At 41.2% G+C, this 52,017-nt stretch overlaps 5 protein-coding genes across 6 annotated transcripts in view; 4 read left to right on the top strand and 1 right to left on the bottom strand.

Moving 5' to 3' along the window:
• The window catches only part of LOC135933612 (methyltransferase-like protein 27), a 12,222-nt gene extending 10,406 nt beyond the window's left edge, over window positions 1-1,816 (top strand). Inside the window, exons 6-7 of the mRNA XM_065471726.1 lie at window positions 1-11; window positions 1,578-1,816. The exon at window positions 1-11 is cut by the window's left edge and continues 82 nt beyond it. Of these exons, the coding sequence (XP_065327798.1) occupies window positions 1-11; window positions 1,578-1,816 (250 nt within the window). The remainder of the gene's footprint in view (window positions 12-1,577) is intronic.
• A 5,227-nt stretch (window positions 1,817-7,043) lies between these two features.
• On the bottom strand, window positions 7,044-12,686 carry LOC134635586 (methyltransferase-like protein 27). Its single transcript, XM_063484961.1, has 5 exons — window positions 12,570-12,686; window positions 12,102-12,230; window positions 11,889-12,024; window positions 11,700-11,792; window positions 7,044-7,300 (listed from the first exon to the last, which is right to left on the bottom strand). Exons 1-5 carry the CDS (start codon window positions 12,684-12,686, stop codon window positions 7,044-7,046), a joined length of 732 nt encoding a protein of 243 aa, XP_063341031.1.
• An 11,792-nt stretch (window positions 12,687-24,478) lies between these two features.
• LOC134635585 (uncharacterized) lies at window positions 24,479-30,911 on the top strand. Its single transcript, XM_063484960.1, has 7 exons — window positions 24,479-24,549; window positions 25,890-26,264; window positions 26,346-26,606; window positions 27,199-27,289; window positions 28,806-28,860; window positions 29,133-29,251; window positions 30,021-30,911. Exons 1-7 carry the CDS (start codon window positions 24,498-24,500, stop codon window positions 30,076-30,078), a joined length of 1,011 nt encoding a protein of 336 aa, XP_063341030.1. The 5' UTR covers window positions 24,479-24,497; the 3' UTR covers window positions 30,079-30,911.
• Window positions 30,912-37,039: 6,128 nt separating this feature from the next.
• On the top strand, window positions 37,040-45,456 carry LOC134636830 (B-cell receptor CD22-like). Of its 2 annotated transcripts, none has more exons than XM_063487051.1 (8): window positions 37,040-37,134; window positions 37,998-38,244; window positions 40,877-41,251; window positions 41,338-41,601; window positions 41,969-42,059; window positions 42,701-42,755; window positions 42,936-43,069; window positions 43,507-45,456. In XM_063487051.1, the coding sequence occupies exons 2-8, from the start codon at window positions 38,193-38,195 to the stop codon at window positions 43,562-43,564; spliced, it is 1,029 nt and encodes a 342-aa protein (XP_063343121.1). In that variant the 5' UTR covers window positions 37,040-37,134; window positions 37,998-38,192; the 3' UTR covers window positions 43,565-45,456. The 2 variants fall into 2 exon arrangements, with proteins under 2 accessions (XP_063343121.1, XP_063343120.1); XM_063487050.1 differs by having other exon boundaries at window positions 41,966-42,059.
• Window positions 45,457-46,944: 1,488 nt separating this feature from the next.
• Window positions 46,945-51,592, top strand: LOC134635584 (uncharacterized). The gene is made up of 5 exons (XM_063484959.1): window positions 46,945-46,996; window positions 49,028-49,402; window positions 49,484-49,741; window positions 50,334-50,418; window positions 51,502-51,592. Exons 1-5 carry the CDS (start codon window positions 46,945-46,947, stop codon window positions 51,590-51,592), a joined length of 861 nt encoding a protein of 286 aa, XP_063341029.1.
• The last annotated feature ends 425 nt before the right edge of the window (window positions 51,593-52,017 follow it).

The following is a 52,017-nucleotide window of genomic DNA, read 5'->3' as shown; positions in this document are numbered from 1 at the left end:
TACTAAACCAGGTAACCAACCAACTTTCAAACAAACAAACTGATGTTAATCTGAGTGTGATCTTTTTTTCCCCCCATTTAATCTAAAACTGTTTATCTGATGTGATGAACTCAGACTGTTCTTTAGCTTTTAATAATAACATAATCAATGCTCGGATGTGATTTTTAGAAGACAGACCACCACACACCTGCTAAGGATATAATAAAAATATTATATTATTGTCAAGTGTTTTCTGTCTGTGAGGTGCCCACACTTGAAAAAGACCAGACTTTGAATTTCACTCAAATTTATTTCTGACCAGTTTCAGGATCATGCAGTCAATAAGGTAGTTAGATAGCTAGGTAGATAGTTAAATAGGGAGTTAGGTGAAAAACCTTTAAACACAAAAATAAAGAACATTTCGTTAATCATTCAGATAAATTAAATGCATTATATAGAGTACAAATGAAATAAACTTATACACTTCAATAAAACCATTTAACATAGACAAAGGTACTTAGCCTTAGCTAAACTATCATTTAACCCAGTTTAAGTTGTTTTACATTCATTGGGTTTTAATCACAGAGCTGAGTAATTTCAAACAACGAAGATGAAATAAACTGTGGTTTTCAAATACACAAAATGTGTCTACCTTACATTTATACATCTCATAAACAATTACATTTTCAAAGTATACATTTTAAAGTTTGCAAATATTTTAATAATGACTTTAACCAAGGATTTTCTTTTACAAAGAATTATTTACCTTAAATTAAACCAAACACATTTACACTAGTTTTAAGATTTAACCAAGGATTTGGGATAGCTATTTTTAGTATTAATTAACATAAATGTGGGAAACACCATCTACATAAACAATTTATTCAAACTTAAACATTCATTTTAATATCAATATAATTTGTTAAACTTAAATGTAGTAACTATTTCCCGATGCATAAATACACACAATTGAGCTTCCATAGGTCCCAAACATATAAGCAGCAAATATGAGTCCAAGAGCTTACCGATAGCCCGTCTAGTTCAAAGTCTTCCTCACAGTGCAAAGTGAATTATGCCTTGTTTGCTGTCCTCTCAGTATGTCGCACACGGGTCGAATGACTGCGGCATGCATTTTAAGGCTTACTAGGCACGCCCGCCCTTGATTGCTCTAATTCAGCTCACCTGGCGGAGCGGTGCACACCAGGCCGTGCTTAGTTGTAGATTGCACACAAGGTCCAATCAGCAGCAGCACAGAGCAGGTAGTGGCAGGAGGAGGAAGAGAAGAGTAACAGCCACACCTACTAGGTCAACGCGACAATTATATTATATTATATTATATTATATTATATTATATTATATTATATTATATTATATTATATAAAAAATTATCTGGTTGTTGTTGGGTCTTCAAATTACAGTAAATGCGACCTCAGATGAATAAAAACACACAATATGTGACAGCATGTGGCAGAGGACTCATGCTCTCCTGACGTTGGAGCACATCCTACAGTGTCGAGCAAACCTGAGCAAACTTTTTGTTTCTCAAAGAAAGAAATATTCATAAATTGTTGTGGTTTTGTTGTTTTTTCCTCTTTCAGGGGGCTACGTCTGCATGTCCAGAGTGGACCCAAAGTCCGAGTCTGGAAACAAATACAAAACATCTATGGAGCGTGAACTGCAGCTGATGGTGGAGGAGGGCCTGTGGAGCCCTGTGGATACCAAAGAGATGCACAGATACATGATAGATGTTTATAATGATAAAAGCAAGGATGAGAAAAAGGAGGATTTTCTCCATGGAACCATGTACCTGTACAGGAAGTCTCTTAATAAGCTGTAAAATTAGGACTGGAGCCAAAAATGTGAACTTAAAGGTTACATATTCGTCGAGCTTGTGCTGGCGTTGGCGTTACAGTACAGGGTGCCTTGAATGGTTATTGTTGTTTGTTGGTGATGTATGTAAATTAAACTGAATTGAATCAGAAGTCCAAGTCAAGTCCTTCTAAAATCAAACCTCACCACTGGGCAGCCATCATGACAGCGTTATCTACAGAGGCTTGCAAAAGTATTCGGCCCCCTTGAACTTTCCCACATTTTGTCACATTACAGCCACAAACATGAATCAATTTTATTGGAATTCCACGTGAAAGACCAACACAAAGTGGTGTACACGTGAGAAGTGGAACGAAAATCATACATGATTCCAAACATTTTTTACAAATAAATAACTGCAAAGTGGGGTGTGCGTAATTATTCAGTATACAACACCTTGACACAACTGTTATTGTGATTTGGTGCTGTATAAAGAAAACTTAGTTGAATTAATCTCCTGCTTCTTCTGGTTTCTACTGGTTTAGCTACTTGATGCTGCACTCTTGAAGCAGATATGTTTAAGGGCCCTGTTAAAGGTAAAAATAGTGACAGTGTGCTAATGCTGAGTGTTGACCAGAGACAATGTAAGAGAGAGACATTAAGAACTCGTGAGCTGAAATCTACTGAAGAATTCTGAAACATAAGCAAAACTTCCAGTGGAAGAAATAAAAACTCAGTAAACTTTGAGCTTTCAGTTGTTTATGTCCTGACCACTGGAATAAAGGTTTACATACAGTGGCTTGCAAAAGTATTCAGCCCCTTGAACTTTTCCACATTTTGTCACATTACAGCCACAAACATGAATCAGTTTTATTGGAATTCCACGTGAAAGACCAACACAAAGTGGTGTACACGTGAGAAGTGGAACGAAAATCATACATGATTCCAAACATTTTTTACAAATAAATAACTGAAAAGTAGGGTGTGCGTAATTATTCAGCCCCCTGAGTCAATACTTTGTAGAACCACCTTTTGCTGCAATTACAGCTGCCAGTCTTTTAGGGTATGTCTCTACCAGCTTTGCACATCTACAGACTGAAATCTTTGCCCATTCTTCTTTGCAAAACAGCTCCAGCTCAGTCAGATTAGATGGACAGCGTTTGTGAACAGCAGTTTTCAGATCTTGCCACAGATTCTGGATTGGATTTAGATCTGGACTTTGACTGGGCCATTCTAACACATGGATATGTTTTGTTTTAAACCATTCCATTGTTGCCATGGCTTTATGTTTAGGGTCGTTGTCCTGCTGGAAGGTGAACCTCCGCCCCAGTCTCCAGTCTTTTGCAGACTCCAAGAGGTTTTCTTCCAAGATTGCCCTGTATTTGGCTCCATCCATCTTCCCATCAACTCTGACCAGCTTCCCTGTCCCTGCTGAAGAGAAGCACCCCCAGAGCATGATGCTGCCACCACCATATTTGACAGTGGGGATGGTGTGTTCAGAGTGATGTGCAGTGTTAGTTTTCCGCCACACATAGCGTTTTGCATTTTGGTCTCATCTGACCAGAGCACCTTCTTCCACATGTTTGCTGTGTCCCCCACATGGCTTGTGGCAAACTGCAAACGGGACTTCTTATGGTTTTCTGTTAACAATGGCTTTCTTCTTGCCACTCTTCCATAAAGGCCAACTTTGTGCAGTGCACGACTAATAGTTGTCCTATGGACAGATTCCCCCACCTGAGCTGTAGATCTCTGCAGCTCGTCCAGAGTCACCATGGGCCTCTTGGCTGCATTTCTGATCAGCGCTCTCCTTGTTCGGCCTGTGAGTTTAGGTGGACGACCTTGTCTTGGTAGGTTTACAGTTGTGCCATACTCCTTCCATTTCTGAATGATGGCTTGAACAGTGCTCCGTGGGATGTTCAAGGCTTGGGAAATCTTTTTGTAGCCTAAGCCTGCTTTACATTTCTCAGTAACTTTATCCCTGACCTGTCTGCTGTCTAAATCCAATCCAGAATCTGTGGCAAGTATTGACTCAGGGGGCTGAATAATTACGCACACCCTACTTTTCAGTTATTTATTTGTAAAAAATGTTTGGAATCATGTATGATTGTCGTTCCACTTCTGACGTGTACACCACTTTGTATTGGTCTTTCACGTGGAATTCCGATAACATTGATTCATGCTTGTGGCTGTAATGTGACAAAATGTGGGAAAGTTCAAGGGGCTGAATACTTTTGCAAGCCACTGTATGTAAACCTTTATTCCAGTGGTCAGGACATAAACAACTGAAAGCTCAAAGTTTACTGAGTTTTTATTTCTTCCACTGGAAGTTTTGCTTATGTTTCAGAATTCTTCAGTAGATTTCAGCTCACGAGTTCTTAATGTCTCTCTCTTACATTGTCTCTGGTCAACACTCAGCATTGGCACACTGTCACTATTTTTACCTTTAACAGGGCCCTTAAACATATCTGCTTCAAGAGTGCAGCATCAAGTAGCTAAACCAGTAGAAACCAGAAGAAGCAGGAGATTAATTCAACTAAGTTTTCTTTATACAGCACCAAATCACAATAACAGTTGTGTCAAGGTGTTGTATACTGTAAGGTAAATATTCCACAGAGGAAATGGAGAAATCTCAACAATCATATGACCCCCTATGAGCAAGCACTTTGCCGACAGTGGGAAGGAAAAACTCCCTTTTAACAGGAAGAAACCTCCGGCAGAACCAGGCTCAGGGAGGGGCGGGCCCATCTGCTGTGATTGGTTGGGGTGAGAGAAGGAAGACAGGATACAGACATACTGCGGAAGAGAGACAGAGATTAATAATAATTAACGATTACATGCATAGAGGTGTACAAACACACTGTGTGTCCCAAAACGTCGGCTCCATCCTTCTGAGGACGCATTTGTACACCGATTACGTCACAGCGACACAACGAAGGCTGTCCCAATTAGTAGACTCCTCCGAATCCGGCCGACAAATGCGTCCTTTTTTTCCCCAGATTTGAAGGATGGGTCGGGTGTGTCCTTCATGGTCCGCCATATCCCAGAATTCATAGCGCGACCCAGCCAATTCCAGTTTACAAAAATGGTGGCTGCTACTAAGTTTTTAATATTACTCTTATTACTCTTTCTGGGTCACAAAATAAACTTTTAACATATTTTCAGGTGAGAAAGTAGCTGTGTAAACTTCAAATATCTGCTCGGTTTATCAAGACATCGCATATTTGCAAAAGTGCTCTGACGTTTTCGGAGACGTCTGTTACCCACCCAGTCGATAGCTAGCCAGGGGGTTCAATGGTCACTCGAGCCGGCGAGAGCAGCGGACGCCTGGCTTCATCGTTTTCAGACCCACGCTGTCTTTCGCTACTCAGGTTAAACATGATATATAACTTACTCGGTGTTTTATTTGTTCTGGAGTAAATCGGTTTTGCTGAGATCAAAGTTATTAGATTAGATTAAATAAAACTTTATTAATCCATCGGGTGGGTTCCACCGGGGTTTCACACAGCTGAATAAACGTCAAACAGAAAACTGATTAAACAGAAGTGTGAGACGGTCAAGAATTTACGCCAGCATCCTGTTATATTTTAGATAGCAAGGAGCAGCTGGCAGAGTTTATTAAACTCCACCAAGACAGCGGTGACGCTAATCTCAAGGCTAGACTGTCCCATTTCACAGCCTCACACTTCCAGCCTTCTCGGTCTTCAAAGGACCCGGCCCACGTAGACCTCAAAGGACGGGTCCTCCGAAGGATGCGGCCTACGTTTTGGGACACAGCTACAGTGAGTGAAAAAGAAACACCCAGTGCATCATGGGAGGATTCAGGGTCACCTGGTCCAGCCCTAAGTATATGCTTTAGCAAAAAGGAAAGTTTGAAGCCTAATCTTAAAAGTAGAGATAGTGTCTGTCTCCTGAATCCAAACTGGAAGCTGGTTCCACAGAAGAGGGGCCTGAAAACTGAAGGCTCTGCCTCCCATTCTACTTTTAAATACTCTAGGAACAACAAGTAAGCCTGCAGTGTGAGAGCGAAGTGCTCTAATAGGGTGATATGGTACTACAAGGTCATTAAGATAAAATTTAAAAAGTAGCTTTACTACTCACTGCATACTGTAGACATTTCAGTTTGGTGCATATTAGAAAACATTAGATATCATATGATGTTCTGTCATGTTCACTATAGATCTTTAGCTTCATAGGCACGTGCAGTGGTAACAAATGAGTGCATATTTATAGCAGCTGTCTCTCGAGCTTTACACAGATGCTGGCTCACTACCGTCACTGTGCTGGAAGAGCATTAGCTTGTAGGCTCTATGCTTACATGCTGTAGATATGTACCTGTGTCCACTGTAGAGGTGTGGAACTAACAGCACTAAGGTAGCACAGTGGAACAGTGGTTAGCACTGTTACGTTACAGCAAGAAGATCCTGGGTTCAGCCTGGGATGTTTCTGTGTGGAGACTGCATGATCTCCCCGAGAACTCTGGCTTCCTCCCAGAGACAAAGACGTGTGTGCTGACTCTAAATTGAGAGTTTTTCACATTTTGCAGACTGAATAACTTTTTCCCATCTTTCTTTCTGAGATGCTTTGCCTATGTAAAATGCTCTTTTATTCCCAGTCTTGTTGCTGACCCATTGCTAATCAGCATAATTATTTTCATAATGTTCCTCCATCTGTTTCTTTTTAGTAATACTATCCTTTCAGCCCACTGTTGTCCTGCCCTTGTTGCTGCAATCTAATTCAGAACAAGCAAATATTTTTCTTAAAATGGCACATGTTATCAGTTTAAATATTTGAAGTGTTTTATATGTTCTATTGTGTATGAAATATGAGTTCAGGAGCTAATAATTGTTTTCTGTCCCTATTTACATGTTACACAGCCTTCCACCTTTTTGTGGAGCTGGGGTTGTAATTAAATTCCCAATATTCAATTCAAAACATTTTATAAACAAAAGTTTAATAAATTATTTATAAGAGTCCTTATTGTTCATTGCTCCATCATGTACTGGTTTATACTTTCACCTAACAAGTGAACAATCCCAATCTCCTGGTTTGATCCCAGGAGGAGAGGAGGGGGGGGGCAACCAATGTAATGGAAAAAAATCAGCAAAATCACACATGCAGAGGTATCATTTTATTAATAATATTATCATCTGAACATTGTTACCACAGTAAGAGTATTTAATTTTTATCGTAACACACTTCCTGTGTGCTATTGCCAGATCATTTTCATCTGCTGTCCCTCGCCTGCTCGTCCATCCCTAGTTTCGATCAGCTTGATTGGCAGATTTCTTGTAGAGATATACGCTCGACCTGATGTACGACTCCTCCTGAGTGTGACTCTCATCTGTCTCAGCGTTCTGATGTAGGTTCACCAAATATCTGTCGCTCTGTTTGACCGCGATCAGACTCCACAGCCCCTCTTCCTCCATCAGCTGCAGCTCTCTTTCCAAGTCCTTTCTATATTCCTCTGCTGCCGTTCCTCTGTAGTGGCCTCTCACCATGCAGATAAAACCTCCTGCACACAGCAGAGAATAACAAGACATAACAACAACACAACAGCACAGACTAGAGCATAAAGATGCGAGACCTCAAGCTGAAAAGTGTTTTCTCACTGGTTTTATGGCTTCTTGCTCTTGTTTAGGAGGGTTACAGTTGGACAAGTGTTGGAAAAAAGGCGGGATAATAGTTTTTTAGACTCAAATATCACTTGATCTGTCTAAGGGAAAGGACATCCTGTGTAATTATACACACTCAGTTAATCATGAGAGTGAGACAGGAGCAGAAAACGAAGGCAATCTCGGTGTGGACGTAAAACTTAATGCAACATTTAAGGAACGACTAACTTTCAAAGTAGAGCAGGACAAAACCTAAAATGTATCTACTAAACACAGAACAACATAGTCACACTGATCATAATTAAAAGGAAATGTTGGAACGATGAGATGACTTTATTTGTCAGTTGCAGTTGCCCACAACCAAGATGACAGACCTTGCCGACCGTACATACAATACACAAACATCACATTGGGGAGACAGGTCAGGCTAGGTAGCAAGGGAAAAAACAGTGAAATGTGTAACACAAAAGGATAATCTGGAATGCACAGATATCAACACACCATAACACAATAAAACACAGACAAGCAACATGGGAGAGTATTCCAGTGTGGATCCAGCTGGATCTGGGACCGCTGTTGTACCAGTGCCAAAGACTTCACGCCCCAAGGACCTCAACAGCTACAGGCCGGTGGCTCTGACATCCCACCTGATGAAGACCCTGGAGCGGCTGGTCCTGGCTCAGCTTCGGCGCCTTGTGAGCTCATCACTGGACCCACTTCAGTTTGCCTACCAGCCTGGCATTGGAGCGGATGATGCCGTCATTCACCTCCTACATCGCTCCCTCGCTCACCTGGAGACCGCTGGAAGCACTGTGAGAATCATGTTCTTTGATTTCTCCAGTGCCTTCAACACTATTCTTCCCTCGGTTCTGAAGGACAAGCTGGAGAACTCTGGAGTGGACCATCACCTCACTACCTGGATTTTGGACTACCTCACCGACCGACCACAGTATGTGAGGACTCAGGGCTGTGTGTCGGACAGGGTCGTCTGCAGTACGGGGGCCCCACAGGGAACGGTTCTGGCTCCGTTCCTCTTCACCATCTACACTGCAGACTTCTCCCACAACTCCACCCAGTGCTTCCTGCAGAAGTTCTCTGATGACTCTGCTATAGTCGGCCTCATCACTGATGGGGACGACAAGGAGTACAGAGGACTGACTCAGGACTTTGTGGACTGGTGCCAGCTGAACTACCTCCAGATCAATGCCAGTAAAACCAAGGAGCTGGTGGTAGACTTCCGCAGGCACAAACATCCTCCACTGCAACCACTGAACATCCAAGGTATGGACATTGAGGCTGTGGACCTTGGTGTTCATCTGAACAACAGACTGGACTGGACTCATAACTCAGACGCCCTCTACAGGAAAGGGCAGAGCAGACTGTACCTGCTGCAGAGACTCAGGTCGTTTGGAGTGGAGGGCCCACTCCTGAAGACCTTCTATGACTCTGTGGTGGCCTCAGCCATCTTTTATGGTGTGGTCTGCTGGGGCGGCAGCATCTCTGCTGGGGACAGGAAGAGACTGAACAGGCTGATCCGCAGGGCCAGCTCTGTTCTAGGATGCCCTCTGGACCCAGTGGGTCCAGAGGGCAGAGATTTTGCAGGAGAGAGACGGAGAGATTTCGCAGGTCTTTCCTCCCCACTGCTGTCAGACTCCACAACAAAGACTTTAACTGATCAAACACACACATCCACACATGTGCAATAACACTAAGTGCAATAATCTTTTCTGGCATTGTTTTTATTTTTACTCAGTTGTATATAGCATTTGTATTCTATTTTTATCTTATTGTATATTTTATTCTATTTTATTCTACTGTGTATAGTATTTTATTTTATTCTATTCTGTACAGCTGTGTACGGTATTTATTTTTATTGTGTTCTAATTTTTGCTTCATAACTTTTGCACTGTCCACTTCCTGCTGTGACAAAACAAATTTCCCACGTGTGGGACTAATAAAGGTTATCTTATCTTATCTTAATCTTCGCTCGCACCTCCAGCTGATCTGCTGTCCACATCGGATGGGAGGTAAGCATGGGAGGAGGCGTTGGATTCGGGGGCGGGAGGGTTGAATAATACGCCAAAGCAGAAGCTGTGCTGTCTCTCACAGCAAAGTGCGAGGGTACAAATTTGTAATTGCTAGACAGCTTTGTAGTTACTGCTTTGAATCCGGCTTGTTGACAGTGAAGGCATCTTCACACATGCTGTCGAACTGTGCCCTTTTCATGCTTGTGCCTTGGTCACTTGGTCTAGGCTTGTTGATTATTTTTGGATAGTTTTGTTTATATTTCATAGTTTTTCATTGTTTTCTGTTTTCTTAAAGTGCCATTTTAACTCAGCTAGCTTGTTAACTCTGAATGCTCAGCTTTTGTTATGCTGAATCTACTCTAATTTCTTTATAATTAATATGCCTTTATTGCTTTTGTGGTTTTTCATTTTCACGCTGCTGCCGATTCTTCAGTTGAGAAATCGAGGACCGTTACAGTTATAGCTGTAACTCTGAAATGCACTGCAAGGACAGCACAGATGGAAGCACAAAAACTAAAACTTAATAAAATAAACAGAAATGAGAAACTCAGTACAGCGGCCCCTCGTTTATCGCGGGAATACGTTCTAAAAATAACCCTTGAAATCCGTGAAGTAGCCCGCTTTATTTTTTACAATTATTATCGGTGTTTTAAGGCTGTAAAACCCCTCACTACACACTTTATACATTTTTCTCAGACAGGCATGAACATTTTTACACTTTTTTTCTCTTTTTTAAACAATCTCAAAGTTCAGACTTTTGTAGAAAAATCAGTCCAGCATTACAGAATGAAACCAAAGACCAAACCCTGTTTTGGGAAAGAATTCAACATTAATGAATCAATGGTACGGAAGCAGAGGAAGCAAGAAGAATGAGTTGAGTAAAGTTTGACTTATCTGACTGTTTTGTTTTGCTTAATGCGCCTTATAATCCAAAAAATACGGTAACTTCTCCCCTCCTTTAGCATGTCCAGAAGTCCAACTTTTTTGCGATGGTTAGCATCTTCCTCTGCCTTTTGGGTGCTACCGCAGGTGTCTTTGATGGTGCAAAACATTTTGTCGACATTGTTGTTGGGTCTGATGACCCAGGGCCCATGAGCAGTTTTGGACTTGTCTATATCTTGCTGGTGTGTACTGTGACTATGTGTTGTGCTTGTGTCCTTGGGTTGCCTTTGTACTGTGTGCGGGTGTGTGGTGTCCTGGTTTTCCTGGGACACCGGGCCTGATGGGCATGTCCCGTTGGGAGACTGGCAACACCGGAGGAGGAGGATCACACACACCTGCAGCTGATCGGGATTGTTGTGGGAGCTACATAGCAGTGTGGCTGAGCGTTCCTCGATGCTGGATCGTTGCGTGACTACCTGTCAGTGTTTTCAGTTTATCAGTGAGTGTTAGTCTGTCGCGATTTAGGTGAGCGCTAACGGCTTACCCTGTGGCTTTTCCAGCAGGAGTGCGGGAACGAGAGGGCAGCGAGCACGAGTATCACAGGAGCAGAGACACGGAGCACGAGCACTGGGTGGAAGACACGGAACGGGAATCGAGGCACACGGGGATTCTTTGTTGTGTAATTATTTACTACACTGTAAATAAACACACTGACTGCATCCAAGAGTCCAGCTTTTGGCGCCTTTTCCCCACAACAATACCAAGTGACAATACCTGTAGGTTATTTGCAGTTTCAACTATACAAAGTTATTGTAGCTTAGTATTTTCCCTTACTTCATTTTTTTGTTCTCAGTTTATATTAATTTCAAGATCCCAGACGAGCCCCCATTTGTCACAACCCGGCTCTAAGGACGCAACAAGAAAGTGGGAGACCACACAAAGGCTTTAAAGGCTGTAAGATATTTTAGTAGTAGCCAGAACTCAGTGCACCAATCAGAACCTAACAAAGAGAGCATAATGAGCCACAGACGGAGGTTCAGTCAAAGTGGCTTTATGATGCAAGGGGACTGGCCTTCTCAAGTGTGCTGCATCTATAATTGGATCAGCGCCACCTACCACATACCTGAAAGAGACAGGCAACAAGAAAACAAGGCCAGCCCACTGGCTGTCACACTTTGTTTTATTTATATTTGAATATTAGGGTTATATATTTGAGATTTATTTCTCTAAACCAGCAAGTAACTATCGATAATGAAAAGTCTATGATTGCAAGCTCCTATGACTTTCATAAAGCATTTGAATTATGTAGCAGCTGTGACCCGTTCTTCCCCTTTTTTGTGTGTATTAATACTTTTAGTCATGCTCTAGTTTGTTCAGTGTTAAAGGGTACCTGGTTTGGCAGCATGGCAGAGCTCCCTGACAACACTGACTGGAACAAAACCAACATCCAAAGCACCAACAATGACCACCAAATCAAACACACCTAGAAACAGCAAAGAAACAGAAGAGTCAGTGTTTCTGTTTTATCTTCCAGCTCAATAATGAGCCCAGTGTGAGATGCAGGATAAAGCTGGTTTACCAGCCTGTGCAGGCAGTGGTTGTTGTCCCAGTAAGGCCAGTCTGAGATCCTGATAGAGGCCAGTCTTAGCAGCACATTCCAGCATACCTTTACTGCCATCGACTCCCACAAAGTGCCTGAAGCCCAGATCAAACATCTGGAATTGGATTGTGAGTTTGATTTACAGTTCAGCGTCCACAGGGATGAGGTTTTCATTGAGGACAGCAGACTCACCAGTTTAGCCACCATTCCAGATCCACAGGCAACATCCAGGATCTGAACTTCCTCACGATTCCCAGAGAAGTTGGCATTCAGGAAACCTACTCCCAGATGTGGCCCACTGTATTTCAACATCTCCAAATCCTGTTAATTTAAATTCCCCAAATTTAAAGTTGAACAACAAACACTCCCACGATCATTCAGTAAAGCACTAAAACACCAACTATCAGTGTAAATTTATGGAGAAGAAGAAGAAAAAGACAATTAGCAGACTATTTACTATTATAACTTTCTAACCCAGTTGATTCTCAGCCTCTCGTGTTATAGCGTTCCTTCATAAACTATATGGAACTGTAACTTATCTCAGAGCATTTTGACAGGACCTTCCACAACAATTACAAATTATTTTTATTAATTTAAAATTTCTAATGTTTTAATTATTATTTTTAACCTCAGAAATGTGAGAGTGCGTCAGTATGTGACCTGCTCGTATGTCTCGGCCCAGCTGTTGTAGAACTTCACTGTCTGCTGTGAGTCGCCACCAGCGCAGGACTCGAGGAGGATCTTCACATCGTCCACAGTTCTTCTGGAGTTTGACATGATGGAAAAAACCTCCAATCTACAGACAGAACAGGAAACATCCTCTCCTGGTATGCTGACATTTTAACTTTAGCACAGTTCTTGTCTTGGAAAAATCACTTCTAACCCTAAGCTTCACTTTCCTCTTCCCCTGTTCCTTTTCTTGTAAGTTTGTCATTCAGCCATCAGGGAAACTTGTCAAAATGACGGAGGGTGCGGCTTCTGCAGTGGGTTTCCCTGGTAAAGAAAGGTCTTGCTGTGATTGTTTCATTTCCTCTGTAGATTTTTCCGCAGGACTTTGTTTATTTGGACTTTCTCTCTTAACTGCTGCTCGATAAGGTCTTGTACAGCTTTTTGACCCCTTTGAGGTCAGTTTATTCAGTCTTTTGGACGATCTGTAAATCCACGCAGACCTGGTAAACTTGGTCCTCCAAAGGGTGCGGCCTCCGATTTGGAGGCAGGATGTTCTCGCAGCTGAAGTGTCCGGCGGTACCGTTGCAGTGCAGGAAAGGTTTTGCACAGAAAAATTAAAAATAGCGACGGCTGTGATGTGGTGCTTGGGGTGGCCAATGGGGTGGCCAGCATTCAGCATTAGGCTTCCACAGCTACCCCCCCATCTACCCTCATACCTGGCTTTAGCATTCACCTCAACTATGTAATCATTATCTAAGCATTATGACTCAGTACAGGTTTCTTGAACATTGTTTTCAAACTACAGCGACAGCTCTACTATTGCATGTGTGTTGTCAACAAAAATGATTGTTATCAATCTGTAGTAATCTGTTTGTACTCACCTGTGAGTGCTTCCAGGTGTAGAGGTGCTGTTGCAGCAGGTTTGTGAGTAGACGGTGAGACAGTTGATGCTGACTAACTGGAAGAACCTGGTTACAGAAGAGGGGGTGTGAACATTCACTAGTTGACTTTACTGAGTAATTCCTCTCTGAAGTCTCAAAAACACCTGGATGGCCTGTGTTATCATATGATGTCATAATGTACATCTTGAATTCTCGATATTTATGTTTAGTTATATTGACCATTAACTACAAGCACACTTAATGCTATTAAATATATAAACTCTGTTTATATATTTTTCTTTTCACTGATGTACTGATGAAGAGTTTACTGTATTTATAAACATGTTGGGTTTGTTCGTTTCTATGGCGCCACAGCAGAGATGGTTTTTTCCACCAGGTGAAAATTTAAACACTGTTTAAATTCATGTCATGTCATTTTCCACCATCCCCACTCTCAGTTCACTTTTCTACAGCATCTCTGTCACTGTCTAATCTTTCCCATTCATTATCTATGGTGGTCATTTTTGACCGGGAACACCACAGATGTATTGTATCATATCTGTCTACTAGACTCAAATTTGTACATGTAAATGGAGAGTCCTCTTCACACACTGAGGTCAATTATGGAGTTCCACAGGGTTCAGTGCTAGGACCAATTCTGTTTACATTATACATGCTTCCCTTAGGCAGCATCATTAGAAGACATAGCATACATTTTCACTGCTATGTTGATGACACCCAGCTCTCTGTCCATGAAGCCAGGTAACACACACCAATGAGTTAAATTGCAGGAATGTCTTAAAGACATAAAGACCTGGATGGCCGCTAACTTTCTGCTTCTTAAATCAGCTCAAACTGAGGTTATTGTACTCGGCCCTGAAAATCTTAGAAATATGGTATCTAAGCAGATTCTTACTCTGGATGGCATTACCTTGGCCTCCAGTAACACTGTGAGGAACCTTGGAGTCATTTTTGACCAGGACATGTCCTTCAACGCACATATTAAACAAATATGTAAGACTGCTTTCTTCCATTTGTGCAACATCTCTAAAGTTAGAAATATCCTGTCTCAGAGTGATGCTGAAAAACTAGTTCATGCATTTATTACTTCCAGGCTGGACGACTGTAATTCTTTATTATCAGGAAGTCCTAAAAACTCGCTGAAAAGCCTTCAGCTAATCCAAAATGCTGCAGCAAGAGTCCTGACAGGGACTAGAAAGAGAGAGCAGATTTCTCCTGTATTGGCTTACCTTCATTGGCTTCCTGTTAAATCCAGAATTCAAAATCTTATTTTGACATTGTTATGCGTTCCCAGACCAAAGTTATATCTTATTATGCCAGTAGATGGTGCTGTTGCACTGCTGTGGAACTACCAGAGAGACTCTAGCTATAGGATCCGCGCATGTGCAGCTCACAAATAAATGAGCTCCGGCCTGAGGAAGACGTTAACTTCGGTGTCCTCTCTAATCCACAGGTACTGACAAACAAACTTTTATGTTACTGAACTGGTTCTGAATGTCATGTAAGCTGAGTAACAACTGTTCGGCCATATTTTGAGATTATTGTGATGATGTTGTTTTGTGGTATTTTGTTGTAATGAGCGTTAGTGTATCATCGGCATAATGCTAATATGTACGATAAGTATATGCAGTGGCGGTCCTAGCCTGTTTGGCGGCCTGGGCGAACACTCCCTCTGCACCCCCCCCCCCCCCCCCCCCCCCACACACACACACACACACACACATAAAACATATTAAGGATTGTACATTAACATAAAAATGTTGTCGAAATTCACCAGAGAAACACACACACACACACACACACACGAAGAGAGAGAGAGTTTGCATTGTATGCATACGGCTACCAAACACCCATCATAATTCGTCATACAATGAGAACAGGACAAATCAACAACTGACACTGACTAATTAATATTAAAATCTGTAACATAATGTATTGTTTGGAGTTTAGTCTGTTACTGTTACTATTTTTACCATTTCTTCTTGGAGTAACTGTGACCCACATCATTTCCTCAGGGATTAATAAAGTATTCTGATTCTGATTGTTTCAGGATGACCTGCCATTATCCAATGACACATCTGCTTACCTGTATCTTTTGCTCGTTACTCTTCCTCTTCTTTTCTCTTTTTTCTAAACTGAGCACCTGATGGCTTTGAACTTTTCTCGTCCATCTTCCATTGGTTTTAATTTTGCACTCCAGTATGAACACAAATCCCCCAACCCGAGGATCACCACAACATAACCTAACAGACCTACACCTTAGTTCACAGATTTGCTTTGTCTAAGGTTTATTTCTGGGCTTTCGCACAACCCAGGATTCAAATCATGAATACATAATGGGCTTTGATTTACATCATTATGAAAGAAATCTGCTCTATTTGGAAGCAGCCAGGCCCCTCCCCTTTCGACGGGTTGTGTGTGAGACTTTAAATCATCAAACTATAAAATATAAATTTTAAATTGTTATTGATCCCTTTACCCCTGGTCCTAAAGTGTATATTTATTTACTTATTCTTCTTATAGTTATTGTTTGTTTACTTGCACTGCTGTAACTGGAGCTTCGTCGTCTCGTCTCTCTATATACTGGACTGTATGTAGCGGAGATGACAATAAAGTTTACTTTGACTTCAGTAGCGAGCAGGCGCACCGAGGGCTCTCCCGCTCACTTTTCGTGTATAGAATTTAGAAAAAACATCGGTGCAAATTATAAGTCTGTATCATGATGTCTCCTGTTTTCGTGTTTGTTGGTTTGTTTTTATTTTCTTTTATTTTGCGAGTTGGTTATTAGATGCTGCTCCAGCCAGCCGGAGAATCCCCCGCCGCCCCGCCCTCTCCTCCCTGTGCAGCAAGCAGCAGACGCACCTCGCAAACGGAGGGCGCCCTTACTCCCAGCAAATGGGCGATAGAAAACCGATCGGTGCCTCTGACATTCCCAATATGCGCTGGCATGATGTCAGGGCAGCATGAGTACGAGCATTTTTTTTTTTTTTTTTTTGCCGATACCCGTGATGCCGCCCCCCACCACGATGCCGCCCCGGGCAACCGCCCGTGTCACCCGTATCAAAAACCGCTACTGAGTATGACAGTGGCAACCTGTGACTTCAGAAAATGCGTTGTAGTGATTGTTTTAGTGTTAGCCAAGCAGTACTGAGTACATGTGTTAAGGGGAAAGCTGTAAATTGGTGAAACAACATTTGCAGTCGTCTGCCGCCATGTTGTGTCGCGTTCGGGGGACGCCATGTTCAAAAGTAATAGCGCTTATGGCGCGAACGTAGGGAAAGGTTGTGTGAATGTGAGATGGGTTATTTTGGTATGTTGTTATGCTTTAGACGTGCGTATGTAAAGTTATTTTGAATTAGTTTGTATTTATTTTGCTTTTGAGAGAATGATTTTTGTAACTTTATTTTTGTTTATGAAATCTGTTATTTTATGAGAAAAATGCATAGTCTAATGTGATTTGTATTGCGTATATGTGGCAGAAATAAATGAGCTCCGGCCTGAGCAAGATGCTAACTTCGGTGTCCTCTCTATTAATCCACAGTTTATTCATACTTGGCTATGCAGTGCTCTCTAGCCTGTGTGCCGCTTGCTGCCGGTCCAGATCCAGAGTATTTAAAAGTAGAATGGGAGGCAGAGCCTTCAGTTTTCAGGCCCCTCTTCTGTGGAACCAGCTTCCAGTTTGGATTCAGGAGACAGACACTATCTCTACTTTTAAGATTAGGCTTCAAACTTTCCTTTTTGCTAAAGCATATAGTTAGTGCTGGACCAGGTGACCCTGAATCCTCCCTTAGTTATGCTGCAATAGACGTAGGCTGCTGGGGGATTCCCATGATGCATTGAGTTTTTTCCTTCCCAGTCACCTTTCTCACTCACTATGTGTTAATAGACCTCTCTGCATCGAATCATATCTGTAATTAATCTCTGTCTCTCTTCCACAGCATGTCTTTATCCTGTCTTCCTTCTCTCAGCAGATGGCCCCGCCCCTCCCTGAGCCTGGTTCTGCTGGAGGTTTCTTCCTGTTAAAAGGGAGTTTTTCCTTCCCACTGTCGCCAAAGTGCTGTTCATAGGGGGTCATATGATTGTTGGGTTTTTCTCTGTATCTACTGTACAATATAAAGTGCCTTGAGGCGACTGTTGTTGTGATTTGGCGCTGTATAAATAAAACTGAACTGAATAGATGTAACAAAAATGATTAAAACACTCAAAATTCAACGAAAGAGGTGCTTTTCACTTTTATATGTTCAAGCGCATAGTGTGGAGGACGTCATAAGGCTTTGAGGCAATCTTGAGATATATTTGTGACCATAAAAGGACAACAAAACCAACAACAGCCAAACAAACAAAAACCTGCTGGGTTACAGGTGGACTAATAAACACTCATAAATCACTCCATCCTATCAGATTGCATTTCAAAAAATGACTTGTAATCAGGTCAATTCTCAGATGAGATTGAAGATTTCTTAATCTCACTGGTAAAACAGTTTGCTTTCCAGGTGCAGATGTGACAGGTAACGAATTGAAGCAGCAGGAAGGAGACAAGGACAGAAGGAAAGACTGCACCACATGCTCAAGGAAAAACAAAACAACTGAGACTATAAACAGAGGAAATCCTGTTAAATCGCTGTGGATAAAATATTCATTTCACTTTAGTTAAAATTCAGTTTGATTTAAAAGTAAGTAAAATTATCAAGACTTTAAGATTGTGACAGACCCAAAGACTGAAGTCATTACCTTCAGATTCTGTCTGTAGTGTCATTCTGTATGTTTTGTAAGGCCGTCAGCATCAAAGGTTTCTAAAACCATCTGCAAACATAAGAGCAGGACATTATAAAATCAGCAGTGTCTTTAAAAACTCACTGTAGGAGCTGAAGCTGATTGCATAGCTTTACAATTGTATCCTTTGGTTTGGGTCATCTGGCCCCATCTAGTGGCTGGAATGATTGATTGTGGATTGGATATAAAGCCAGGTGACGCTACCTGTCTCTTTTTTTATCCACTTTCCTTGAACTCATAATGCCCGGTGGGCCGATGGTGATTTTTCGTTTTTATGGGCCGATGATTTTTTTTTTTTTTTTTGTACCGGCATGAACAATGAGAGGCGGTGGATTGGCCAGATGCTGGCCGATGTGTAAAAATAACTCGCCAGCAGGTGGATGAGGGAAGGGCGGGCAGGAGGAGGAGAGACCCGAGGCGGCCGCCGGTCCGAGTGTCAGGTGAACTGAACTTCAGGTAAGAAGTTATGACCTGCAGTCTATCTGGGTCAGATATAAACCAAGTTTAGGTGGAGTTTATTTTCGTTATTCTGACTTTTTCGTACTGCGTACTAGCTAGCATGACGGAGTTTCTATACAGCTGGGTGGGTGCTATGTTACTGATGTTGAACTTTATTTTGTTCATAAGGTTAATTATTAGAGTTTCCAACCGTCCCCTAAAAAACGGAATCGTCTCGTATTCAGAGAAAATATTACGCGTTTCGTATTGAGGTGAAAAGAAACACAGTTTGTCCCGAACTTCAGCTACAATGGAAAAGACACAAAGCTGCAGTTATTCTGTCTTTACGCTGCAGCTGCCTCTTCTCCTCTCATTCTCTCCCCCTCCCTCTCCTGTTGCTACTTCAATCATGAAACTGATCAATGATCAGCTGATCAGCTTTTCTCTCTTGTTTATTTATCGCCCACTTTGCGCCAGAAAGAGGAAACCAGCGGAGGTCGCGCTAAACAACAGCAGCACGTTTAAGCTTGATCAGCTGTTGTTAGAATTTATTTAATATTAATTTCTAGTATCAGCTGATGTTTGCTGGAGCCACAGCTGTAAAGCTGCTGGTCGTGATGTCGGTTTGGATATGTGGTGAGAGGGAAACATGAAGATGAAACCAGGAGATGTCCTTACTGAATCATCAGAGCTGAACAGGTGGTGGAGAAACAGGTTTACCTTTTAGGTGACATGAATGAGTTGAAGTTATGAACTGTTTCTGAGAGACAAATAACACCAGCATCCTTTTTTTTATGTAGCTGACAGCTGGTAACTGTGCAGGGGCGGGTCTAGCAAAGCTTTGCCAGGGGGGCCAGGTGGGGCATTAACAGGGAAAGGGGGGCACAAAGAAATACTTTTCTTTCTTATTCTCATTTAAAATGCTTTTAGTAAATAATTATCTGAATCTTACAACCAAAATTTTTATCTGATGTAAAATGTATAGAAATCATACATATACCAATAAGACTGTACATCACTGTCACCACAGTGTTTGTTTTCATTCAAAGGCTTTATGGCTTTTCCTATAATACCTGGTGGGCCGGTCTCTAGTCAAAATGCCCGGGCCGATTTTTCGTCCCAGTCCAGCTCTGCCTGAACTAGATGGAAAATGTCAGGAGTTGTCAGAAAAAGTGTGAAGGACAACGATAAAGAAAATAGAAGCACAGTGTGCAGAAGATCCAGCATCACTGAACTCCTTAACAAAGTCGCACTGATTGTCTGTCCAGCTGAAACTACAACGCCCAGAAGATGGACTACAAAATGTGCATCTTATCCCGAGATGTTCTGATATTTTACAGAAACAATTGATGGAAAATATCACGTATGTACACAGACGGGAGTTTTTAAGATGAAGGAACCCTGAAAAGTTTGGAGCAATGCAGAATCCTGCTCCTCTGAAACAGAGTCATTGTTTTCACACATATCCTCTCTTGCTCTTGCTCTTGGCGAAGGCGGTCGCACTTTTTTTTCCTCCTCTCCTCCCCTCCCTTAGCTTCCCTGCTTAGCCTCTTGTGTCCTTGTCTAGTCTCGTGTTTTTTGTATTACTTTCCCTGGAACACTCTCTCACAGTCTGTTCTCTAAACCTAAAAGAGGAATTATGGATTTGATCAACTGGTCTCTGAATGCAATTGACACCCCTTCAACGAGAAGTCTGGGCTCGGGTGAGCCTGAGTGCTGAAGATATCTACCTATTCGGAACCATGATAACAGGGTTCTTGCTGATCGGAGCTGGCTTGGCCCTGGCTTATTGAAGAATTAAGGAAGCGGAACCGGCTGTTCAAACCCCCACAAGGCTGCCCGCTGGGATTGAAACGATGGGACGAGGCGTGAGTTTCTCGAAATGGGTCATTGAGCGCAGCACGGATGAGATCTTGGAGAACCGCACGGCTGCCGTGAATACTCAGAACAAGACCTCTGAGTGCAAACTGATTACATCTGGAGGGGCTCACTGCGGTCGTGAGTTCTCAGAACCTGCTCTTTGACCACAAGAATGACAACATCACGGAGCGTAAGTTTGATAACATCATGGAGAAGCTCACGGCTCTCCAACGGGAGATTGAGAGACCAGTGTTGGACTGTTAGAACAGCTTTGAAATTCTTATGAGTTGTTCGCACTAAAGTAAAAATCATCATCATTTTATGCGGCGACCCCATCGGCGCCAGCTGTGGTCTCAAGGCTGGAGATGAACAACAAAACCCTGAAAACGCTGGGATGGTCAATTTGGTAAAGTAAATCCGTTGGGCATCTTTCTTCGCCTTTAGACAACAATTCTGATGGCAAAAGAACCAGACGGGACAGGCAAAAAAAAAAACCCTGATAATGACTGTGTTGAGACTGTTCTGCCCATTCTATGCAAGGCCACCTGGGTTGGCTGGAAGACTGTTTACTTAGCCTGGCAGGGCGAAGGACACTGTCTCAGCTGAACTCTGGACACAAACACACACAGACATATATACACATGCAGATATACACTCATCCCCCCTCCCCCTCCAAACGCCTTCGACGCTTATTCCCTTCCGATGCTGACGGTGGATCATGGAGACCAGCGCATAGGCTGCAGGCCCGGATATACTGTCTACATTGGCTGTCTCTCACCCTTTACCCATCCCTGTTGCTTGTCATGTGTTTCTTTGGTGTATTAAGAGTTTTTTCATGTGCTATGTGCAGAGGTGTTTTTTTCTGTTCTCAAACTGATCTCCCTGTTGGAGCTCAGTCTGGGGGGAGTTATTTTTTTTCTCCTTATCTTTCCTCATGTTGTGCTTTTCCATTGTTATACCTCTCTGACTTGTCTTCCCCATGTGATGTTTGTGTAATGTATGTATGGTCGGAAGGGTAAGACAGTGCTGGCACGGCTGGCAGCCTTAACCCAATTTCCCTCGGGATGAATAAAGTATGATCAATCAATCAATCAATTAACAATATTATGACAATAAAAAAATAAAACTGACCTGAAACGGGCAAACCATCCTGGAAACTGAAACTAAATTCAAAAGGTCTCAAATGAAATTAATAAAAGTTAAAAAAAAATTGTAATAACTTTGATTCCAGATGTGAGAATCAAAGTTTCAACTGTTCATACTTTTTGTCTGACATCAGGCAAAATTTTGTATCTTTTGTTTGAGGAAACACACGTGCACGTGACATTGACAAATTATTCTCACTTCATCACTGTAACTTTTTAAAAACATGACTTTTTTTTCCCCTTTTTGTTTCCTTCAATAAATATAAATGCCACATGTTGTACTAATGTATGCATATTTCATGTGTTTTTATTTGATGTAGGTTTGGGAGAGAGCAGGGATGGGATGTGAGGGTGGGGGGGAGAGTTTTTATTACTGCAGCATATTACTGTGAAAACAAACCTTTGTATGCTGTTGCAAAAAGCAATAAAAAATATTGTTTAACATGACTTTGAAAAAAAGACATCTGTTAGCCCTGCGACAGACTGGAGACCTGTTCAGGGTGTACCCCGCTCCCCCCATCCCCATGACCCTCATGAGGATGAACAGAAGAGAATCGATGGAAAAGATCAAAGTTTTACTTGTTTTGCTCTGTGTGCTTTGAACATTTCATTAAACAGAAGACTGACAGCGTGTGACACCAGGAGGAACCGTGAGAGTCTCACGGACACCAGAAAGAAAGGAGGAACGTCTCTGCTGACTCACAGCACAGAGAGACCTGACAAAAAAAGTCACGCAAACACGTGTGTCTGTTTTGGGATCATTTTGGGAATTCAGATTGTGACCTGTAGGAGGCACTATTTAAACAGATGAGATAATAGAAGAAAACACACAAAATAAACAGAATAACTTTCAAAGTTCATAAAACTAATTTTATGACAGTACAGTACCTAAAGGACAGGATAAGTGCTGCGCTGAATATATTAAAAAACAAAGGCCATGTGTTAAACATTGAATGCACAGGGAGCTACACTTTAACATGAAAGCAAGAATATATAAGGGAAAATCTCCAACACCCACCTCTGTTCAAGCTCACCGCCGTACGTGCCAAAAGCAGCGAGAAAAATCAGTCCGTTTCCACGCAACGCCTTCACTGTCTGCAACGACAAGAAAGAGTTAAACCACCCTGAAACACAATCAATGCGTTATTGGTGCTTTCTGAGACAATACAGTAACATACAGCCAAATAAAAGGAAAACAGCCGCATCAGCTCTGCGCTGTCGAGTTAAACCAGATTTAAAGCAAAGTGCGGCAGCCGGCGGAAGACCGGAAATCCAAATCCATATTGTGGTGGAACACCAAAAGCAGAATTTAGGTTACTATTAGGTTAATATAGGTTATTTGAAAAATAGAAAAAAGACAAAAAAGAGAGATAAAAGAATTACATGTCTACTTAATTTCCTGCTATTAAATTCAATTCAGCTTTATTTATACAGCACCAGTCACCTCAAGGAGCTTTATATTGTAAGGTAGACCCTACAATAATACATACAGAGAAAACCCAACAATCATATGACCCCCTATGAGCAAGCACTTTGGCGACAGTGGGAAGGAAAAACTCCCTTTTAACAGGAAGAAACCTCCGGCAGAACCAGGCTCAGGGAGGGGCGGGGCCATCTGCTGTGATTGGTTGGGGTGAGAGAAGGAAGACAGGATAAAGACATGCTGTGGAAGAGAGACAGAGATTAATAACAAGTATGATTCGATGCAGAGAGGTCTGTTAACACATAGTGTTAACTATTAACAACTATTAAAGTTGATATCACTGAAAACAGGTACATACGAAAGCCAAATAAGATTTTGTAACCATTAATAATCTGTTTTAAGCAGGAATAAATAACAAGTTAATGTTTCAACTCATTGTAGGATGTCATCAGAGTCAGAATCAGAATAATTTATTAATCCCTAAGGAAACTATGTGGGTTACAGTTGCTCCAAGACACTAACAGTAACAGGCTAAACTTATTTAAATAATACAATATGTTACACACAGGTTACAATATGTGTTCCTCTCCTGTGCTCAGGTTTACCACCATAGGGCAGTCTTACCCCAGACTCCCATCTCACCTCTAACAAAAAGATCCAACTTTATCGAGGTTTGTGTGCTTCGCCTGCTATTGATACCTTTTATCTTTACCTTAGTCCTAAAGTGTATATTTATTTCTTACTCTTCTTATATTTATTGTTGTCTTTTGCACTGAATGGAACTGGAGCCTCGCTGTCTCGTCTCTGCTATGTACTGTACTGTAGCAGAGATGACAGTAAAGTTTCCTTTGACTTTGACTATTCCTCAAAGCTCGGTCAGATTCCAGTAATTTCTACACTGAAATTCAAAGGCTGTGAAATGCTTGAACGTTTTTAAATATTTGATCGAATCAGCCGTACGGTGGCCAGATCCACACAAACTGGGACAAAGTGTTTCCATCAGTGGGGGCAACGCCAACATAACCTGGTCACTGATGTTTCTCCAACCACCACCACAGGTTCAACAGTGGAAAGACAAACACCTCTTACTGCTGCATGATGGGAGTTTCTTCACAGTCTCACTGTTTTTAGAAATGACGTTAAAACAGTGACAGCATTTGGTAAGAAAGGAAGTTACTTTAAAAGAGGGAGTTAGCAACTTTACAAAACAGAGTCAAAGAGAAAAGAGTTCCTGAAATAAAAGGAAGTTTGAAAGTGACATTGGGACAGACAGTCACAAACACCATCAGACATTTGCTTGTCGGCCATCTCTCTCTCTCTCTCGCTCCAGCAGAAGCAGCAGAAGGTCAAACTGAAGGACGTCAGCAGAGGACTGAGAATGGAAGTTTGCACTGAAAAGACTCTGTGGAGCTTCATGTTCCTCCTGACAGGTAAGACTGAAGTGATGCTTTCATTAGTTTTTAACCTCCAGAGAAAGCTGACACTGTCACAGGAACAGGAAAGAAGAAAGCAGAAGGGCGTCTGCGCAGATTTATTAGTGTAAAAGAATTTATGACCTCATTGTTTTTCTCTTTTTGCTGAAATGATGACCATGACTGCACTGCTATAAAACATATTTGCTTTTTTTAACATTTCATTTAAAAAAAAAAAAAACTGTTTAAACTTACGTAAATGTGACGTAACTACTGCCTAAGCCTAATAACTGTTGTGTCACCCAGTTGTGTGTGACAGCTGTCAGTGAGTCTTACTTCACTCTGCAGGAATTCAGAAAACTCTTCTTTTCATAAATGTTTACATTCAGTCACATTGGAGATAGGTACTAATAATAAAGGAACAAAAGTACATTTTTAAAGTAATATCTATAAATGAATCTCAGTCAAAAGAAGTTGAAGAAAGTTTACTTTAACACAATATTACACAATATCATAAACTCTTCATGGCACAAACCTAATGTAAAACATGAATGATTAAAGCTTTCAGGTAAATGTAGCTGAGTAACTGCTACAATATTTAATTTTGCAATATAAGTACAGATAGAAGTATAATTTCATTTCACAGGCTGTACATCCTCACCTCATCTGCTCGAATGTCAGACCAGAGATGTGAGGGAGAACAAACACTGGATGGATGCAGTGTGAGGAAATAGACACACAGAGAGAAAAACACTTCATTTCTTATACATGTTTTTTGTTGGTATACAATAAGAGGTCAAGCTGAGCCTTGAAAGTCCAAATCTTTGCAGCTCAGCGCCCTCCATGCTTGATAAACTACATGACCTGACGTCCTCGTGTAGGCCTCTCAGTGTTATAACGACCACTAGATGGCACTATCAGTGGACCGCTTAACAATGAACTGTGCAAAGAACATGTGAGCTTTATTCAGTTGGAGATTATGTATCAGAATTTCCGGAGCGGGACCACGCCTCCAAACATGCTCCTTCCTGTTGTCATCTATAGAGGTTTCCCCAGTTCTGCAAGCTGTTTATTCTCATTTACGTGCCCCTCCCTCCCTCCTTGTTCTTAGTTCTTTAACTTCTTCACTTCTATTTAGTCCATGGGGATCTGCCAGGTCTTTCACCTTTACCTACTAAAACACTGTCAACCCTAAAACGAGGACGTGGGCCCAGCTAGTGAATTGATGGTTTGCATGTTTAATAGAGATACGTGGTACGTGTTGTGTTCATTGGAACACTTGCAGGATGTTACGATGGGCTTCAGCATGTGTTTTTGCATCAGTAGTTATAGTGTGAACATATACCATCTGTTTTCAGGTGCTGTGGGTGTAACTGTGATCTATCCTTTCACGTCTACCTGTGCTGTCAGAGGATCCACTGTCACCCTCCCCTGCACCTTCACACCTCGGAAGTCTTTCAGTGATGGTCAGAGAGAAGTTCCTCTAAAGATCGTCAGAGTCCTCTGGTGTAAGAACCATGAGATCTGTCAGGGTCCCACTCCGTCTGTGTGGGACAGTAACTCAACAAACAACAAACCTCGTTATCAATATCTGGGAGACATGAAGACAAACTGCACTTTACAGATCAGAGACGTTCAGCAGGGAGACAACGCAACTTTTCGCTTCAGGATGGAAGCTGATAATTCTAAAGGACATTTTACTAACCAGACAGGAGTGACTGTCAGAGTTGATGGTGAGAGAAAAATGTCCTGACATTAATAATAAATAAATATAAATGAGCATTCTGTGAAACTAATGAACACTTTGATTTTAGATGGGTCTAAAATGAGAATAATCAGCTCCAGAGAAGATAAAAAGTTGAGCAGTGGTGAAAACCTCGCACTGCTCTGTGCTTCAGTCTGCACTTTCCACCAACTTGAGGTCACCTGGTTCAAAGATGGCCACGCCCTCTCAGAAAATGGCTCCTCTCTTGAGCCCCTCTCTTCTGGGAGCTACACCTGTGCTCTGAAGAGCATCAAGGAGACTCTCTCTGAGCCGTACAGCCTGCAGGTGGAGGCAGAGGAACAACAGCCTGGTATCTTTTTCAGATATTACACAAACTGTAAATACACTGCAGGTGTTTCTCTAATGCACAGCAGGGGGGGCTGATGTCAGTCAGTAGAGCACTTTATAGAACAGAGAGATTCAAGCATACTTCTATTTGTTCATGGATATTTGGTGTAAAGTAGCCAGAGTGTGAAAGTTAAAGGAGAAGTGAGCCTCTAAAAATGAGCTTCAGCTGCTGTTTAAAACAAACCACTAATTCAGCCGTTGTGATGAAGACTGATTCAGAGGCGCCACAGCTGGAAGCCTGGTCACCTCTGGATTTAAACTCAGAATATTGAACAGTTAAAACTCAGAGAGCAATGAGGCCTCAGCAGGTCTGTTATGTAGGGAGGAGTCAGGCTTTGCAGGGATTTAAATGTACTTAAAATATTTAAAAGCAAGACTGGTGTGTGAGGATTTCTAGATATTTTCATTATAAATTATATGGAAAATGAAAAATGACTTAACGATAAATGATGCAAAAATAAATAAAAGTTAACTTTTTTTTTGCAGAGTCTGTTTTTGTCTAGTCTGTTTCTTTATTTGTAAATTTCTTTATGAATTATTTCTGCTTTTCACAGTTGATGGTAACCTGCCTCTGATAGCCGGCGTGGTGTCGGGTGTCCTGCTGGCTGTCATCGCATTCACACTCTTCATCTTCATCATCAGAAGGTACAAATCACACTTTATGTGTTTCTTCTACATTTGAGAAATTTAACATTTTGGTGGATTTGAATGTGTAAAGAATCGTAAAGGAGACACACACACACACACACACACACACACACAGATCCTCTTTAGCACGTTGGGCGGCCAGAAGTAAAACATTCAGATATGATCTCAGCTGTAAATTGTATTTTTTATTTTATTTTATTAGTGTTATTTTAATGATAATGATTCCAAAAAGTCACAGGAAACACAGACGTGTGCGACATGTTTTGTGTGCAGAAAGTTATGAACATAAGCAGAAACATATCAGAACTATAAACATGAAGTATTGATGAATACTTGCCTGCATTTTTAAATAAGTCATTTCCCCAAATGTAAGTGCGAGAAGCAGCAGCGAGAACTGTCAACTCTGCGCTAATTTTTACACAAGAATTGCAGCTCTGAACTTCTCTAGGTTTTCCTACTTCTGAGTTATGATAGTAATGTATAAAATTAACGATGTTTAAAGCACACTTTTATGCAGCAATTATACAAATCGGTGCATAAACTTTCACCACAGTGCAGAAAAGATATTTTGGGCGCTCAAAATGTTTTAAACCTCGATCTGAGAAGATGAATTAAGTCTTTTCATTATTAAACTTTTACGTAATGAAAAAATCTGTTGTGCGTAACAGGCAAAAGAGAAACAAGTATCCAAGAAAGAATTACATTAAATTATTGTTATGTGCTGATAACCACAACGGAAGGCAGGAGAAGGGGAAGCGAAGCTGGTCTCTGGCACATAATTGTGATACAATAAAACAAAATAATGTCGAGGCAGCAAGTCAAGGTCAGTTTATGTTTTCTGTGAGTTTTCTGTGAGCTTAAGAGAAAAGCTGTTTGACGCCTTGCAGGAGCTACATGTGAGAAATTTAGTTCAGTTTCTGTGAGCTCGTGTCTGTGTCAGCACGGCCTCCTGCTACTTCTCCTAAATCTCACTATTTCCACTGGTGTACACAAAGCAGACAAGCTCCTGCTGTGTTTGTGTGAAAGGACAACCGTGGAAGCTGCCTGAGTTTGTGCGAAAACAGCTGTAGACACACAGAAACAACAAAACATATATAAATGTTTTTTTTTGCATGATAATGCAATATAGCTAATCTGTTTTCACAACTAAGAAACACTTTGTTTTATAAAATGTATACAAGTATATTCAGATAGAATAGAAGAGAATAGAATAGCCGTTTGTTGTCATTATACATGTAGAACAAAACTATAGTGATTAGATGATCTTGATCTCCATAATTTTTTGAGATCAGGATCTCCAGCGTCGCTCTGCATGTCTACAGCTTGAGTTCCTGTTTCACTCTTAGATTCAGACGTTATTCTGAGAAGCTACAGCCTTAAAAAAGCCATTTTTAATTTATGTCTCCAGTTTTCTTAGCATCTCGCTTTCTTTCTCTTTGCCCCTGATTTTCTACATTCATGATTTTTGATAGATCTTCTGGTTCCTGTTGACATGACAGTCATATTGTTACAGGAAGCTGGCAGCAGCAGAGCATCAGAGAACTGACGGAGGTGAGACGGAGCCAAAGGTGAGTTATGATTTCAAAAATAATTTCTGACTCTCGTAGAATATTTCATCTTAAATGAGCACAGAGGAGGAGATTATGATCTGTCTACATGACTAAACCCAGATGCCATTCTGATGTTGTTTTCTTTTAATGGTTCTCCAAAGTCTTTGCAATTAATGGTCAAAAACATAATAATAGTTGATCCTAACATATTGTTTCATACGGTTCGGGATCAGGCCGGTGAGCTCAACAGTGATGACTTTACACACGTCTGTATTTCTGGCTGTTTTCAGCATCCTGATGACATCTACAGCAGCATCCAAGAAGAAAGTCACCGACAGGAAACCAGCCGAGCTGTGGAGGACGTCAGCTACGCCTCGGTGCAGTTCAAACACAGCCATGAGAGGAGCAGGTAGGACAGACGGCTGTTCAGCTGTGAGGATGGAAAGTCTTTGCTTGATGCTTGTAGTGTTTTAGATTTTCAGGTGAGAAACAGACACGTAAGAAGAAAATCAGAGGAGCTAAATTAAAATGAATAAAAGTTATTTTTACTTATTACTTGTTTTTACTTACTTGTTCATTTACCACCCTATAAACATAAAACACAGCTAACAGCTAACAGTAGCTACAAACAGCTGAGACATTTTTGAACGATTTATTAATTTATTTTAATAACTGCAACAGCACGAGGACTATATATAGGACTCATTGAAAAACTGTCGATTTGATGCCATGCTGTGATGCATTCTGGGACTCTGGGTTTTCTCTTTGGTGTGTAAAAGTTGTTGGACTTCTTTTACTTGGTGACTGCTTTTAGGCTTCTTATTGATTCTAACTCTTGGACTTCGTTGCTTGCAGCTACTTGCTCTTTATATTTTCACTTATGGAATTTTCCAGTCATTAGATCAGAATCTTTATTGTCATTGTAGCAACAAAGCATTGAACAACAAAATAGAAAGAAGAATAAAAGTTAGAATAAAGTTAACAAAAAAGAAGAACGCAGTAGGCCGACTCATCCCCCCAAGAAATGAGTCCCCCCACCGTGGTATCGTCTGCAGACATTACAGTGGTGTAACTGTGGTGCAGGGGGCTCAGCCCTGTTGGGAGCCAGATGTGGGCGCTCATTCTAACCCCAGATGTTTTTATGGCGCTCATGTGGAGTTTTCTCTTGGTTTTCACAGGCACGTGGAGGAAGTCGATAATGCCGTTGTCTACTCTTCACTAGCCAGTCGAGGCTGAAGTCACACTCTCATCCACAGGACTGAAAGGAGCCACGCTGACCACAGGAGAAGCTGCAGGAAGCTCTGAACTGCAGCACTTTGTGTTGATCTGCTGCAGTCTGACTTTCATACAGCAGCAGGCAGCTCGCTGCGATTATGAGATTCCTCTTGTGAAAGCTCTGTGGTGCAGACAGTTGGATAAATTCATAAATGCAGCTTTATGTCTCCGTCACAGCCTCCACCAGTACTACAATGGTATTATTCTAGTGCGATGACCCCGTCCACCCTGCCTGGGGGGCTACGTGTTGGTTTGGCAGCTGCTTCTTGCAGGCCCTGCAGAGGAGGCGTGCTTTGTTCAAGATCAGCATCACTGGCAGCGTCTAAGCTCGATGTGTCTCTACTGAAAGCTCAGTTGTTGGGTGTGTCGGCCTTCTGGGTTTTGGTTGCTGTCTGGTTTGTTTTCTCACACAATAAAACATCACATTCACGTACAGTACTGAGTGTACCGAGCTCTGTTGTCAGGGCGCTCAGTCTGTGACGCAGCAAGTTTATTTTGTATATTTGATTTCTTATGATGTATCAGAGTAATGGTAAGTTCGTGTGTTATTATTAGTATGTCTTAGTTAGGTTTTGTTTAGATAAAATTTCATCCATGCTCCCCTGTGTGTGTGTTGGTTTCTGTTTCCTGTGAAAGTCTGTCTTGTCCTCCTGCATGATTTTTAGTTATATCTGTGCTTTGGTCCCCTTATCTGTTTCCATGTTCCTCTCCTTGTGTATCATTCAATCTTCCTAGTCTGCTTTATGATCCATGTCTGTGTTTCCCACGTCCAATTGTCAGTCTCGTGTTTCCATGTTCAGTGTGCTTAGTTTTGCTTCCCCTGTGGCATCATGTTCATTTGTGTCAGCTGTGTTTCCAGGTGTTTCCACTTCCCTCATTACCCTTCTGTGTAAGATAAGATAAGATAAGATCCATACCTTGGATGTTCAGTGTTGGCAGTGGAGGATGTTTGTGCCTGCGGAAGTCTACCACCAGCTCCTTGGTTTTACTGGTGTTGATCTGGAGGTAGTTCAGCTGGCACCAGTCCACAAAGTCTTGGGTCAGTCCTCTGTACTCCTTGTCGTCACCATCAGTGATGAGGCCGACTATTATAGAGACATCAGAGAACTTCTGCAGGAAGCACTGGGTGGAGTTGTGGGAGAAGTCTGCAGTGTAGATGGTGAAGAGGAACGGAGCCAGAACCGTTCCCTGTGGGGCCCCCGTACTGCAGACGACCCTGTCCGACACACAGCCCTGAGTCCTCACATACTGTGGTCGGTCAGTGAGGTACTCCAAAATCCAGGTAGTGAGGTGATGGTCCACTCCTGAGTTCTCCAGCATGTCCTTCAGGACTGTGGGAAGAATAGTGTTGAAGGCACTGGAGAAATCAGAGAACATGATTCTCACAGTGCTCCCAGCGGTCTCCAGGTGCCAGGCTGGTAGGCGAACTGAAGTGGGTCCAGTGATGAGCTCACCAGGGGCTGAACCAGGACCGGTGTCCAGGGTCTTGATCAGGTGGGGTGTTAGAGCCACCGGCCTGTAGCTGTTGAGGTCATTGGGACGTGGAGTCTTTGGCACTGGTACCACACAGGAGGTTTTCCAGACCTGTGGGACTCTTCTCAGCCTCAGGCTGAAGATGTTGATCTGTGCAGGACCTGACGACCCTTCAGCTGATGCTAACTGGACCCGCTGTATTTAAGTCCTCTGTCTTCCTCTGTTCAGTGTCAGGTCGTCTGTTGTCTTGTGCGTCATGTCTCCATGTTCCAGGTATCTATGTATGTTTCACATTTAGGGTTTTTCATGTTTATTTTTAGTTTTTCCAGTTTTTGTTATAGTTTTTTTTCTCGGTTCTCCTTGTATTTCTCCATCAGCCATAATAAACGTCTCGCTTTCAGTTAATACTGAGTTTATTTCCACACTTTGTTTTGTCTACATTCGTGTGCTCGATTCTCCACTCCACACAGTCTGCATCCACCGACTGTGACAACTGTAAATTTGAGTTTTTCTCTTGTTATGTTTGTGTAATTTAAATAAATCATTTCTTCACTGACACTGGTGTGCAAAACATGTCTGACTGAACCCTCTGGAGACCCTCTGTACTGTACTCTGTAAGGTACTCTGTACTCTGTACTGTACTCTGTACTGTACTCTGTACTGTACTCTGTACTCTGTACTGTACTCTGTACTGTACTCTGTACTCTGTACTCTATACTCTGTACTCTGTACTGTACTCTGTACTGTGTACTCTATACTGTGTACTCTATACTCTGTACTCTATACTGTACTCTGTACTCTGTACTCTATACTGTACTCTGTACTGTACTCTGTACTGTGTACTCTGTACTCTGTACTCTATACTCTGTACTCTATACTGTACTCTGTACTCTGTACTCTATACTGTACTCTGTACTGTACTCTGTACTCTGTACTCTATACTCTGTACTGTACTCTGTACTCTATACTCTGTACTCTATACTCTGTACTCTGTACTGTACTCTGTACTCTATACTCTGTACTGTACTCTGTACTGTACTCTGTACTCTGTACTCTATACTCTGTACTCTGTACTGTACTCTGTACTCTATACTCTGTACTCTGTACTGTACTCTGTACTCTGTACTCTATACTCTGTACTCTGTACTGTACTCTGTACTCTATACTCTGTACTCTGTACTCTGTACTCTGTACTGTACTCTATACTCTGTACTCTGTACTCTGTACTGTACTCTATACTCTGTACTCTATACTCTGTACTCTGTACTGTACTCTGTACTCTATACTCTGTACTCTGTACTCTGTTCTGTACTCTATACTCTGTACTCTGTACTCTGTACTGTACTCTGTACTCTGTACTCTGTACTGTACTCTATACTCTGTACTCTGTACTGTACTCTATACTCTGTACTCTGTACTGTACTCTATACTCTGTACTCTATACTCTGTACTCTGTACTGTACTCTGTACTCTATACTCTGTACTCTGTACTGTACTCTGTACTCTATACTCTGTACTCTGTACTCTGTTCTGTACTCTATACTCTGTACTCTACTCTGTACTGTACTCTGTACTCTGTACTCTGTACTCTATACTCTGTACTCTGTACTCTGTACTGTACTCTATACTCTGTACTCTGTACTGTACTCTATACTCTGTACTCTATACTCTGTACTCTGTACTGTACTCTGTACTCTATACTCTGTACTCTGTACTGTACTCTGTACTCTATACTCTGTACTCTGTACTCTGTTCTGTACTCTATACTCTGTACTCTGTACTCTGTACTGTACTCTGTACTCTGTACTCTGTACTCTATACTCTGTACTCTGTACTGTACTCTGTACTCTGTACTCTGTACTCTGTACTGTACTCTGTACTCTATACTCTGTACTCTGTACTCTGTACTCTGTACTGTACTCTGTACTCTGTACTCTGTACTGTACTCTGTACTCTGTACTGTACTCTGTACTGTACTCTGTACTCTATACTCTGTACTCTGTACTGTACTCTGTACTCTGTACTGTACTCTGTACTCTGTACTCTGTACTGTACTCTGTACTGTACTCTGTACTGTACTCTGTACTGTACTCTGTACTCTGTACTCTGTACTCTGTACTGTACTCTGTACTCTGTACTGTACTCTGTACACTGTACTGTACTCTGTACTCTATACTCTGTACTCTATACTCTGTACTCTGTACTGTACTCTGTACTCTGTACTGTACTCTGCACTGTACTCTGTTCTATACTCTGTACTCTGTACTCTATACTCTGTACTCTGTACTGTACTCTGTTCTATACTCTGTACTCTGTACTGTACTCTGTACTCTGTACTGTACTCTGTACTGTGTACTCTATACTCTGTACTCTATATACTGTACTCTGTACTCTATACTCTGTACTCTATACTGTACTCTGTACTCTGTACTCTATACTGTACTCTGTACTGTACTCTGTACTGTGTACTCTGTACTCTGTACTCTATACTCTGTACTGTACTCTGTTCTATACTCTGTACTGTACTCTGTACTGTACTCTGTACTCTGTACTCTATACTCTGTACTCTGTACTGTACTCTGTACTGTGTACTCTATACTCTGTACTCTATACTCTGTACTCTATACTGTACTCTGTACTCTGTACTCTATACTGTACTCTGTACTGTACTCTGTACTGTGTACTCTGTACTCTGTACTCTATACTCTGTACTCTATACTGTACTCTGTACTCTGTACTCTATACTGTACTCTGTACTGTACTCTGTACTCTGTACTCTGTACTCTATACTCTATACTCTGTACTGTACTCTGTACTCTATACTCTGTACTCTATACTCTGTACTCTGTACTGTACTCTGTACTCTGTACTCTATACTCTGTACTCTGTACTGTACTCTGTACTCTATACTCTGTACTCTGTACTGTACTCTGTACTCTATACTCTGTACTCTGTACTCTGTACTCTGTACTGTACTCTGTACTCTATACTCTGTACTCTGTACTGTGTACTCTGTACTGTACTCTGTACTCTGTACTCTATACTCTGTACTCTGTACTGTACTCTGTACTCTGTACTCTGTACTGTGTACTGTACTCTGTACTCTATACTCTGTACTCTATACTCTGTACTCTGTACTGTACTCTGTACTCTGTACTCTGTACTCTATACTCTGTACTGTACTCTGTACTCTATACTCTGTACTCTGTACTCTGTACTCTGTACTCTATACTCTGTACTGTACTCTGTACTCTGTACTCTATACTCTGTACTCTGTTCTGTACTCTGTACTCTGTTCTGTACTCTGTACTCTGTACTGTACTCTGTACTGTACTCTGTACTCTGTACTGTACTCTGTACTCTATACTCTGTACTGTACTCTGTACTCTATACTCTGTACTCTGTACTCTGTACTCTATACTCTGTACTGTACTCTGTACTCTATACTCTGTACTCTGTACTGTACTCTGTACTCTATACTCTGTACTCTATACTCTGTACTCTGTACTGTACTCTGTACTCTGTACTCTGTACTCTATACTCTGTACTGTACTCTGTACTCTATACTCTGTACTCTGTACTCTGTACTCTGTACTCTATACTCTGTACTGTACTCTGTACTCTGTACTCTATACTCTGTACTCTGTTCTGTACTCTGTACTCTGTTCTGTACTCTGTACTCTGTACTGTACTCTGTACTGTACTCTGTACTCTGTACTGTACTCTGTACTCTATACTCTGTACTGTACTCTGTACTCTATACTCTGTACTCTGTACTCTGTACTCTATACTCTGTACTGTACTCTGTACTCTGTACTCTATACTCTGTACTCTGTACTCTGTACTCTATACTCTGTACTGTACTCTGTACTCTATACTCTGTACTCTGTACTCTGTACTCTGTACTCTGTTCTGTACTCTGTACTCTGTACTGTACTCTGTACTGTACTCTGTACTCTGTACTCTGTACTCTGTACTGTACTCTGTACTCTGTACTCTATACTCTGTACTCTGTACTCTGTACTCTATACTCTGTACTGTACTCTGTACTCTGTACTCTATACTCTGTACTCTGTACTCTGTACTCTGTACTCTGTTCTGTACTCTGTACTCTGTACTGTACTCTGTACTGTACTCTGTACTCTATACTCTGTACTCTGTACTCTGTACTCTGTACTCTGTACTGTACTCTGTACTCTGTACTGTACTCTGTACTGTACTCTGTACTGTACTCTGTACTCTATACTGTACTCTGTACTCTGTACTGTACTCTGTACTGTACTCTGTACTCTGTACTGTACTCTGTACTCTGTACTCTGTACTCTGTACTCTGTACTGTACTCTGTACTGTACTCTGTACTCTGTACTGTACTCTGTACTCTATACTCTGTACTCTGTACTGTACTCTGTACTCTGTACTGTACTCTGTACTCTATACTCTGTACTGTACTCTGTACTGTACTCTGTACTCTGTACTCTATACTCTGTACTCTGTACTGTACTCTGTACTCTGTACTGTACTCTGTACTGTACTCTGTACTCTATACTCTGTACTGTACTCTGTACTGTACTCTGTACTCTATACTCTGTACTCTGTACTGTACTCTGTACTGTACTCTGTACTCTATACTCTGTACTGTACTCTGTACTCTATACTCTGTACTGTACTCTGTACTGTACTCTGTACTCTATACTCTGTACCCGCTCTCTGCTGTCAGTAGTATTTTCCTGGTTATTGTGAGTCTTTCACTTTGTCAGTGCTCTAACATTGTTGTGTGGTTCACCTGCTCGCTCAGAGGGAGAAGGATAAATACTAAAATGCTTCCCTGAGCAGCGCTTTTGTTCTTGTTGCATCATTTTGTAAATATGGATTTTTTTTAGCACGAAACATCCGTGCTGATGAAACTGCACCAGCAGGACGCAGCTCAGTTTCTTCCTCATCTCAAAGTTTAGAAAAACAGTTTCTTTTTTTAATTTCTCGCCTTGAGGATGTGGGCTGATTCGAGTGTGAAAAGCTGTTTTCAGGGGAAGTACCAAAAAAAGAAAAGTTTCTGGGCAATTTTGGAGAACCAGGTCAGCGAGAAAACAGTTCCTATCATTGACTTCACACGATCAAACCCACAAAATAAATAAATGTATTCTTAGCATCGTTTAGATTTGACGATGAGGCACAACAATAATACAATACAGGATATAAGAATTTAAGAATCTTGAGGCTTCTGGAGGAGTTTGTTGTCCTAATGACGAACAGGAAAAGCAAAAATGTGCCTTTGTGTTCACTAAAAATGATCAAAATACAGGATGCAGAACAACCCTGCAAAGAGTTGACTCCTGAAGAGCTTCTGTGTTTTTATCTCTGTCTGCGGTCTTCAGCTTGCTGATAAGATTCACAGCAACGCCCAACACGAAGGTCACCATCGTGAAAGCAGCCGAGCTGTGGGAGACATCATCTCCACCGTCCATGCCAAACAACAGACACAGGAGGACAGGGACGGGGAGGATGGACAGATGTTTCAGCTGTGCGGATGGAAACTCCACATCTGTGTACGTTAACATTTTGTGCTTGTGTGTGTGATCTATTCTGAGTGTTGAGTGGACGTCCTCTGATGCATTCATTTACAGTTTTAGTCACTTTTATGATTTTTTCTTTCTTCGGTGGAGGAAGCTGACGTTGCTGTGGTCAGCTCTTCAGTAGCCAGTCGAAGCTGAAGCCACTTCTTAGTCACACTCACAGAAACCGAAGTAAACGCAGCGACCACAGGAGAAGCCGCAGATCGAGCCGATCCGTTTGGCGCTTTGTTGAAGTTGCAGCTTTTTGTGACGGTCAGTTTTAGCTGAACTACTGAAAAAGCTCAGAGAGCTGAACCGCAGATGCATCTGGTGTGGACCATATCCATAACAAGGGGGATAGATTCATAAACATAGCTTCATTTTTACGTTTCAGCCTCCATCTGGACTGAAACGTGTTTTTCTGTCCTGAAAGTCATGTCTGGATTAACCCTCTGGGGTCCCACTGGGTTAAAACCCGTTCTTTGCCTCTTCCTGATTCCCTCTCCTCGTTACTATGCTGTCTGTCCTTTACTCTGCACTAGTGTCAGTCTGAAACCTTTTTTCTGCCAGACTGAGCAGATAACGATCTATATTTGCTCTGCGGAGCTCATGATTGCGAAAACTCTCTGTCCTCTGTTGCAATATCTGATTGTTCTTCTGAAATAGAAAAGAGGAAGAAAAAACTGTGCAGAATTTTTCATTTTCAAAGCAGTGCTTCATTTTTTTCCAGACTGACAACTTTCTTGTGTTTCTGTGATAAAAACCAAACTTCGTCTTGTTGAGAATCTTTCAGTCTGTTTGTGATAAACTGATTTTCTTTTCTCGTTTTTTCTTTTTCTTTACATGAATGATTTCAGGCCTGATCTCATATAAAATGTGAAAGGAAGTAACTCCAAAAGGAGCGGGGCTGGCCAGACTAACAGAGCCAAGTCAGTGAGAAGAGTTCCTCAAAACAAAAATGAGACATCAACATTTCACAGTGATCAGCTTCGCTCTCTGCCCACTCCTCTGATTACAGACGAAACCCGGAGAAGCTCAACAGAAACCTGAACATGGCAGTTTATGGTGAAATGATTCTGTGGAGCTTCGTGTTCCTGCTGGCAGGTAAAACTGAAATGATGTTTTTATTCTTGTTAATGACGCATCTGTGAAGTTGTGCTTTCACTCACTCACTGCTGCTCTGTCTGCAAACTGTTTCCAAACCTACAAACGTATTAAATCTGAGAGTAGAAGACAAAAATGATTTGAATCACGTAGACTTAATAACGATGTGAAACAAGCTGATGTTATCACACAGGGAGGGTTAACGATCGTTTCAAAGACCTCAAAGCTGCTGGAGGGGAAACGAGAGGAGAAGGCTTTCTAAATGAGTTTTTATTAAAACTCGAGTATTTTATAACAGACGGATTATTTCTGTCTCTTAGTGACGGAAATTTTAAACCCACATTTACTTTAACAGAGTACTTTTACTGCAGTATTATTGGAGCAGTGATATAAAAACCCATAGAGCTCTGTTCTCATTACTTCTCTTTTCCTTCTTCCCTGTTGTGCTGTCAGTTGTGTAAATAAAAGCTTGTTGCTGTTGGTGCTCTGAAAGCTGGTGCAGCTGTTACACAGGTGAGGTGGGCCTGTTTAATGCGACTTTGCTGTCGGGTGCTTCACCTGTGTTTCCAGGACAACTGATAAATCGCCGTTGATCAATAGTCATGCATATCAGTGACCATGAAACTGACCTCACGGTCCATAGTGCGTCAGTGGTGCCAGTGTCAGTCATTATGTATAAGGTTGGAAACCTGCAGTGTCACTTGGATGATGATGAAATGTTTCTCCCGCTGAAAACATCCAGATGAACAGAATCCACATTTGGGGATTTCCTTGCCTGGAATATTGAGCATGGATCAAGACTTTCCAGGATTTATTTGTTTCTTGGAATAGCAGGGAGCACGGTCATAAAGAAACACAGAAAACACTGAGTACGATTTTCAGGCTGATGTGCAGCCCCATGCCCGCGTGCCGATGCGTTACATGAAGAGTTTAAATATAGATCTGCACTGAAGTTTAATTAAACTGGGCATGAATCCTGGGCTGTTAATGGCTCCTTTGACACGTCTCCAGGCTGAAGGATTTTACAGCAAACATCTTTAATAACTTTCAAAAACACAAACTGGGTGCAGAAGTTGACCATCGGAGTGACCGCCATGTTGAAAGCTGGTAACCAGCCCCACAGCTAACTCAGCAGGTCAGTAAGTTGTGACCATCTCGGTTAAATAAACTTCAGCTTTCCTCAGCGCCGGGCGAGCTGCCATCACTCAGTCCTGATCTGAGCTGCTTTAGCAGACTTCCTGTTTTTCTTACTTGCATCACTTCTTCTGCTGAATATACAGTAATATTACAGAGTAAGGGAACAGTTTTCCTGGTACTGTTGTCTTAAAATAACTTTAAAGTATTTTTTTAATGATGTATAACCAGTGCTGATGCAGCACCACTGATGAATTTGACATTTTCCTGAAAGACTTTTTTGAATTGTGATGAGTTTTAATGAGTATTAAATAAAACATGTTTCTGCACTAACGTATGCATTATGGTGTTAATACAATTCAATACACAGAAGTCTGAATGAACTTGTATTAAGAATGAAACAAACTGGACTCGCGCTGCTTGTTTCCAGCTCGAGACATTATCTTTAGACTCAACTATTCATTTATCTCATGTTGCCCTTTGCTGCAGCCACTCTGTTCATCCATGAAACAAGCTGGTTTAGCTTCTCCTCAACATCTCCTCAGTCTGTCCTCTGGATGCACTGACAGACTGAGAAATCCTTCAGCATGCCGTACTGACATTAGCAGCAGCAGCAGCATTATGGGCAGAGAGACAGAGGAGACAAGCAGGCGGAGACAAGAAAGATGAAGGAAGCCTTAAAAAGTCCAGACAGACACTTTAAAATGTGATTTAAGGAGTCAAAGCCTATTTTTTAAAAAAACAAAAGAACTTAAAATATTTGCTGTGTTAAACTATCGTCATCTTTGCTGTTGCACAACGCTCTCACTGATTATTTTCAAGGGTACTTTGAATGTCGTATTTCTCTGTGATGATGAGGATGCAGCGTGGGCGGATGCTGAGCCGGTTTCTAAACATGAACCGCTGTTTGTTGGTTCAGGTTTGGTTTGCTTCAGGGAAATATTGTGCTGAGGTTTAAAACATGATGAGGTTATAGGAGCTTCCTGCTCATCATAAACAGCCAGATGAGGTTATCCAGCTGTAATCCTGGTATATTCTAACTCAGCATACATTTCCCATCCTTGTTGCTGCTCTGTCTGTAGGGAATCCAAATAATCCCTCAGTGTCCAGAGTTTTTGTAAACCATTGTGACCTGATTTCCTTCTACAGTCCTTTCAGTGTCACTCCACCCACTAAAGCCTGCTGTCAGTTAACACTGACTTTAAAAAAAGAACATAATCATCTGCTGCAATAATGACCTATAGAAAGTTTATAGCAGGACACTCTGTGTTTCAGAGTCTGCAGGGCTGCAGTGAACTGCTGCACGTAGTATCACATCACAGCATGAGTGACTGTTTAAAGGTTGAACTGCAGGCTCAGTGTGTAAAAACTGAATTTTGACGCAAACCAATCATAAAAAAGTTGTGTTGATAGTTTGTGTGCAACCATAACAACTACCCAAAATACCCTGCCATGATTCTTTGTTTAATCTGACCAGCTTTGTATATTTCATACACAGATGCTGTGGGTGTAACTGTGATCTTTCCTTTCACGTCTACCTGTGCTGTCAGAGGATCCACTGTCACCCTCCCCTGCACCTTCACACCTCGGAAGTCTTTCAGTGATGGTCAGAGAGAAGTTCCTCTAAAGATCGTCAGAGTCCGCTGGTGTAAGAACCATTCAGTCTGTCAGGAGACCACTCCGTCTGTGTGTGACAGTGACTCAACAAACAACGATCCTCGTTATCAATATCTGGGAGACATGAAGACAAACTGCACTTTACAGATCAGAGATGTTCAGCAGGGAGACAACGCAACCTTTCGCTTCAGGATGGAAGCTGATAATTCTAAAGGACATTTTACTAACCAGACAGGAGTGACTGTCAGAGTTGTTGGTGAGAGAAAAAATCTTAATTCTGCAAATAATCATTCATCATTAATAATTAATAAGTGTGAAGTAATATAAACACTTTGATTTTAGATGGGACCAAATTGAGAATAATCCGCTCCAGTGATGATAAAAACACCAGCAGAGGTGAAACCGTCACACTGCTCTGTGCTTCAGTCTGCACTAAACACCAACTGGAGGTCAAGTGGTTCAAAGATGGCCACACCCTCTCAGAGACTGGCCCCTCCCTCCATCTCAGCCCTCAGACTGCAGAGGATTCTGGGAGCTACACCTGTGCTCTGAAGAAGAACATGAAGACTCTCTCTGAGCCGTACAGCCTGCAGGTGGAGGCTGGAGGTTTGTTTAGTTTTCCAAAACCATTTTTAAAATTTTAAGACGTCATCAAACTGCAAACACATGGCAGTGGTCAGCCTGACACCAAATCATCTCCAGATCAGCAGCAGAATAAAATTGGGACATTTGTATCTGGAAAAAGTCCTTCATGCAAACATTGTTGTTGTACTCAGCCAATAAAGAACCACATGTAAAACATGTGAAGAGCTTTGTTCACTTTCATAAATCTGTAAATCCCAAAATCACAGCACTCAGTGATGTCACTCATGAAAAGTCATATGGGGAGAAAATGACTTAAATATAAATAAACTTTAGAAGCTTATTTATTTGATCTTTTACTGCATGTTTCTATCTGTTTGTGTTTTAGCAGCTGATGGTGTCCTTCGTCTGGTACTTGGTGTGGTGTTTGGTCTCCTGCTGCCTGTGATCCTGCTCCTACTCTTCATCTTCATCATCAAAAGGTGCAGAAACAGACGGTCTCGAGTGTTTGAAGTATTTCATGTTTTAGTGGTTTTATGTGAAGCAGTAATGTTGGTGTGGATTTCACACTTCAGCCTCAGTAAACACGAAGCAGACATTCACCTTAAATATATAAAATCAAAGGTTTATTTTTTAAAATAATTAATAATAAAATAAAATGTGTTTGCTATATATTTATGTCAATCTGGAAAATATCATCTGAACAAATCCCTTTAAATTGTACTTGTAATAAATGAGAAAAATGCAGAAGTGTGATAACATTTAGAAATTATTATGCTTCCTCGTGTTAATATTTTCCTTTACATGAATAAAGACATTTCCACCACAGGCTCATGCAGAAAAAGTACAAACTGCAGCCCAAAAATGAAAGAGTTGATTAAGAGACAGTTGGCAAAAGTTCTGTTAAATACTTAATAATCTGAGTAGTTTTTCATATTAATAAGAGACAATACAATCAATACAATATCAGCTGATCAAGTCTGACATCACAGCATGTTTCCTAACTCCTAACCTACTAATGTGTGTGATTTATAATCACATGGAAACATAATATTTTCTGTCTTTGTGTCTGTTTTCTACAGTCCTGTTGTGATCATACTCATAAATACTGATACTGTTGCAGGAAGCTGGCAGCAGCAGAGGATCAGAGGGCTGTGGGAGGTGATCCGGAGCAGAAGGTGAGTTGGTGATGGGAGGACTTTACCATGAAATGAATCTTGTAGGATGCGATGTGACATTCTGTATAGTTTATTATTTTAGCAAGCTTGAGTTCAGAATGTGTGCATTGATTGAAAGTGTGCTGCTTTGATTCTGGATCTTCAGTCGTCTGATCTCTTCGTTTCTCTGCTGTGTCTCAGCATCCTGATAGCATCTACAGCAACATCATGAAGTCTGCACAAACTGAGGCAGCTCAGCAGCAGGAACCGGCCCGAGCCGTGGAGGACGTCAGCTACGCCTCCGTCCAGTTCAAACAGAAGAAACAGGAGGGCAGGTAGGACCCAGAGATGGAAACCTTTAAACACTCATGTTTGTGTCGTCACACAAACAACAGACAGCTCAGATTTGTGGCTGAAGCAGCTCCAACAAACAGACAGTGATGAAAGATAGAAACTTTATTTCTGCACAAAGTATCACAATAACACCACATAAGTACAAAAGTAGGTCCAAAAAAGCTGAATGGTTAGTTTTGTTTTTCTAATTTCCTTTTTAACTTTTACTGCTCATGAATCACAAAAACACAGCTTTCATCAAGTGACTTAAAACTTTTCTGTTTTACTGTGAATGAATGAATTTTCATGTCTGTGCTGCATTCATGAACTCTGTTTGATTTAAAGTTAGTTTGACTCAAAATGTTTTACTTTTGGTGTGAGTCCTCTTAGACTCTCAGATATGACATCAGATTATTTTCTTTTGATTTTTGCTTCGTAGGCGCCTGCAGGCGGCCGACGATGACGTTGTCTATTCCTCAGTGTCCAGTCGAGGATGAATCGCAGCTCTCTCACTCCCTCGATCCACCAATCAGCTGCAGGAAGCTGTGAGCTGTGGCAGTTTGTGTTAATCTGTTTGATGAAGCTGCGGCTCCACTCTGACTTTATACAGAACTATTAAAAAACTTCAGAGAGATGAACCAAAGGTGTATCTGCAGCTCTGTGGTGCAGCATGTGTGCTGTAAGGTGGAGGAAGTCATGAATGCATCTCAGTGCAAACTGGAACGCTGTTGTCCTGTCCATATGGGGAATAACTCACAATCTAATTATTTGTTTCTCAGATCCTCTTAGTTCCCCATAATCTGCTCTACACTCTCTCTGTTATTCCACATCCATTATTTTCCCAGTCATCTGGAAGCTGGTTTGAAACTGGAGTCTGAGTGAAGGACCCAGCACACTTCTTCTTACAGTGCTCATTAAACCAGGAGGAGGAAAAATGCAACAATGCAGACTTTATACTCTTCAGAGTCTGAGCTGCTTTTCTCTGATCAGCTCGTCTGGTTGTTCTGAGAACAAAAGGTAAAACTTTACTGAACCACAACCATCGTTGTGTCCTCCACGTGCTGCCCGATCTGAGCCGAGCGATCTGCACACAATTCACTTTTAAAGCCGTACAGATGATTAAGTTTAGGATTAGAAGGCCTTGTTGGTCCCAGGCCTGTATCACTGCCACTTAATTCATTTGATCCTTCATTGTCTCTGTGACTGTCACACATCCAAAACATAATGTTTGGTTAGTGGTCACACGTCTGCAAAACCTGAGAAAATGAGCTGAACCTTCACTAAATCTGTGACCTCGTTAAATGTTTCCCAGTGAGTTAAAGGCTCGTCTGCAGTTTGAAGCTTTGCTGAATGAAACATGAAGTTCATTTCAAGTGCTGATGATGGAGGAGAGTTTGCTTTATGGGGTTCATTTCCATACTTCTTCTGCTTTACTCGAGCACTTAAAGCACTTTACACAACATCTCTGATTCACCCTTTCATAAAAGCACTTTCTGTCTACATTCACACACATTCAGTCGTCCACACAGACGCCCCATATGCAGAAATGGAAATGAATAACCGGCTTATTTTTACCCTGTCATGGCTGCCAGAGCTGTATGAGTCCACTTCTTTATACCAGCACTGGCTCAGTGAAATTAGCAACACATTAAGACTTCCTCAGAAGTTTTGCAGCTTGATTGCAGAACTTTGGAGGAAGGAAGTAGTTCTCCTGTTATTTTCAGGTATTATTCTTGTCATGGTCCCCGTGTCTGCCGGCCGGCCCCACAAGGCTACATTTGTTGTTGTTTTTCCTCTCACTCTCTCTCTCTCTCTCCCTCGCTGCTCCGCCTGGGCGGAGCTCACTGCGGGCTTCCGCCCTTTGCAAATTCACCTGTTTGTCATTATGTTGCCATCATGAGTTTGCCATTGAAGGCCGGGACGCAGACCCTCTCATTGCTGGATGATTGTGCGAGACCCTTTTGCCCGGACCTGTGACCTACCCGCTGTGTGCATTGGAGTGTAGAAGAAGAGAACATGTGTTCCCTTGGACCCTAGGAACCCTGGATTTTTCTCCTCTGTATGTATTCTGCACCTGGTAATTGTAAATAAACTCTGTGTTTGGAACTGAAAACCCGCTCTGTCCTTGAGACTTCGCTACTTGTGACAATTTTGTCTGTTTTTAAATTATCCAAAAGTCTTACGAGCCTGAGTCTCGGTTTCACTGTTAGAGCCGCCTCACTCGTCACATCTCGAGTCAAAATACCAAAACAGAGTCTTAAAAACATGAACCTGTGATGTCATGATGGGCCTTCTGGACATCTTCTATGTACAGTCTGTGTTTCAGTGTCACAACTTCTGTTTTTGTCCAAAATGTTTTTATTTGTTATGAACATATTACTTTATTAAAAATCACTTTTATTTTTCTTCTATGTTAATTGGAATAAAAATTATAATTTGTAATTCGGTTTTTTTTTTGTTGTTGTTGTTTTTACAGAAGTCCGTTTGTTGTTGCTGTTTGTTGTATAAAAAGTTATTATGAACAACTTTCATTTTCTTTAAATTTCTTGAGGGTTCCTGTTTCCTCTTGATAAACAAATGAGAGAAAACATCGACTATATTAATATTTTAATCTGCTCTGACGTCTGTTTAATCATCCCTCACAAATGTCTTTAGTGGAAGACAAAGTTGTGAAACATTAGATGATGGCACAAGCTTCTGAGAATGAGTGTTACAGTTTTAGCTCAACAGATGAAGGAAGTTTCTGTTTTCTCTGAAACAAGCAGACAGGATGTGATGTCAGACTCTGTCTGCAGGGACTGAAACATGTTTGACACTAAACCTGTCGTAAAAACAACAAAACATAAACAATGTTTAGAATTTTGTCAAAAAAATGTGTAAAACTAAAATCTCGACTGTTTTTAATTCGACAAACAGGAAGCTGAATTTACATTTTTATATCTAAATTTGAGCAGCACGCTGGATGTCTGTCAGAAATTAATCAATCATAAAGTTTAACCACTAAAACTATTGAAATTTGAAAATTCATGCATGACAACAATAATTATATTTTAGTTTTAAAATGTAATTTTCATTAAAGAGCTTCTAAATGCTGCTGATTTAACCTTTACAGAAATATAAAAAGAAAAAAAACTAAAGAAGTAAAAATAAAAACATGACAGAGACGCTGAAAATAAAACTGAAGAAGTAACAGCGATGACTTCATCCATGACATCTGTGTGTTCAAATACAAAAAAGCTCCTTTGTACAGAATCCTTGGTTCAGGTTTAGATGAGAGAACATCTACTGATAATAACAATCTTTATTTGTTTTGATGCAGTCAAGGCAAAAAAAAATAAAGATGTCGAACTAACTAAAAATAATATATTATGCATTAACACTTTTCATTGGATAAACGTGTTAATTACAACTCTGACCATGTCTAACGATTGGTGCTGACACATGAAACCAACATCTGGAGCTTCTGCACATCAGACTGGGACACTTCCTAGATTGTTCACCATAAACTACTGAAACACGTTCTTCTTTCTTTGTGTCCACACTTGTTTTCAACGTTCAGCAGAGATTTCATGTAAATGATGAAACAGAGAACTTTGAATAAAACAAGAAACAAAGATTTTTACACAACGTTCTTGTTCTCTTTGTTGCATCTTGCAAATCTAATGAAACCTTCCTTCTGCAGCTCAGAGTGCTTTGGTCTCTGAGTTTCTGCAAATTGTTTCTATTTCTTAAATGAATCACGTGGTTTCAGAGAAGTGACCATAAAAGAAACGACAGATTCACAGAGACAACTCAGTCTTCAGCCTCATTTCATCATCCAGCTCTTTACTCTCTGCTCGCTCCTCTGACTGCAGCAGAGCCTCAGCAGAAAGTAAGGATGGCAGTTTGGGACAAAAACCTTCTGTGGAGCTTCATGTTCCTGCTGGCAGGTAAGACTGAAGTCTTATTTTGATCCTGTTTTAGTGACGATCAGTGAAAACAGGGTTCAGAGTTTTACTTTGACTCGCTCGCTGCTGCTGCTCTGCATCCAAATCCTGTTTAAAGCCACAAAAGCAGAAACCACATATCAGAGATGTGAGTCTGAATGTAGAAGATCAATAAAGTGATGGAGGAGCTTTAGAGGTGGATGTGATCATTGTAACCACCTTAAAGCTGCTGAGGGGAAATAAAAAGGAGAAGTTATTTTATGTTATTTTTAGTTTTCACACAAACATTTTGTAACAGACTCATTATTTCTGACTGACGTCACATTTACTTGATAGAAAAACTTTACAGTTAATATTGAAGATAGCAGGTTTCAGTGAATGCAGTCATTGATTTTATTATTGGAACTTATTTATTTTTTTATTTGCTCATTGATCTTCTCGTACCTCCTTCCTGAGATCGGTGCTGCTCGGCTCGTGCTGGGAACCTGGTGAACAGTCAGGCAGTTATTTAAGGAAGTTGTTGGCTGGACACTCGAGTTCCTTCGTTCTTCTTCTTCTTTTTTGCTGACCAGCTTTGCTGTGACGTCTTACTGCTTATCAGATATCAATGATGAGGATGTACACATCCTGGACAGGGAGAAACGCTGGTTTGAGGGCGGAGTCAAGGAGGCCATTTACGTGAAAAGGGAAAGACCATCTCTGAATCGAGGAGGGGGTCTAAGGGTACATCTGTCACCATCTTACAATGCTGTGATACAGCAGCCATTCCCCAACTCTCTGTGAATGGTACTCATGGCCATTGATCAGTGGGTTTTGGTCAGTGGTCATAAGAATTTGCATAATTATGATTAAGGAACTGACCTCCCAGCCCATTGTTCCTTCAGTGGGCTGGTTTCAGTCATTATGCAAATGTACTGTTTATAAGGTTTGGGGAAACCTGCAGTCAGCTGAGACTGAAGAAGTCACTTGGATGAGTGACGAAACGTTTCTCCCACAAAATGCTACGTCCAGATGAACAGAATCAACTTTTGGAGATTTACTTTCCTGGATGATTGAGAATGCATCAAGACGTTATCTTATCTTACCTAAACATGGCTCCAGAATTTTCAAATTTTCTGTTTGAGTCTGTTTGGTTTACGATGCCTGTTGAAGGTTTATTCATTTTAACTGCCGTAAAATTCAATCACAGTTAAAAAAAAAAATTGTATTTCTACAGAATCCACACACAGACAGGATGAACATGCTGACTCCACACAGGAAGGCCCCACCTGGTTCACAGAGTTCATCGACTCAGTGAATCTAAATTAGCAAATGTAAATAAATGTGAAAACACTGGAATAAAGTTAAAGGTAGTAGTTTCTCAAATAATAAAATCCAGTAAATTCAGTGAAAACACCAAAAAGCTCTGCAGTGATGCATCCAGTGGGATGTCACGAGAATCAGGCCCCCTCAGTTCATTTCCTCCAAATATTAGCTCCTCCCCCTTTCTTCTATTGGCTGCTCAGATCAGGCAAACCTGCTAATTTCTAAACATTATGGCTGTGGCTAAAACATAAACAGTTGTTTGTTGCTATTATGATGTGACGGTCCTGTGGTGAAGGTTTGGTTCAGGGAAGGATCGTGGCGTTGTTAGAAATATGTGCTTCGTTAGTTTAGATCTTCCCTGCATCCCTGTTCCTGTCAGTATAACAGTAGACACTAGAGGGCGCTGTCAGTGGCTGGCTTTAAGAGAAAGCTGTTTGCTTCAATGACTGAAAAGTTCTTTCTTTTTTAAATAGAAGTCAGTCTCTGCTGTCAGTTGGTTTCCACTGAATTTCTGCAGTGAAATATAAAACTCATAGTGAGCTCAGCGTGAGTGACACAAAACAAAGTTTTAATCCTGACCTGCTGCAGGCTCAGTGTGAAAACAGCGTTTAATGCAGCAGCAGTCACTAATACAATAATGAAAACCTGCTTGTAGTTTGTATGTTTCAACATGATTCATATAAATCATAATTCTTTATCAGTTTTTATCTGTGAACCATCTGTTTCCAGGTGCTGTGGGTCAAACTGTGATCTATCCTTTCACGTCTACCTGTGCTGTCAGAGGATCCACTGTCACCCTCCCCTGCACCTTCACACCTCGGAAGTCTTTCAATGATGGTCAGAGAGAAGTTCCTCTAAAGATCGTCAGAGTCCTCTGGTGTAAGAACCATGAGATCTGTCAGGGTGACACTCCATCTGTGTATGACAGTAACTTAGCAAACAACGATCCTCGTTATCAATATCTGGGAGACATGAAGGCAAACTGCACTTTACAGATCAGAGATGTTCAGCAGGGAGACAACGCAAGCTTTGTCTTCAGGATGGAAGCTGATAATTCTAGAGGACATTTTACTAACCAGACAAAAGTGACTGTCAGAGTTGTTGGTGAGAGAAAAATATCCTGACATTAATAATAAATAAACATAAATGAGCGTTCAATGAAACTAATGAACACTTTGATTTTAGATTCGACTAAAATGAGAATAATCTGCAGTGATGATAAAAAGTTGAGCAGAGGTGAAACCATCACACTGCTCTGTGCTTCAGTCTGCACTTTCCACCAACTGGAGGTCACCTGGTTGAAAGATGGCCACGCCCTCTCAGAGAATGGCTCCTCTCTTGAGCTAGACTTCCTGAATGCAGAGGATTCTGGGAACTACACCTGTGCTCTGAAGAACATGAAGACTCTCTCTGAGCCATACAGCCTGCAGGTGGAGGCTGGAGGTTTGTTCACTTTTCAGGAGCTTTTCCATTTTCTAAGACATCATCCAAACTGAGAAAACACAAACTCTACAGAGATGTGGGAGCGATCTCCGGCCATAATTTCAAACTGAAAAAAGAAGCTTAAAGACTTGCAAAGTGTTTTGATAGGATGAAAATGAATCAGAATCAGAATCCTTTATTGATCACTAGGGAAATAATTAGAATCCCTGCAAACTGGATTCTTTTTTATGTTTCGAGTAACTTTAAGTAACTTTCCTTTATGTCTGAGTAGAGGAATTCTTTCATTACTGGTTTTTCTCTTTAGTCAATAAAGTTACAGCATGTGAGCACAACTTTTTTCCTGTTTTAAAATTAAAAAAGGAAAATCTATTTTTTTAAAACAAAACACCACCTCAACAGCACCCAGTGACATTATGTGAAAAATCAAATAAATAGAAACATGATCGGACACTCAGGTCACTTCACTGACAGCACAAACTCATCACTCATGATAAATTATATGGAGGATGAAAACTGATTTAAATATATAAATACATAAAAACAGGTTATTAAGTACATGTTTTAAACTTCAGCCATGTTTCTGTTTTTACAGCTGGTGGTAACCTTCCTCCGATACCTGGTCTGCTGTTTGTTGTCCTGCTGGCTGTGATCGCGCTCGTACTCTTCATCATTGAAAGGTATAAATCAGTCTGTGCTCCTCTTCAGTAGCAGCTGAAGGTGGCTGTGCTGAACCTGAGTTATATTACATTTTAGTGATTTTACTTGTGTTCATGTAAAGTACACGTATGTAGCATTACATCACCTGTGTAATTAACAGTATAACAGTAAAGCTTTCTCTGCCAACACTTCCACACAAAGCTCTTTCCTGCTGAAGACACAGACAGCTGAGCTTTGGTTCAGCAGCCTGTGTAAGTGTTCACATACAGCCCACAGCACAGGTGGAGGTCTGACGTCAGGAAACACAGAAAGGATTAATTGTCCTGAAATTATCTGAAGTACAAATGTGAAATCAGCCTCCGTCTCTCACACCTCGTGTATATATGTGTGTTGACTCGTCTGCCCTGACCCTCCCACAGCTCCCTCACCTAAACAGAGTATTTCCTGCTGTTTCTTACATGATAAAACACACGAGGGAAAAATATCTCAATTCCATCATCTGTGAAAACAGTTTTACATCAAATCATTTTTCATACTCAGATCTTACAAATACACAATAACACACAATAACACCCAACACACACAAGCTTCCAGTTAAGAAAACTTCACTTTCTCAGTTTGTGGGTTTGTTTAACTGCTGATTCTTACTGTTTATTTTTTTAAACACATAATGATTTTATTAAATATGTTCACAGCATATTATGAGTAATTATAACCTTAACCCTAACTTACATGTTCTCCTTCTTTATCCACATGTTTGTTTTCTTTGTAGTTTTTGATATTTGATTGTAAAATCAGTCATATTGTTACAGGAAGCTGAGAGCAGCCGAGGGTCAGAGAGCTGCTGAAGGTGAGTTACTGATGGCAGGAACTGTGTTTAATACACTTTAAACCTTTTATTGAGGATAATGGGATAGATTAAGATATATTTTCAAAGTGATGACTTGTTAAGAATAAGCAGATGATGCAGTAGGCTAAGTGTGGTGAGACGACGTCTAATGGGAGAAAGAAGAAGAGATCAGTGATTCCTTTACAGAGCTAACTAACAGCCATCTTTCTGTTTCTGTCCTCTTCACTGTTTTTACGTCTGTCTGTGGTTTCAGCTTCCTGATAACGTCTACAGCAGCGTTCAAGAACAACATGACCAACAGGAAGCTACACCTGTGTCTAGCTCACACAGGAGAAATAGAATAGAATAGAATAGAATAGGTCTTTATTGTCATTGTAAATGTACAGCTAAATTTTATGTGTCCCATGCCGAGCCTGCAAGAGCAAAAAATAAATATCTAAATAGTAAAGACAGCAGGAATAAACAGCAAACAGAAGAGATGTTTACAGTCTAGAGGAATATAGACGAAAATAAGAGAAAGGCAGCCAATGGAGAGACAAGTGTTTGACAGCAGTGCAAAGAAAGGACTTGACCTGAGTCTGTGTGAGTGTCCTGTGGGATGAGGGTCCCTCAGACCATGGCTCAGATTGGTGGGTGATGTGGGGGGAAGAATCTGTTAGTATGTCAGGAGGTGTGGCACCTGACTGACCTGAGGCACCGACTAGAGGGCAGCAGGTCAAACAGTTGGGGGGCGGGGTGTGAGGGGTCAGCTGTGATGGCCCTGGTTTAC

Source organism: Pelmatolapia mariae, linkage group LG10_11, assembly GCF_036321145.2.
Source record: "Pelmatolapia mariae isolate MD_Pm_ZW linkage group LG10_11, Pm_UMD_F_2, whole genome shotgun sequence".
NCBI lineage: Eukaryota > Metazoa > Chordata > Actinopteri > Cichliformes > Cichlidae > Pelmatolapia > Pelmatolapia mariae.
This window is presented reverse-complemented; position numbering and strand designations above follow the sequence as displayed.

Bases quoted from the DNA above. Each gene is read 5' to 3' on its own strand.
- LOC134635586 (XM_063484961.1), bottom strand. From the start codon at position 12,686: ATGTCAAACTCCAGAAGAACTGTGGACGATGTGAAGATCCTCCTCGAG. The intron at 12,231-12,569 runs GTCACATACTGA...TTAAATTAACAG, and splicing joins GGGCCGAGACATACGAGCAG to GATTTGGAGATGTTGAAATA. The intron at 7,301-11,699 runs GTACCCTTTAAC...TGCTGTGTGCAG, and splicing joins CTGCCATGCTGCCAAACCAG to GAGGTTTTATCTGCATGGTG.
- LOC134636830 (XM_063487050.1), top strand. From the start codon at position 38,193: ATGGCAGTTTATGGTGAAATGATTCTGTGGAGCTTCGTGTTCCTGCTG. The intron at 41,252-41,337 runs GTGAGAGAAAAA...CTTTGATTTTAG, and splicing joins AGTGACTGTCAGAGTTGTTG to ATGGGACCAAATTGAGAATA. The intron at 42,756-42,935 runs GTGAGTTGGTGA...GCTGTGTCTCAG, and splicing joins GAGGTGATCCGGAGCAGAAG to CATCCTGATAGCATCTACAG.
- LOC134635584 (XM_063484959.1), top strand. From the start codon at position 46,945: ATGGCAGTTTGGGACAAAAACCTTCTGTGGAGCTTCATGTTCCTGCTG. The intron at 46,997-49,027 runs GTAAGACTGAAG...ATCTGTTTCCAG, and splicing joins CTTCATGTTCCTGCTGGCAG to GTGCTGTGGGTCAAACTGTG. The intron at 49,403-49,483 runs GTGAGAGAAAAA...CTTTGATTTTAG, and splicing joins AGTGACTGTCAGAGTTGTTG to ATTCGACTAAAATGAGAATA.
- LOC134635585 (XM_063484960.1), top strand. From the start codon at position 24,498: ATGGAAGTTTGCACTGAAAAGACTCTGTGGAGCTTCATGTTCCTCCTG. The intron at 26,607-27,198 runs GTATCTTTTTCA...TGCTTTTCACAG, and splicing joins GGCAGAGGAACAACAGCCTG to TTGATGGTAACCTGCCTCTG. The intron at 27,290-28,805 runs GTACAAATCACA...ATATTGTTACAG, and splicing joins TTCATCTTCATCATCAGAAG to GAAGCTGGCAGCAGCAGAGC.